Genomic DNA, 68,118 nt, shown 5'->3' with positions numbered 1-68,118 from the left:
GAATTGTGGGAAGCTGGAACAGGAGGAAAGAGAAAGAAGCATAGAGCCTGTGTCAGAGATTCAGGAGAGTGCTGGGGAGTAAAATGACCAGCAAATCTCTGTACCGAGGCTGCCTCTTTGCAACTTAGACTACGTCCAAGGTCTGACCAGTTATATTCTAAGTCTCACGGTGCCTAAATGTTTGCAGATGCAGACTTCAAGTCCCTAGGCAGCTCAGTCCCTCCTCCCTCTCTTGCCATTATGCCTGCTAGCCTGGGATTTGCTTCTCTGTAGCTTCAATGAGCTGATACTATACAGTACTGAAGTGGGATGTGGTGAGTCTTAAGTCTTAAAATGTTGCCCTCATTTTATAGATAGGAAAATTAAAGGGTTAAGGGAGTAACCCAAAGCACTGTGCTGGTTAACAGCAGAGGTATTTAGGTATAGAGCCATTTAGGTATAGAGCTATATATATAGGTATACCTATATATATAGGTATTTATTTATATATATTAGGAATATTCTCATACTACTCCTTCACTCCTGTCTATTTAAGAAGGTGTGGGAAGATAGTGGGGATTATTCCTAGAAATGTTTAACTCTTTCAAAATCAGCAGAATGGTTCTAGCTTTAAGAAACTGAGTTCAGGGATCCCTGTGTGGCGCAGCGGTTTGGCGCCTGCCTTTGGCCCAGGGCGCGATCCTGGAGACCCGGGATCGAATCCCACGTCAGGCTCCCGGTGCATGGAGCCTGCTTCTCCCTCTGCCTGTGTCTCTGCCTCTCTCTCTCTCTCTCTGTGACTATCATAAATAAAATGAAATAAATTAAAAAAAAAAAAAAACTGAGTTCATTTGTTTTTCTATCTTGTGTGTATAGGAATGAATAAATGGACTTAAATCCAGAAATTAGTGAATTGAAAGAGGCAAAACTAATACAGATTAAAGATGCTAAAGTGAGAAACTGAAATATATTATAGCAGGGTAGAAAGGATGAGCTCATAAAGTGGATAAAGCAGAAAAATGTTCAGTGATTGTGAGGGAATGAAGCATTAGACAATAAGAAAGATGTAATAAACAGGGGAAAATATTGATTTAGAGATCCTAGCAATCATCAATATAACAGAGACACTGAAAAGGGAGGTGACATTGATCCTGACCAAATGGTAGAAAATAAAATAGACAAGAGTTGGGCCAAGGAGAATAAGGAACTATGAAGCATTGGTTACTGGTGAACTACTACATGAATAGTGACATCATTAAAGATTTGATCTGAGATTGTAAGAGGAGGAAAAATGTGAGCCAGATACTCAATTATCTGGGAGAATAAAGAGAAGTCTAGGGAATGAAGGTGACATAAGCAGGTATTACTATTATCTTCCAATACCAGGATGGTTGTTGTTATGCAATAAATAGAAATTTGTTTTAAAAACTGAGGGGAATATCCCCTCTATTTTTTGCCCTATTCTTTTAGGGCTAGCAAAGGAAGGTTAAATCTCAACGGGAGTGAGAGAGAAGTAAGAGATAGACAAATTTTAGGGGATGATGGGGCACTTGGGTGGCTCAGTCAGTTAAGTGTCTGCCTTCAGCTCAGGTCATGATCTCAAGGTCCTGGGATCAAGCCCTGCCTCAGGCTCCCTGCTCTATGGCCCTCTCACTCTGCCTGCCACTCTTCCTGCTTGTGTACTCCCCCTCCCCTCAAGTAAATAAATAAAATCTTCAAAAAGAAAAATAAAAAAAATTTAGGGATTGGGTTAATATAGCTTATGCACTAAGCAGATTGCTGATGTGTGCACTGTTCACTGCCCCAAAAATACATTTACATTTGCATGTTAGTACCAGAAAGTCTGTCAAAAAGTTATTTTATTTGCTTTAGGTTTTGTCTTCCGCTACAATATAATGATTCTTAGAAGTATTTATCCCTAAAAATATCATTCATTTAAAACTTAATGTGACAAATCCAATTGCACTAATGGCAGAGTTGCTCATATCAAACTAATCCTCTTGCCATACTCTTAAAAAAATACATCCCTTTGAAGGTACTAGCTACCAGCAAAATTAGGTGAAACTGGTAGAAACCCTTGAAAAAAAGGAAGCAATCCAGGTGAGATCCACATTTAACTAGCTTTTCCCTCTGAAGGGATTCCCAATTTGATCACAGCATCTGGATAGAGCTTAAGCAGAAAGCAGCAGACTTACTGGATTGACAAGCCAGAGGTAAGAGCTCTGGGTTGCCAAAGCATTTAGAAATTGAGGGAGGAGGGCAGCCCCAGTGGCGCAGTGGTTTAGTGCCGCCTGCAGCCCAAGGCATGATTCTGGGGACCCTGGATTGAGTCCCGCATCGGGTTCTCTGCATGGAGCCTGCTTCTCTCTCTGCCCGCACCCCCCCCCCGAATAAATAAATAAAATCTTAAAAAAAAAAAAAAAAAAAAAAAAAAAAGAAAGAAAGAAAGAAAGAAAGAAATTGAGGGAGGAAATCCCAAAAAGGGAGAAATCACAAAAGGCAATTCTTCAATCTGTATCCTCACAATACTTAGGTGAGTCCTAAACTGCAAAGGAATCTAATAGAAAACAAGAGCTTGGAGGTGAAAAGAGCTAACCAGAGATTTCAGCAACTGCCCAGTTCTGGGGAGAAAATGTTTAAAGTTCAACCCCACTCAAGTTAGAAAGCCCTGGTAAGAACCTTGTGTTTTCATTGAAGCTCCAGAAGGGTCCTATTAGGGGTAAGAACCACATCCTCAGACTAAGAGTTATGCCCTAGAACAAGAGCAAAACAAATGGATCTGCTCTGACAAAGCCTAAAATCAAGTCTCCACAGAATCAAGATGATTCACAATAATTAAACTACTGCTAGAACATAACTCAGAAAAAGAAAACATATAGTCTCTACAACACATCATGCAGTATCTAAGAAAAAACTGACATGCCAACAAGCAGGAAATGGGTCCCATAATTAATAAGAATAAAAATCCCTCAACAGAAGATGCAAAATTGATCCAGATTTGCAATTAGCAGACAATAAGCTGACAATAAGTATTACAAATATGATAAAGAAATTATGGGAAAAGATAGGTGTAAGTAACAAACAGAGAAGACATTTCAGGAAAGATGCCAAAATTCTTTAAAAATAAGCAAATGAAAATACTAAAATAGAAAAATAACAATGGATGAAAGAAGATTTTTGTAATGTATTAACAACAGACTGGTATGACAGTAGGAAGGATCAGATGACTTGAAAATAGGAAAATAGAAATCATGCAACTGAAGCATTTCATTTTTTAAAAATGGAAAAGTCAAAATGACCTGTGGAACATTATCAAGTAGTTTGGCATACATATAAATGTGTCCCACAGATAGAAGGAGGAAAGATGGAGCACAAAAATATTCAAAGAAATATTTGTTGAAATTTTTCCAAATTTGACTTAAGCTATCAACCCATGGACCTAAGATGCTCCGTAAATCTAACACAGGATCTATGCAAAGAAAATAACACCTCAGTATATCATAGGAACTGGAACTAGTTACTCATCAGAAACAACTGAGGCCAGAAGACAATGAAATAACATCTTTGATTACTGAAAGGAAAATATGTCAATGTAGAATGCTATATTGAGCAAAAATTCCTTTCAAAATGAAGCAGACAAATAAGAGCTAAAATCATGTTCACCAGCAAGAAATACCAAATTTCTTTACTCTAAAGGAAAAATGATGTCTGGTGAAAATACAGAGCTACAGTATGGAATGAAGATCACTGGCAATGATAACTAGGTAAATGTAATATATTGTTGGTTTTCTTTACTTTTAATTCCTTTAAAAGACAATTAACTGTTTAAAGTAAAAGTAAAAACAATGTATTATTTTATTAATAACAGAATTAAGACATGACAGCTAGAGCAGAATAGACACGTGACTATTACTGCAGGTAATAGTATGGACTCATACGGTTGAAAGGTACTTAAATTACACTTCAAGTTGTATATTAAAGTAGACTGGGATAAATTAAGGATGTATATTATAACCCCCTTGCCACTCATTAATAATAAAGATATACCTAAAATGCTAATAAATGGAATAAAATGAAACACTAAAATTAACCAATTAACACAAAACAAGTTAAGTAGAATAAAGGAATAAAGAACAGAGGAAAATAGAAAATAGAAAGACAAATAGAAAGACAGTAGATTAAAGCCAGCTAAATTAATAATTATATTAAATATAAATGGACCAATTGCTTCTCTCAGTCTTTTGGCTAAGATCAAGTGTAAATATAAATGGACTAAACACTTAAAAAGCAGAGATTTTCAGACTTGATAAAAAAAAAAGCAAGATTAACCTATATGGAATTTACAACAGGTTCATTTTAAATATAAAGACATAGAAGTTGAAAATGAAACAAAGATATGGCATATTATGCAAATTCTAAGCATAATATAGCCAGTGTTAGTATATTACTATAAGACAAAATTGGCCTTGAGAAAGGAAAGAAAAGAGTGTAATTTTATAATGACAAAAAAATAAATTCACTAAGAAGATATAGCAATCCTACATGTGCATGTGCCTATTAACAGAGCTTCAAAAAACCAGAAATACAAACTGGCAAAACTAAAGGGAGAAATAGACAAACCAACAATCAACCTTGGAGACAAAAATTTCCCACTATTGAAAATTGTGGCAACTAGGTAGAACCCTCAATAAGAATAGAACATCATTCAAATGAAACAAGAATTTGAACATTATCAACTAATTTAACCTTGATGTTTACATAACACTGCAACTAATTAGTGCACAGTACACATTCTTTTTAAGTGCTCATGTAACAGTCACTACATGAGATCATGTGCTAGACCATAAAACATATCCCAGAATATAGAGTCTAGAAATAGACCTGCACACATATGGCCAAGAGATCTACAAAAGCACGTGGGGGAGGCAAATGTGGGAAGACAACTCAATGGATAAAGGAGAGTTCTTTTCAATAAATGATTTTGGGGGCGCTTGGTTGGCTCAGTTGGTTGGACCTCTGCTTTTGGCTCAAGTCATGATCCTGGGGTCCTGGGATCGAGCCCCATGTCAGGCTCCCTGCTCAGTGGAGAGTCTGCCTCTTCCTCTCCCTCTGCTTGCCACTCCCTCTGTTTGTGCTCTCTCACACATTCTCTCTCTGTGTCAAATAAATAAACAAGATCTTAAAATAAATAAATAAATAAATAAATAAATAAATAAATAAATAAATAAAGTTGGAACAACTATATATATGTTTGGGAAAATAGTTTTACTCCTACCTTATAAAAATATGAATTCATGATGAATCATAGATATGAAAATAAATTAAGATACAAACTTCTAGAAGAAATATGTTTTCACAACTATAGTATAGAAAGATTTCTTAGAACAGAGAAAACCCTAAACATAGAAGAAAAAATAAGTTGGATTGCATCAAAACTAAGTATCTGGGGATCCCTGGGTGGCTCAGAGGTTTAGCGCCTGCCTTCGGCTCAGGTCGTGATCCTGGAGACCCGGGATTGAATCCCACATCAGGCTCCCTGCATAGAGTCTGCTTCTCCCTCTGCCTGTGTCTCTGCCTCTCTCTCTCTCTCTCTCTCTCGATGTCTCTCATGAATAAATAAGTAAAATCTTAAAAACAACAACAAAAATTATCTGTGCTCATGAAAGGACACTATTAATAATGAAAAGGCAATCTACAAAGTGGAAGAAATATTCACAACACATACTTATGACAAAGAAGTCATATCTAGAATATGTAAAAATGTTATAAATCAGTAATAAGGTAAAAAAAAACAATAAAAATGGGCAAAATATTTAAACAGACACTTGACAAAAAGGATATACAAATGACCAATAAACCCATACATAGAAAGGGTATCAACACTATCAATCATCAACACATGAAAATAATAAGTATCATGAAATACCTCTTCATTCCCACCAGAACAGCTAAAGTATAAAGACTGACAATAAGAAATGTCAACAAGGATGTGGAGCAATTGGAAGTCTCCTACATTGGTGAGTGTGCAACCACTTTGAAATACTGCTTGGCAGTTTCTTAAAAGTTATGCATATATCTAACCTTTGACCCAGAAATTCTGCTTCAAAAGAGATGAGAAGATATCCACCAAAAGACTTCCTCAAGAATTTTTATAGCCGTTTTATTCATAATAAACCCAAACAGGAAACAATGAAGTTTCTATTAATAGAATGGATACAACAAATGTTGCTATTTGTATGACTTCACAAGGTAATACCATTCAGGGACAAAAAGAAACAAACAACTGGTACATGCAACAATGAACATGAGTCTCAGAAGGATTACCTTGAGCTAAAGAAGGCCGACTCAAAGGAACACATACTGTATGATTGTACTTATAAATTCAAGGACAATAATATTCTCTGGACACAGAAATCAATCGCTTGATTGATCTCAGCAGAAGTGTTGGAGTTGGTTGTAAAGGGCACAAGGAGGCTTTCTGGAACAATGAAAATTTATATATATATTGATTGGGGTGGTGGTTTACATGGCTGTATACATTTGTCAGCATTCATTTATCTGTGTACATTTGATCTATAAATTTTACCTCAAAAGAAAAAAAATTTTACCTCAAAAGAAACAATATAAATGAATTTATTATTTCCTACCTTTATAGCAATGGTTCTCAACCAGAGGTGATTTTGCTTTTCCAGGGGACATTTGGAAATAACTGTGGACATTTTTTATTTCATAGGCAAGTTAGTTCTCTAGTGAGTAGAGGCCAGGGATGCTGCTAAACATCCTACAATGCAGAGGACAGCCCCTACAACAAAGAATGACTCAATAAAAAATGTCAATAGTTCCAAGATTAAGAAACCTTGCTCTATAGAGAAGAAGTGAAAGGAGTCATTTGTAAGGATATTTGATACATTAATATAATAAAAAGTGGCCTTAGTGAGGGGGCAATGGGACACAAAACTGTGAAGCAGATTTAAGTGAAGTTGAGAGACAAGAATGAAGTAAAAAAATATTATTATTTTTTAAGATTTTATTTATTCACAATAGAGAGAGAAAGAGAGAGAGAGAGAGGCAGAGACACAGGCAGAGGGAGAAGCAGGCTCCATGCAGGGAGCCCGATGTGGACTCGATCCCCGGTCTCCAGGAGCTCACCCGGGGCCAAAGGCAGGCGCCAAACCACTGCACCACCCAGGGATCCCCTGAAAAATATTTTAAATAAAATAAAGATGATCCATGTTAGAGGATCCAAATTCAAAAATTTGGCAGAAAAGATAACTGATGAAAAAATTAAAAAGGTGAATGAATATAAAGTTGAGGGATGATGCATTACATATTAAGATCTGTGTGATGATTTATGAATGTAAAATATAGGGAAATGAGGAATAGAAGCAGAGGTAAAGTCAGATAAGAGGTGGGCTCTGATGAAATGAGAATCTGGTTCATTGTGTATCTAAGGATGTAGAAAAAGCACAGATCGGGAACAGAGATGAAATAACATGGAAGTTAAGGATACTGATTATAAGAGTACATGATGATAGAAAGAGAAGCACTCAAGGATACAGAAACATATCCTCATATCCAATCCATGGAGGTAATTAGGGCCTGACTCCAAAGCTCAAAGGGAATGCCTCCCTCCATAAATCCCTCTTGCACTTAGAATATCTCTTATCAGCAAGATGCTTCTGGGTTGGGTGGAGAGTGACCCAGATGGTGGCCAATTTTACTCCCCACTCCTTATCTACAGGCTAAGAGCCTTATCAAAAAAGCTGCTTCCTAAGAACAGTTGCCTCAAGGGCACAAGAAGGAGGAAGATAACGAGCCCAGTGGCCAATTGCTTTCTACTTCCCTGGCTTTGTGGGGCAGAAGCAATATAACTTAACAAATATTCAAAAGGAACTTTTCTAAAATTGACATAATCTCACTTCACTCTAATAAAGGAAAGAAGAAGCAAGATCATGAAGAAGATAAAAGGGAAAAAAAACATAGTGGAATAGAAAAGTAATGAAAAAAATTAGAAATTTAGGGTAGAGAAGACAAGACTCTTATGTCAACATGTTGAGATTTCAAAATAATGGTCTTTATTTAGTCCAAAATTGTAATTTTTATGTGTAAATTTGTTTCAATTACAAAAGTAATACACACTATTATAAAAATACAGATGGTTAAGTAGGATATGATAAAAGAAATAGATGTGACATAAATAAATTTACTTATTTATTCCTTTATTAAAGGACATTTGAGTAATTTGGTTTCTTGCTATTATAAAGTAGGCTTTAAGGGACAAATTATATTACCCTTGTACATATAATCTCATGCGCTTATGTGAGTTTATCTGTAGGGAAAAGTCCTAGGAGTGGAATTGCTATGTTAAAAGATATAGTGCCTGGGTGCTCAGTTGGTTAAGCATCTGCCTTCACTCAGGTCATGATCCTAAGGTCCTGAGATGGAGCCCCACATCAGGGCTTCCTGCCAAGTGGGGAGTCTATTTTTCCCTCTCCTTTTGCCCCTCCCCCTGCTTGTGCTCTCCCTCTCTCAAATGAATAAATACAATCTTACAAAAAATATATACACACATAAATTTTGATGAACATTTCCCTTCAAAGCATTTGTTCCAATTTTTCTACCATCGATAAGGTATGAATGTTTGTTTCTTAATGGCCATAACTAAAAGAGGTAATGAACTAGGAGGTGGAGGCAGGATTGTACTACATGACAAACAGCTTAAAATTGACTTTTAAATATCCATGTCCTTAAAATATTCCCTGGTCATTCTTGATACCATCTAATATAAAGCCCCAGCTTTCGCCAACTTGTTGGTTTCTCCCCATCTCTCCCCACAAAGCTAAGATTTGGGTAGGTGGAAGAGAAGGGGAAGTATATTATTTGTTTGTTAAATAATTTTTTTTTTGCTTATTAAATTTTTGTTTGGGGTTTTTTTGTTTGTTAAATAGATTTTATGTGTCATGCATTGTGCTAGCTGCACTGTATTTATTTTGCTTTATTTTTTTCAATATTCAAATACCAGTATACCACAGCTAATGTCATAGAAAGTAGATGTTATGCAAGAAATAATATTAGAGAAAATTTACGTACTACAGAAAAGACATTTTATAATGACAATGATGTAAATCTGAAATTTGTATTCACCAAATAACATAGTTTCAAATACATAAAGCAAAGTTGACAGAACTAAAAAAAAAGAGAGAGAGATAAAGAAGAAAAAAAAGAAACACATTTATAATCATACTCAGAGATCTTAACACACCTCCATCACTAGCTGAAAGAACAAATGGACATGAAATTGATAAGAATAAAGAAGATCTGAACACCATGATTAACCAACTTAGCCTAACATATTTAGACCACTAGACCTAACAACTACAGAATGATCATTTTCCCCAAATGCACATGAAAGATTTTATCAAAAGAGACCATAATCTGATTCAAAAAGCAAGGCTCAACAAGTTTCAAAGTATTTAAATTTTAGAGTATGTTTTCTGACTATAGTAAAATTAAACTAGAAATGTATAACTTAAAGTATCCCCAAATGTCTAGGAAATTAAGCAACACAACACACTTCTAGATGGCTCATATGTTAAAAAAAGAAAAAGAAAAAGAACTCAAAAGTTAGAAAATACTTGGGACTGAATGATAATTAAAGTGTGACACATCAAAAATTTCTTACATAGTGAAGCTAAAGCAATTGTCAGAAGGAATTTTAAGAAAGAAATAATATCTGTTTGGGCAAACTGTTCCAGAGAGCAGAAAAAAGAGGAAATTCTTTCCAACTCATTTTTGAGGCAGATAGCCTTGATACTAATACCTGGCAAGGACATTACAATAAAGGAAAAGTACAGACCAATCTTTCTCAGGAACACAGATGCAAAAATCCTAAACAAAATATTAGCAAATTGAAAAGGATACTATATCATGATCAAATAGAATTTATGCAGAAATGGAAAGTTGATTTAACATTGAAAAATCAGTGTAAATCACCACATACCAGAACAAAGAAGTCACACAATCATCTCAATAGATGCATAAGAAGCATTTGATAAAATTCAACACTTATACATAACTTAAAAAAGAAAAGTCAGATCAAATTAGGAATAGAAGTAGACTTTCTTTGATAAAAGTATCTACAAAATATCTCTAGATAATACTTAAGGGTGAAATATAGAATGCTTTCCCACTCAGAATTGGGAAAAAGAAAAAAGATATCCATTCTCTCCACCTGTATTCAACATTATACTGGAAATTATAGCAAATATAATAACTGAAAGAAACAAAATAAAGGAAGAAGTAATCAGGTGGCATTCACAGATGGCATAATTATAGACATACAAAATCCAAAAGAATCTAGAAACTACTAAAAATAATAGGAATTTAGCAAGCTCACTGAATATAAGGTCAATACATGAAAACCTATTATATTTCTATATACCAACAATGAACAATTAGGAAATGAAAATTTTTAAAAATATCATTTATAATAGCACCCCCCCAAAAAAACCCTAGAAGTAAAGCTAATGAAAGACCTCCACCCTGAAAATGGTAAGACATGGTTGAGATCAATTAAATAAAACCTAAAATGAGATATGTCATGTCCATGGATTAAAAGACTCAGTATTATAAAGGTGTCAATTCTCCTCAAAGTGATATATAAATTCAATGCAATCCTATGAAACCCAGCAGATTTTTTTTTTTTAGTGGAATTGAAAAGTTGATCCTAAATTTTATATTGAAATTGCAAAGGACTTAAAATATCCCTAAATAATCTTAAAGAAAAACAAATCTGGAGTCATACCAGATATCAAGACATACAAAACAGCAATAATTAAGACTATATGCTTCTGAGATAAGGATAGGCACATATACCAATGAAACATAAAAGAGACCTGCACATTTGCAGCCACTTCATTCACAACAAAGGCACAACTGCATTCAGCGGGGGGGAAGTATGGTCTTTTCAATAAATGGTCTGGGTCTACTAGCCATCCATAAAGGAAAACAAAACAATACAAAAATCTTGAATCTTACCTTACACTACATACAAAAAACAACTTGAGATAGGTCACAGACCTAAATATGAAAGGTAGGACAAAATAGCAGAACAGAACACTGTATAATGTTTTCATGAACTTGAAAAAGCTGTCCTAAATATGATGCAAAAAAACAACTACTCATAAAGAAAAGATTAAATTAGACTCCATTAAAATTAAGACTCTCTATTCATCCAAGGGCACCATTAAGGCAAACAACAAACTGGAAAAAGTTATCTACAATACATAAATCCAACAAAGGATTCAGTATCTAGAACATATAAAGAACTACTATAAATCAATAAGAAAAAGACAACCTTATTAAAAATTGGGCAAAAAAGACTTTAATAGGCACTTTATAACAGAGGACATCCAAATGACCAAAAGTAGATGAAAAGGTGCTTAACAACATTAGTCATCAGGGAAAATGCAAATTAAAAACAGAGTACATGCGGCACCTGGATGGCTGTCGATTAAGTGTCCGCCTTTGATTCAGGTCATGATCTCAGGGTCCTGGGATTGAGCCCCATGTCAGGCTCTCTGCTCAGCAGGAAGTTTGCTTTTCCCTCTCATTTTTCCCTCTGTGCTTTCTCCTCCTCCCCCCCCCCAAAATAAATAAACAGAATCCTTTAAAAATATATTAAAGCATTAAAATTATATTAAAGCATATTGTATCATAGTACAGTATGATTACATTCCCACTAGAGTAGCTAAAATCATAAGGACTGACAGTACCACATACTGGCAGAAATGTGTAACAGCCAGTAAAACCACTTGGGAAAGTGTTTGGCAGATCAACTAAATAAAATTAGATATAATGTATACCCTGTGACCCCGCAATTCCACTCTGGTGTATACTCAACTAAATTAATGCTTATAGTTTTATTTGCAATAGTTCTAAACGGAAATAATCCAAATATTCATCAACAGCAGTTGGTAAGCAAACCGTGCTATATTTTTAAAATGGAATACACTGGATAAAGAAATATGTTGCTGCTGCATGCAACATGACTGAATTTCATGCAGCAAATACTATATGAAAGTAGCCAAACACAAGAGGATGTGCTGTGCGTTTCTATTTACACAAAATCTAAAAACAGGTATAATTAATCTATGTGGCAATGGAAGTCAGAATAGTGATGACTATTTGGGGGTTTCTGACTAGAAGGGAGCACAAAAGACACTTCTGGGATGCTGGAAATACTTTGCAACTTTGGCACAATTTGTCACTCAGGGTGCTGCTAACTCCTGCACCTCTGGTTTGTGTCAAATGGCCCATCTGGGCTGCCTCTAACAAAGCCAGATCCCACGTGCCATGCTACAATGCTTTATCTGAGCCAAAGCTTCTGTGAATCTGTTGAGGCTGGACACCAGAGAGTGGAGCTGCCAATATAGCCCAGTAGAGGCCATGCTAAACTAGGCCCTCTCCCTGAGGCAGAGAAGATGAGACGAAGATGAGGATGAGGCAGTCATGGCAGCAGCATGGACTCTCCACTGAGCAAGCAGGTAAGGCCCAGTCAGCAGGGAAGGTCAGGTAAATCTGGAAAGTGCCTAAACTGGGTCTGTCACACCTCTGTCACAGACAACAGCAGAAGCCACGATCCAATAAGGGCAGGGCAGCTAAGGGCTCAGACCCCTCACGAATGAAGGCTGTGGTCACACCAAAAGGCAAGCAAACAATACAGATCAGCCAAAATGCTGGCTAAAAGTGAGGAAAATTGGTGATAAAGAAGGGGATAAACATCTATATTGGCTATGAAAATTAATATAGGACAATTTTACTAAAGCAGAATTGGGAGGCTAGAGGGGAGAACCATACCACTAAACATCAATTACAGGAAGAACTGTCAATTATAGACCCCAACGGAGAACCGTCAAAGGAAAGAATCATCCATTACAGGTCTCAACAAGGAAAGATGCACATGGCATCTCCTACAAGAAATCAACTACCCCGCAACTCAGACAGTTTCTCCAATGGATGGATTTTCCTTCAAAACAGTCCCTCCCAATTTCCTCAAATAATATTCCCTTCCCCTTTTTTGGGGGGGGGTCTTGCCTATGGTTTTGCCATAGCTTGCATGCCCCAAATTATAGTTCTCTATTACTCCTGAATGAATCATTTGCTGACAAAATAACTGACTCTTATTTTAAGATCAAGATGGTAAAAAAAAAAAAAAAAAAAGATCAAGTCTTGACATCAGCTCCAGCAGCAGACACTAATTTATTTTAATAACTGTCTTGTTTTAGGTATTTTAGGAGAGTGCAATTGGCCACCACTTTGGAGGAGATTCTATGAATGATGGGACTTCTGCTTCCTCTCAAAGAAAAAGCAAAATAGCTTGTGCTCACACACACACAAATGCAAACTCTACACTCTAATATTGGAGGTAAATATTATGGAAGGACAACAGTGGGTCTGCATCATTGAAGGGGATTAATCTCTCAGAACCCTCTTAGATTTTCTTGGCTCCATCTGTACACTGGACCTCAGTTACTCCTCCTCCTCCTATTTTCCCTTTCCCTTATTCTCACTGCTTTAGGGTTAAATTCTCTAATTACTAGCACATAAGCTTGCCTAAGGCTCTGTTTTTTTAGGGAACCCAGGAAAGACATATATTTAGTTGGGAGTGTGAGATGTTTTAGATCTAAATTTTTTATTTATAATAAATGCATACATTTATTTGAGTAAGTTATTTGTGTGTAAAAGCATACTTAGATCGTCAGGATACCCACTTTATAATTGAGTATTTCCACTCTTTCAATACTTCACTTTGGATTACTTAAAGATTAGGTACTGTAAGCAGTAAGTTCTATTTATTGGCTACAAGTACTAATCTAATTTTCACGAGCCAATGTCAAAGAAAAGGGACAGACAAGGTGAAATTGATGCTTACTACAATGTAAAGACAAAATGAAGTCAAAGGATAAAGGGATATTTCAAGTAATTTGAATACAATTAAATGGTGGATCAGGCCAGCCCCCGGTGTCTCAGTGGTTTAGTGCCACCTTCAGCCTGGGGTGTGATCCTGGAGACACAGGATCGAGTCCCACATCGGGCTCCCTGTATGGAGCCTGCTTCTCCCTCTGCCTGTGTCTCTGCCTCTGCCTCTCTATCTCTCTCTCTCTGTGTGTGTGTCTGTCATGAATAAATAAAATCTTTTAAAAAAATGGCAGATCAATTTGAGTTTCCATCTGAGGGTTGGCAAACTTAAAAGAGTCTGAGCAGTAACTGGCAGTCCATAATTCATATTCTAAGAGACATTTAGTTTCAATAAAATGTTTTAATGTTGTTAATTTTAATTATATTGACCAATGGGAGCAACAGAATAGAGAAATAGAAGTCTGATGAGGAAACTGGAGGGAGTTTGCTTTGCACAGTGATATGAATTTTGTCTTTTCTCTTCATTATAAAATATTCAATAATATCTATGTTGTTTTCTAATGTTTTTTAGATGTAAGTGGATGATTGTTTAAGGGAGCACCAAGAAGTAATGAAGCTATGTCCAGATCAATGAGGATTACAAAAAAAAAAAAAGACCGCTATGAAGGATAACTAGGTATACAGTTTACGCTTAATGAATGCTCACTGAATATGCAGAACAATCAGGCCTCCATGGGCAGGTGGGGGTTGAAAGGTGGTGTTGGGTGGGTCAGTATCCCTGGTCAGCAAACATTTGTAATAAGTAAACATCTTTCAATGGCCAAGCTGCTTGTCACCTGTGAGTCCCTCCAGGGAACAGGATGTGGGCTCCCCACCCTCATTCCCAGCATCTGGCACAGGTGAAGGCAAGGTTAATAATCCTTTCAAAATGAAATATTTGTAAGTACACAGAATTTGAGACTAAGCTATAGTTCCTTATATTGGAGACAAATGCAATAGTGAAAGAATTTTGGGTCAAAGGGTTAAATACTGTGATAAATCATCTCTGATAGCTTGGAAAAATGTGTGTCTATATATTCATTTATATATATATATATAGGGGTAAAGAAAGATACCTCTAAAAGCAACATTCTCCAAGGAAGAAATCAAAGTGCGATGTACAGCAATGGGGTCATTTAAGAGTTCTGTTTTCATCTTGGTCCTTCATCTCCTGGAAGGGACCCTGAGTGATTCACTCATTCAGCTGAATAATAATGGTTATGAAGGCATTGTCATAGCAATTGACCCTAATGTGCCAGAAGATGAAACAATCATTCAACAAATAAAGGTAAGTTCAAAATAATAATTATTCACGCTTTAAAAAAAATTAAGTGTAATGCTGTGATAGAACAAACATGAGTTCTTCAACTTCGGCTTTGTGACACTGGCAAATTATTTTCATGTCTGAGCCTGTTTCTTCAGTTGTAAAATGGAAATAATAACACTAAACTACAAGGATTCTTGTGACAGATAAGATAATAAATGCAGTGCACATATTTCAGAGTTTGATACATTGTTGGTGGTTAATAAATGACTTGGTCTGGACAATTTCATTGAAAACTATTTAGTTTGACACTAAGGTAGAGCCAGCTACATTTGGCAGATATTGTGAGATATGGGGAGGATAATTCCTTTGCTTGATTTTACCATTGGCTTATATCAAATTCTTTTATTCTCTTAATTTTAACTCCCTTGTTTGTTATTAGGATCCCAGGATGCAAATCTCTGATTTAAGAACAATCCAGACCCTTCCAATAAAAGAAAACTGTGCATTTTACCAGCCCCAATGCAAGTAACCCTCTCAGGGCTGCTGGGAGGCCTCATCTCTCTTGTTATTTCTCCTATGGGGGGGAAGGAAAAACTAGGGAAGAAGACTCAGTCTTCCTGTTCCAGCAGACCATCTAACTACTGTAAGGTGGAGGGATTAGAGAGGTCATGTGCAAGAGCAAACAGCTAAGAATAAGAAGGAAATGCCTTATAAAGGGCTGTAGCACATCCAGAAGCAGTATTGTGAAAAGAGCAAAAGTGTTAGTCATAAAATGGGAATAATAATAAGTACCTTTCTCATAGGACTTTGTGAGGATTAAATTTAGCAATGCATGAATATAAGGGAAGCTGAGTGAAGGGAATATGCGAACTCTAATTTTTTCATGTCTTCTATAAGCCTAAAATTATTCCAAAAATTAAAAAGAAAAAACTTCAAAAATATATGCATCGCGTCTAATGCATTGTAAGAGCTCAATAAATGGTAGGCAGAGTCATCAATAGCCAGTCCCACTTTTAATCCTTCTAGATAGAAAATGTTTCTCTTAACCAAGCCAGATGGACTAAAGCTTGTTTCTGGGCAAAATTCCTGAGTGTGAGCTCAGAAGTTAATAGTACAAGGGCTTCAAAGATCACTCCCAAAGGTTCTTTGCTCCAAGCAGAAGCAAGGCCAGAAAGATGAAGTTTGAGGGAGAACCGTCTCTATCACCAAGAGTAGTTTGGGGTTGGAGAAATGCAGCAGTTGATGGGGGAGGAGAAGCTTACCTGTTTAACTGGAAGACTATTAGGTTTACCACCACTGGTGAAAGAGAAATTCACCTTTTGAAATCTCTCAGTATCAGAAACCTTGGGTAAATTTTTAATTACCTCTAAATTTAGAAAAGGCATGAGCAAAAGTGACGCAGCCACTTGGAGCAACAAAGTGTGAAAGAAAAATGTGGCCTCCACTGTTACCATCTCTGGCTGGACAGTTAGTAGGGCTCAGGAAATGCCAGGAGGAGGACCCAGATGCCTTATCTTGAATGGCAATGCTCATTTGTCTTTATAGGTGCCTTAGAGCTTTCAAAATGCTTTCACCTACTATCTTTGGGGGTTTTTCTCCTGAGAAATGTGCTTCTCACTACAATTATTAAATTGTCTTTCTTACAAGTCCCAAATGCATTGGCTATAAGATAAATTGGTTTCCACATCTTCTCTGTAAAAGGAACACTTTTAAGGGCAATCAGTGTGCTCAGTGTTTCTCAGTAGTTCATAAAAGTGGGTTCTTCCCTATTTGATGTCCCGATCTGCAGGGTTGAGGGACCTCACTGTAGGCTTTACTGCCTTTCCTGGACATCCCTCACTCTCCGCTTTCTGAGAGGATTTTGTCCTTCCCGCCCTTGTGGGGACAGAAGTCTCTACATCAGCTCTTAAATACCGGCTTCAGCAACAGTCCCCATTTTACCACCTACAGGACCGGCAGATGGCGCTGCAGCAGTCCTAGCCACTGCACCTTCACTGCACAGTAGCAGTAGTTCCAGAAGCAAAAGGAGGTGGGAATGCGAGTCAGGGAGAAACCCTGTGTTCTCTCTCTCTCTCTCTCTCTCTCACACACACACACACACACACACACGAAAGATGCACAATCGGACAATTGGAGTAGTCTGGGGTCTCCTCAATGCATGGGACCCCAGGTACCTCCTGTGTTGGCATTCCTGGACAGCTTACCACTCATCATAACCAATTCACTCATTCATCCGACAAATATTTACAGAGCATTTACACTATGTCAGTACCAGGAATCTAGTGATGAACAATATACTATCCTTGTCCTTAAGGAATTACCTTATAAAGGTCCTATATACTGTTATCCTCAATTTTCTCCGAACTTCAAGTTTAAATGCCTATTTGGATATGAAGTCACCTTTTCAAAATCTGGAACAGATGCCAAAGCAAAGATCCTTTATTAATGTTTCTATTAAAATATGGAAGACAAGAGCATTTCATGCTGCTTAATTCTTCCAGGAGATACTGAAAATTCACATTTCACAAGTCAATTTGTGATATAATACTCTAATGTAGGAAGTTTCGTACCTACTTTTTGACTTTTTTGATGATTTTGACTAAGTGTTTTTAGTTTTTAAAATTATACAATGTTAAATTCTCCTAGTGATTGTTAAAAATCTGGCTTTTGGGGAAGAAGGAAATGCAAATCATTACAAGAACTTTTAGAAAGCTCTCCAGCTCACCATTATTTTCACTATCTGAAAAGAGAGAAACTGAGGCTCTTAGAGATAAAATAAATTCCCCAAGTTAATCCTGTTAGGAAATGGCAGAAAAGGAGTTACTCCTGCACCAATGCAAGAGTCCTGCTTCTTTAAGGCCAACCCCACCAGGCACCTGAGCCTAGTCACCCTGGTCTGCTCCAGCAAGGACTTTGCTCCTGCAACAATCCTTTTTCTTCTTACATATCTGGTGATGGTTTTTTTTTTCCCATTAGCACATACATATAATAGTTCCCACTTAAAAAACAAAACAAAACAAAACCCCATTGCCCTGAAGTCCTCCTTTAGCTACTTCTTCATTTCTCCATTCCTCTTTAATTTATAGAAAACCTTATTGAACTTATTCATCACCTCTGCTTCCTCATCTCCTATTCTTTTTAACTCACTCATTTGGAGCTATTGTCTCTATTCCACTAAAGTGGATCACTCGGGTTGCTAACTCCATTGTTCAGTTCTTAGTCCTTACCATACTTGATCAGTCAGTAGCATTAAACACCAATAAGGACCCTCCTCTTCTTAAAGTGCTTTTTCATTTCTTACTCATACACCTGCTGCTCCCTGAGCTCCTTTGATGGGCTCCTCCTCACCCCATCTCTAAATGCTGGGGGCTTCAGGGCTCAGTCTTCAGCCCTCTTTTCTATCTATACTCACTTTTGCACTTTTTCAGTCCTAGTAGACCCAGTGCCCCTTTGCATAATAAATCTCTTATAATACCCCCTTCCACTATCTTGTCATGAAACAACTCAGGGAATCTGCTGAGGCTTTATAATTTAACACTCTAGCTCTTTCATCTTACAGACATAAAGTTAGGTGTAACTTGAAGAGAAATTAATTATGCCATTTCCTTATACTGAACACCTGGTACTCTACTAAAAATAAATGCTCTCATAACATTTAGTTAACCCCCAAATTATTACAGGAGTCAGCAGTGCTGAGTCATGCCCATTTTAATTTCAGTGTCTCTCCCAGTACTACTTGATGTGTGACTTTGAGACCTCTACTCTCTAATTGTCAGTTTCTCCTTACAGGTTTATTGACCTTTAAAAAAGCAAATGAAATGAAACCAATAGCTAATATTTCATAAGCACTTGTGCTTTTTCTAAGTTCTTTTTTGAATTGGTTTGGTCCTCACGACAACTTTATGAGCTAGTCAGTAGAATATTTTCCACTCTATACATGTAAAAACTGAGGTTCAGAAAGGCTTGAGGAAATTGTCCAATGTCCTACCATAAGTGGTGGAGCCAGAATTAATGTTTGCCTCTGGAGTCTGCATTGTCAACCACTACACTGTGATCCACAGCATTTGGGAAATGCTCAGAAAAGATTAACTATTATTACTAATAAAAGGTAATTCCATATTTCCCCTTCCCATTTTGATCAATAACTAGTCTTTGGAAACAGGAAAAAAAGATGTAAATTTGAATGATGGGTAGTTTTGCCTATTTTCTGCCATAATTGTGCTGGTTATTTAAGTTTTCTGTTTTCCCAGGACATGGTGACCCAGGCATCTCCATATCTGTTTGAAGCCACAGAAAAAAGATTCTATTTCAAAAATGTTGCCATTTTGATTCCTGAAAAATGGAAGACAAAACCTGAGTATGTGAGACCAAAACTCGAGACCTACAAAAATGTAAGAATACCAAGTTCTTTTTTCAAATTCAAGTTCATACTCTTGATTCAGATTTTTTTCATCAAAATATTCTAGAATCAAATGAAATTGTTTCAAAATACTCCTGTGTGAATAAGGTCAATTCATTTGCTAAACTTTTGTAATAATGCCTTTTTCTTAAATTTCAGGCTGATGTTCTAGTTGCTGAGCAGAATCCCCTAGGTAATGATGAACCGTACACGGAGCAAATGGGACACTGTGGAGAAAAGGGTGAAAGGATTCATTTCACTCTTGACTTCCTAGCAGGAAAAAAGTTTTCTCAATATGGGCCACAAGGTAGGGGTAGAGAGAAACTATTCTGCTATATTTCTCACAGTTTATTTTATGTTCAAAGTAGAACATGATCTAAGTAAGCACATATAAGCAAAGTAAGCTATTATAACTTTCTTTTGCTTAAGATGGGGATTCAGAATAGTGCATTTTTCATTTAAAATTTAATTTTTTCATATTTATCATACATGTAAATCAGTATTTTTTAATTTTTAGAGATTGTTATTGAATAATATTTGTATGAGATAATAACTGTAAGGTAGTTTGATATGTAGTATTAGGTTTCTATGGATCTGTAGAGGGAAACACTTGAACAAATTAAACCACCTGCCTGCAACTCAGGTCATAGCCATGAAATGGCGGAGATGTACAGTGCTCTCAGACTTCTGTGCATTCAAATCCTAAATGGATTGTTAAAATGCAGATTCTGTTGAGTAGGTGTGGGATGGGACTCAGGAATCTGCATTTTTAATAAGCTCCCAAATGATTCTGATACTGGACCACACTTTGATTACCAGAGATATCTTGCAGTTCAGCGCTCTAAAACCCATGACTAAAGACAAAGTTCAATTTTCCTTCACAAAATTAACTATCATTCCCACATGAGCTATTTACAGCAATCTTTGGAGAAAATATTAAAAGAAACAAGCAGAAGAGTATACAGAATATGTACTTTCCAAGTATAATGAAATATGATTAGTTTTAGATAATTAGGTTAACTAATAACTAGTTCTAAGTTTCTTTACAATCTTGAGAAGATTAGAACCAGTTTGATTTCCTTCATTTAAATAGGCAAGGCAGAGAAAACAAACAAAAAAGTGCTAGCACCTCCATACTCCACCCTCAAATACACTAGAGCACTTACAGACCTTATGAGAAAGAGGTGTCAGACAAATGTACCTCTTTGTTGTTCTTGTACAAACTCCATTTCAACTCCATAATGACCAGAAAATTCCCAAAGTATGGCTCACTGTGTGTTGAACTGATTTACCTAACTTCCCCATCCCACTCCTGAGCCCACCTCAGCCATCATGGTCATCACATATAATGTCATTCCTTTATAATCTCTCCTTTCTGTACTGTGACTCCATGCCTGCTCTCCCACAACCTTCTCTTCCATTTAAGAAGCCATCAGTTGTCCCCCAGCACTGACAGAATAGTCTAAGTCTTGAATGTGAGATTCTAGGTCTTGCACCTTCTCATAAAATCATCCAAATTCAGCCCACTTAGGAATTTACATTCCAGAAAAACTGAGCTGACTACAAGTCATTAAGATTCATGCAAATTTAACAAATACTCACTGAGTGCCTATTAAGTTCTAGGCACTATTTGCCAAGGCAAGACAATAAAGAAGTCATGGTGTCCATTTTTATGGAGACAAGTGTCTAATGTGAGAGATCAGTATGTAAGCAGCAATGAAAATATAATATGATAAGTGCCACAATGGAATACAATGGAAGTGTAAAGGAGGGGGTATCTGGACTAGATTGAGGATGTCAGAGAATGCTTCTAGGTAGATATAAGCCTGATTTTGAAAGAAGAATAGGAGTTATCTAGACAGAGAGAGGAAGGGAGTATTGTAAGCCAGAGGAAAAATATATGAAAAGAACAAGAGATGAGCAAGAGAATGGTGTGACTCCAGGAAGTAAAAGGAATTCACTGTGATTATAGAATTTTGGAAGTGGATGAAGAGCACTAAGAAATATGCTATAGAGAGGATTAGCATCTGGATCATCAGGAACCATGTATGCCATGTTGAGAAGCTAGACTTCACCTGAGCACCATAGCGGTGCCACTGAAGATTAGAGATTTGAAGGCCAATTGGGTGGCTATTGCCATGATTCAGGAGTAGGTGGCAGTAAGACTGGAAAGATGAGACTAGGTCAAAGCAAAAGGGCAGAGGTGTGATAGTCAGACCTTGAGGGTTAACCAGATATGAGCCATGAGGGAGAAGGACATATTCAGGATGATGCCCAAGCTGACCTGTGAATGTCTCTGGCTCCCACAGCAGCCTGCATTGACTTCCATCATTACACTTAGATCACTAGGGGCTATAGTTATCTGATCATTTGTGTCATCTGCTGGACCATGAGCTGTGTAAGGACAAGCTTCTTTGTATAAATAACTGCTTGACACTTAACTAGTCCCTAATTAACAGTTGATGAGCCAAAATAAGTGTTGTATTTTAAAGAAATGTGCAATTGTCATTAAATTTTTCAAAGGAAATCAAACTTTTAAGTGAAAAAAAAATTAACATAGCAAAGCATAATGATGTTCAGAAAAATTACTTTCTCCCAGTGTAAGAAGATAATTTTATCATTCTCATTGTAATCAAGTATTTAAAATATTTTCTCACAGAAAGGGTCTTTGTCCATGAATGGGCTCATCTACGATGGGGAGTATATGATGAGTACAATAATGACCAGAAATTTTATTTATCCAATGGAAAAAAAGAAGCAGTAAGGTATGTATATTTTGATATAACTTTTCCCAAAGTATTTTAAATTGCAACCAATTTTTTCATGAATTGATGACCTTAAAAACATCAAGCTTTTTGTCTTATTTTTATCTCTATTTTATTCTTAGTGCTTTCTTTTTCAGCTTCCAAAAAACCTGCCACTTTTATTCACTTTATAAGTGCTTCAATTAGTTGAATTCTCTACTCTGCAGCTACAAATCACTTGCCTGTGTGTGCAACTGTAAGAAATCCATAGGTGCTATGTCAGAGTCTCCATCTTCCTATATCAGAATCAGGGACATAAACAAATCTAATGAGAACAGAATGATATCTATGTGGACTTCATCAGTATGAACGGGCCTGGGAGGGACTGTGGAACTTATATGAATGACAATCCAAATATTTTTTAAAAACCAAAATTTATCCCAATTCAAATTAAATTTTCCATGGTATCAATAGAAAGCTAACTGAATACTTGGAAAGTACTCTTGACTGCTATTATTTTTATGGGTAAATTCAATTTCAGTGAATATAAACTGCTTTAGTACAAACATAAAAGACAGAGAACTTTCCAATTTACTTGAAAGAGCTAGCATAATTCGGATACTAAAATCTGACAGGTGGCATAAAAAGAATTCCATAGGTACAGTTTTCTAAAAATGTTTTTTTTTCTAAAAATATTTTAAATAAAAGGATAGCTAATTACATTTGGCAGAATTAAGGGACTATTAAACATACTAAAGCCAAGTAGGATATCCAAAAGTGCTGTGATATTGGGTAACTAAGTAATACAGTATATTGAGTAAAGAAGAAAATAATTATTCTAATAGGTTCTCAAAAGTTTGATAACCTTGCACATGTATGCCCAAGTTTAAAAACAACAACCTCTCCTTTAAAGATAGAATTTGGTACAACACTCCTCTATACTTCTGCTTGCAGTTCTGCTTACCTGATGGCTGTTTAAGGGGAGGCACTAAGATTTGGTTCAATTACTGTCTAGTTGGTGCATCTGTTTCCCAGGGGAGCTGAATTGGACTCAGCACTCAACCCTGGCTTCCCATCTCTCCCACAGGAGCATTACTTCTTTCCACTTTGCCTTTCTTTACTACATTCAAACCCTGCTAGCGAGGTCCACTTCCGTTATATTGTCCCTCATTGTTACATCATTTCAGGCATAGACACTAAGTGCCTCCTAGAACTAGACATAGTACTGATTCCTTTAGCTTATTCCATGTGCATCTCATAGACCACAGACCAGGGGCCCTTCCCTGATGTGATCATATGTTGGATTGACCTTTCCAGTCTCACCCAGTGGATTCTATCCCAGACTCAACACCTGCATTTCCCACTTCTCTTTTCTAAGTTTCCAGACACTATAAAGTCCCTCAAGAGAAAAGCTGATTAGTATATAGTCCTTTCTAGACATATTCTAACATATCTACATATACAGCATATTCTTCCACAGATAACATTAGCAAAGCTGACATGATCACCATGTCCTCTTAACAAGAAATTTAATTATAACATATTAATAATATTTATTGCTTCTTATCTTTCAAATATTTTTATTGCTTTGAAGGCCTAGAAGCAATTTTAAAAATGGCAGTACTGCCCACAGTAGAAGGTTACTTCCTTAATATAATACAGAACATTAACTGAAAGCCAACAGCCTTTCATATTTAATCGGGAAATGCTAGAGACATTCCCAGGAATAAGGATGACCACTATTAACAGAGTTATCTAACCTTGTTTAGAAAGTTGTAGTCAGTGCAGTAACACTTTAATCTGAAGATGTTGGAAAAAGTGTATGTGAGGGGCTGCTACTCAAAAAGAAGAGAGAAAATTGCTTTTAGGCAGGTGAGATGTAGTCCACTTAGGAAATCAAAGGAAATAAATAGAAATTAAAATTAACAAAGGAAGTCAATAAGGTGATCAGATATAAAATGAATATTCAAATTGCCTTTCCATAGATTAACAATAACTAGTTCAAAAATATAATGGAAAACAATATTCCATTCAAGAGAGTAATAAAAGGGGAGAGATACACCTCATACCTGTTGGAATAGCTAAAATAAAAAATACAAGAAACAACAAGTATTGGTGGTACTGTTGGTGGGAATGCAAACTGGAAAACAGTATGAAGTTTCCTCAAAAAGTTAAAAATAGAGCTACCCTATGACCTAGCAATAGCACTACTGGGTATTTACTCAAAGAAAACAAAACACTAATTCAAGGGCAAATATGTACTCCTATGTTTATTGCAGCATTACTTATAACACCAAGTTATGGAAGCAACCTAAGTGTCCATCAATAGATGAATGGGTAAAGAAGATGTGATTTATATATACATAAATAGAATACTATTCAGCCATAGAAAGAATGAAATCTTGACATTTTCCACCACATGAATGGATCAAGAGAGTACAATGTTAAGTGAAGTAAGTTAGAGAAAGACAAATGCCATATGATTTCACTCATATGTGGAACTTAAGAAACAAAAGAAATGAACAAAGGAGAAAAAAAGAAAGAGATAAACCAAGAAGCAGACTCTTAACTAACTGAACAAACTGATGGTTACCAGAGAGGAAGGAGGTGGGAGAAGAAATGAAATAGGTGATGAGGATTGAGGAGTACACTTGTCATAATAAGCACAATTAATTAAAATAAAAACCTAATAAACAAATAAAATAATTTTTAAAAGTAGGGGAAACTCTAACCAATGTAAAAATCATGTTAGAAGAAAACAACAAAATCCTTCTAAAGGATTTAAAAGAATATCAGGATAATCTGGGAGCCTTTTAATTCGTGGAAGATGTAAGTAAATTCAACCCAAATAAATATATAGGTTTTATGAAACTAGTTAAAATGCTAAGAACACATTTTAAAAATAACAATAATAATAAAGGGGAATTCTACTTATTGAATTTTAAATATACTCTAAAGCTACATTACTTAAAACAATGTGGACTGACAGACACATGTATAATAATTTAATACAGCTAGAATTACAAAGCTATGAGGAAGGACAGAATTTCTTAAGATATCAGGACAATTTTTAACTGTGTAGGGAAAAAAACTAATAGACCCCCTTCCAACTGGTTAGACTCATTAGATAAAATGAATAAGAAAAACTAGATGAATATTAATAAGTATTGAACTCTTATATTATATAGTGAAGGTCTTTCTATGCATTCAAGAGTCGGAAAAAGATATCATTCATTTTTATTCTAAAAAAATAATAAATTTGGCAACATATGCATTAGAATTTTTGTTGTACAAAAATCAAACAAACTAAAAAGCTAAAAACAGAACAAAGTATTTACAAAAATTAAGAAACCAGGCTTTTAAGAGCTTAGTATTTCAACACAAAAAGAACTTTTAAAAACCAGAAGGAAAACAGCAATACCCTAATAGAAAAATGGACGCTGAAGAATAATAAATTACTCGCAAGAGAGGAAATAAAAATGGCCAATAAACAGATAATAAATGTTCAGACTTACTAGTTATAAAGAGGTGCAAATTCGACAAAGATGAGAATCGCTTATGACCTAGTAAGTGAGGTTACTCATGGTGTGATGAGTATTCTCACAGATGGCTCTTAGAGGCATGAACTGGTACACCTTTCCTGGAAAGCAATTTGATGACACATAAAATCTATAAAATGTTTCCTATTTTTTGATCCAATTTCATATTTAAAAATCCATTTTAAGAAAAATGATAGGATGGGCTGTATCAACAGACTTTAAAATGTTCAAACTTTTACTCTGGGAATCAATCATGCAGCAAACTTGGAAACAGTATAAAACTTTATGTGAAATTTTATTAATTCACTGAAGTTTTACTTTTAGTATTGACAAATTGGGGGGAAAGCAAATCAAGAAATTAGACTAGATTCATATTATAGTATCAAAACATACAGATATTAAAATCACATTTTTAAAGATATTATAAAATATAATAATATGTTAAAATGTTAAATATACTAACATGCTAAGTTTTTTAAAAGCAGGAAGCAAAACTTTATGTGCAATGTTATGCTGATATGTAGAGAAGAAAATACTTCAACATGTTAAAAGTAGCTTTATTTCTGATGGTGGGACATGATTCTTTTCTTCTTTAGACACTTGCTATTTTCCAAATTTCCTATAGTGTTCATATATTGTTTATATACTCAAAAAATAAAATACATGGTAAAAGCAGTCCACTTATATATAATAGCCACAAACTCAGAAGCATATAATAGACAGAAAAATCCAAAATATCTATGAACATACAAGAACTATGCAAAAATTGTATGATATAAACTAAATGGAAACAAAAGAGAGCTCCTGATTTTCTAGGAATGAGTGTTCTAGATGAGGAGGTGGCTAAGTACTTGGATCTTTATTAATTCTGATAGCAGTCATAAGCCAGACTTAACTTTTCTGCTGCATAGAAACAAATTCTGATACCATTTTGGGAACCTTTCAAATACTTTTTGCCAATTAAAAATGACTCTGATGTGAATTTAATAATTTTACTATTTAAGGTGATATATTTATTTGTTCATTGAATTATAAGAGAAAATTGTAGATATCAGAACAACCTGACCACAGAGTCTAGCCCTCTGAAATGATTACAGCACCTAAACATCTAACCTTAATATGTTTTCAGATGTTCAGCAGGTATTAGTGGCAAAAATGTAATAAAGAAGTGTCAGGGGGGCAGCTGTATCACCAAATCATGCAAACTCGACAAAGTAACAGGGCTCTATGAAGAAGGATGTGAGTTCATACCTTATGACAGGCAGACTGAGCCGGCTTCCATAATGTTTTCGCAAAGTATTGATTCTGTAAGTACCCTGTTCTTTTTTTTTTTTTCTTGGCATTTATGAATTTAGTGAAGTTCTTATCCCCCAATCACTACAAGAAAGGATCAAATTTAGGAAATCACCAGTAAGCAGCTGATTCTCTGTGGGACAAGCTGGGAGTACAAAATCAGGGATAAAGTCTTATCTTTCCCCTACCCCTTCCTTAGGTCCATTCTTAGGGCTCCATTATCTTCCTCCCACAAGCTTATAGTTTCATTGCTGAGTATTACTTCAAATATCCTTAAAGGCAGACAAGCACAAAAACTCTTAGTTAAATAATAAATTTACCCAAGAGGATCAGACACTTTTTTTTTATTTCTTAAAAAGGACATGATCAGCAGCCTGAAATATTTTCAGCCTGAATATTTGCTTTGGGTTGTTACCTAAAATTTTCTATCTTTTTAAGAGTATTGATGCCTGTAAGGAGTTTGTACATGGTTTTAATAGTTTTAAGTGACTTTAAAATACTTCTTAATGTTTTTTTTTAATGACCAACAGGTCATAAAACAAACTCAACAGATTATCCTTATTAATGCTAAATATACAATACCAGCAAATTGGGATCCCTGGGTGGCGCAGCGGTTTGGCGCCTGCAGTTGGCCCAGGGCGCGATCCTGGAGAACCGGGATCGAATCCCACGTCAGGCTCCCGGTGCATGGAGCCTGCTTCTCCCTCCGCCTGTGTCTCTGCCTCTCTCTCTCTCTCTCTCTGTGACTATCATAAATAAAAAAAAAAAAAAAAAAAAAAAATACCAGCAAATTTGCACAAAGTAAACCTAAATGTATCAGTTAATTACAGACTAAAGTCAGTGGAGACACTTTGTGGGGCAACTCTCTTCCTTTTTAGTCTCTTACATAAAATTATGTTTTCCTTTTGGAATGAGGTTAAAGTAACTTGTAAGAGTCTGTCAATAAAAACGTGGTATAAGTTTTAAAAATGTGATGTACATGGTTCAAAAGTCCCATCCTTCAGTCTGGTTTTGCAGTCCGTTTCTAGATTTACTCAGAAACTTTCAACAGGGGCCCCAGATTATGTGTTTTAAATTAACTACAAAGTTAAGTTTGATGCACAGATTTGGGAATCTTTGTCCGAAGTTTATATGTGTTTCAGATCTCTGGCTAAAATAGAGCCTTATGTATGATGTTATGGAAACAGCCCAAATCACCTGGGATATGCAAATGAAGAGAAAAATAAGTGTTTTGCAGCTAATGATTACTTTCTAAATTTCTAGAATCCTGAATTTTTAGGATTTTTAATTGAGTGCTAATACTGTGAATAATAGTCTAAGAGGAGGAATGAGGTTATACATTCTTTGCATACTGTGGCTCCTTTTTTAATCCCCCGAATGCTAGGGATATTCATGCTTAAGAAAAAGGGGAGGAAACTATCATTTATTGACTGTGTTAGTAAGGACCCTATTCCATGTTCTCATGTAATTCAGTAATAACTATTGCCCTTTTATAGGTTAAAAGAAAAACTGACATGCAGATTTTAGGGTCACTCAAAAAACAACAAACTTATATTGAACTTTTATTATGTGTCAGATACTGAACCAAGTTTTGAGGAAGCAAAATTTAATGAGACTATTTTCTGCCATAGATGGGCTTATAGTGTATTAACAATCTTAAAGGGGTCTTACTAAAGTATCTGTAGGGTACTGTGAAACCAGAGGGTTGAATAGAAGTTCTTTGAGGGGAAGGAGGAAATGAAAAAACATTTTGAAAATGACCTTTTGGGCAAAACATGAAGGTTAAGTTCACAACTCAGAAGATAGAGGAAGAGGAATTCCTTGACAAAGTGAGAACCATGAGCAAAAATACAGAGATATAAAACAAGGCAAGTTTGAAAATTTATGGATTACAATAGAGGGATATTAGAGACTTGGAATGCACAGCCAGAGTGAGGATGGAGAGTGAAGCAAAATCTAAATCATGGAGATTGCTGCTTGCTATGTGAAGCAGTCCAGATCACAGTGTGTGAGCAATGAGGAGATACCAAAGGGTCTTGAGTACAGGAGTAAGAAAGAAAATGTTTCTGGATGCTGTGGAGTGGACCAGTTTGGAGAGCAAGCAAATGAAAAAGGCAGATAACAGACCAAAATAGTCTGAGGAAGGGACCATGAGGGCTTGAACTATGAAGATTCCAATGGAGAAGGAGAAAGATGACGAACTGGAGAGATAGTGAAATAGATGGATCTTGGTTACTTTGTAGAAGGAAGAAGATAGATTTCCTGATGTAGTGACTGGGTGAATAGTAGTGACATCGAGTTAGAAAATACATGAGGAGGAGTAGAGTTAAAGGAAAGTGGTAAGTTCAGTTATGAGCACATGAAAGTTGAGGAGCTGGTGGGACATTTTAGTGGAAAGAGCTGGAATACAGGGTGTTGGGAAGTGAGTGGGAAGTAAGGAAGTGAGTGAGAAGTAAAAGGATGGAGAGATAAGATGGTACCAGCAGAGTAATGTCAAGAAGTGGGTGTTTTGAAGATAGTGGCTTGAAATAGCTTGAAATTTGAGACATAGGAAGGAAGCCAAGAGCAGATAAATGGATGGCTGAGGAGCACCAAGGGTCCAATGAGGTTGAAGATGTGGTATGAGATAGGAAGTCTGAATTATGATTGTGAATCTCTCCAGAAGAGTCCTGCAGTGATTATGGGATTAAGCCAAGTTCATGGGTTAGCAGGGCAGACTAGGAAGGAAGGCAAGGGATTTAAATATCCTTCTCTACAGTTTATCTCTGTAATTTTATTGACAATTCCAGGTGGTTAAATTCTGTACAGAAAAAAACCACAATAAAGATGCCCCAAACCCACAAAACCAAAGATGCAATCTCCGAAGCACATGGGAAGTGATTCAAGATTCTGAGGATTTTAAGAAAACCACTCCTATGACAACACAGCCACTGGCACCCACATTCTCATTGCTGCAGATCGGACAAAGAATTGTGTGTTTAGTTCTTGATAAGTCTGGAAGCATGGCGGTACGTTCACTGGTCTTGGTCTTTGGGATGCTGCCCTCATATTTATGTGTGATATGATCTACAATTTGTAACAAGCTGGGAATAAACACAACCCTTAGAGTCAGAACAGTTACAACAATAACATTACCATAAGAAACACCCACCTCAACTCTATTCAAGAGAAATTCAGCAGCAAGTGTCTCATTTGCCAAATTAAATGAGCTTTTAATTTATGAGCAAGATCTGCTGATTAACATTTTTTATGTTTCACTACAAGATGTAGGTCTATAGAACTACTACTAAACCAATGAACTAATGATCCAACTAAAGCCTAATCTGGCTTGATCTTTTAGAGTTATTTAAACAAAGGCCCTAAAATTCTGCCCAAAGATGCTACTCAATATAAAGGAGAAATTTAGGGACGCCTAGGGGGCTTAGCGGCTGAGTGTCTGCCTTTGGCTCAGGGCATGATCCTGAGGTCCTGGGATCAAGTCCCACATTGGGCTCCCCCAAGGAGCCTGCTTCTCCTCTGCCTGTGTGTCTCTGCCTCTCTCTCTGTGCCCCTCGTGAATAAATAAAATCTTTTTTTTAAAAGGAGAAATTTAACATGGAAATTTAATATAAAGGCCTTGAACAAGCTTATTGTCGTTTACACTATGTTAAGACAGCTACTTCCAAATTTCCTCTACACTGTTTTGTTATTAGTCTGCCCATCTAAACCCAACCTGACTGCTTTTCTTCTACTTCTCCATTCAGACTGGTGACCGCCTTAAACGACTGAATCAAGCCGGCAAACTTTTCCTTCTGCAGATAGTTGAGCAAGGGTCCTGGGTTGGAATGGTGACATTTGACAGTGTTGCCCAGGTACAAAGTGAACTCATACAGATAAACAGTGGCACAGAAAGGGATGCACTCACCAAAAGCTTACCTACAGTGGCCACAGGAGGAACGTCCATCTGCTCCGGGCTTCGATCAGCATTTGCTGTAAGACAAGTTTCCTTATCATTTGTCAATGTTTACAATTTCTGTTGCCTAAATGTCTCCATTTTCAACAAAATTAAGTGACATTTTCTCTCATATTTAAGTTCTTTCATAATATAGTGCCTACCTACCTTTCCAAGTTTATGTCACAGGGACTCTCTTCCAGGTGTCCTACATTTAAGCAAATAGGATCATTTAACCTTCAGCACTTCCACACCTTTGCCGGGCTCCCACTTAGTATACTTTCTCTTCCCTCATCCGTAATTCAAATCATATTCAAAGATCCATCACAGACATCACCTACTTCTTAGTATCTTTCCTGATTCTTTCAACTATATAATTGCTCTTTCTAAATTCTATGAACTTAAACAAAAACATTTCTTATGACTTCTAGGCTCTTCTGTCTTATTTTCTAACCATAAACTTCACTCAAGCAAAATTTCTTTAGGGATAGGACTTACATCAGGCTGCTGCACAGTATCTTTTATACGGAAGGTTCTCAATAAAGTTTGAGTTCTTTGATAGCACCTGATGCTTATTTGCTCCAAATATATAATCCAATATTCTATATTTATTTAGAAGATATTTATTACCCCCATGACACAAATAATAAGAGGCTGAAAGAAGCTAGCTAATTAAAGTCTTAGAATCTCTGTGGCATTCTTGGGCAGGCCAGCCTTCTGCCTGATATGGAGCAGAACATGTCAGTAGGGCTGTTCCAGATTCCCAAGCAGCAGCAGGAACATTTAGTTTCCAGCTCACACTATTACTGCATGTGGACAAGAGACAACCATTTCCTCAAATTCAGTCTGTCCCTCTGGACTTTTTATTCCATCTTTGAAGTTCAGTTCCCTAAAAGTGGTTTCCATTGTATGCACAGTCAGCTGTAAAACCCTTGTCCAGATGCCTGTGTGCATCTGGATTCTGTTGCCTCTATCACTCCATTTACCCAAGCTTTGATTAAAGAAGCAAATGAGGGAGGGGAATGGGCAGTGAAATCGCTGACATGTTATATTAAAAGCCTACTATGCAAAACCTTAGGGGAGATGAGTAATGCCAGATGGCTTGGTGTTGAAGAGAGAACTTCTGGTTTTGCATTTCCACTTAGATGGGTGAGAGAGCATGAGAGATACAACTGGAATTTAGATGCTCCTCCTGCCCAATGGAGTCCAGATGTGGGAGGGGAGGAGCTTGTGTGTGATGAGGTAAAGAGCCTTGGGTCCTACATTGTCCTCAAGTTCCCCACTGGTTCCTGCCCCAAGACCCTTGTCAGGTCTGTTCTGGGCTCCAGTTTCTGCTGAGGTGCCTATTGGACTTTGTTTTCTGGGCTTGATCAGAGCCCTGTGATCCTTCCTGGCTGACTCAGCCCCACCCTGGCTCTCACTATCGGAACAGCCCTGAACATCCCCTTGTCCTCTATCCAACCCCTGACAGACTGAACAGCCCTCAGTCTGAATGGCAAGATGACTTAATCTCTTGTCTGCTGACTTATGTCTTTCCTATGGGATATGTGGGAACTTCTAGATGTTTTCCATGGCACAGAGCAGTGATGGGGAGAAGTAGGACAAGGGAATCCAAATTAAGCCCTTTCTCTGGCCTCTCAGCTTGGTCAGAACAAGGACACAGCCAAAGCTGAGAGGATCCCGGGCTCTGGGCTCCTTCATGTAGCAGCAGACATGTTCTGCTTTCTTCCCTTGTGTGGCAGTCTCCTCTCAAAGATCAAACAGAGGGTGACAGAAGTCCCCTCTGCTATTAGCTTTCCTACTTAAGATGCCTTCCCTTTCTAAGAGTCAGGTCCAGAGAAGGGAGGTTACTTAGGCTTGCTTGCTTGTTTTCTCTTCTTCTGGGTCTCTCCTTCTACTCTTTTTTAGGGGAAGAATGGACTCTTGCCTTCCTCCTCTGAAATGAGTAACATTATTTTTTAAATCTAATTTTCCTTCTATCATAATCTTATCCAACACTGGTAAGAGCTGTGTGCTTTCTGTACAATGTAAAAAACTATATTCTGTGTTAATCAGGAATAGTTGAAACATAGATGTCACAAGACGATTAGGAGCTGGGGTTAATGGGAACAAAATTATTTGTTTTAATCAGAGAGAATATTAAAAATTTTAGTAACTCATGTGATCTGAGTACTCATTGGTCAGAACCAATGCCAACCATAAACAGTTGGTCTACTCAGATGGTGAGTATCAGATGGTAAATATCATACAAGCTAAATCCACCCTGCATCTAATATCTCCCAAATATTATCCTTATTCAATGAGGATGGTTTCTGAAAGCATCTGGGAACCTCCGTCAAGAAGAGGTCATATAAGAAAACTAGAAAAACCTCCTTTGTTGCTTCCCCAATGCTCTCTTTTCCTGGAATAATCTTGTATCCCTCTTTACAGAGTCTGCTCTGCAACAGGGTAACCGAGAGAAAAGACTACTGTCAAGTTCCATGAATGTTGCTGATTTAAAATTATATCATTTTAAGACAGAGAGATATTTGACCATTCTCAGGCACTTCTGTTTATTCCCTCTGGAGTTTCTCTTCTCGTTCCCTTTAAATGCAGTTTTCCCGGGATCCCTGGGTGGCGCAGCGGTTTAGTGCCTGCCTTTGGCCCAGGGCGCGATCCTGGAGACCCGGAATCGAATCCCACATCGGGCTCCCGGTGCATGGAGCCTGCTTCTCCCTCTGCCTGTGTCTCTGCCTCTCTCTCTCTCTCTCTCTCTCTCTCTCTCTCTCTGTGACTATCATAAATAAATAAAAATTTAAAAAAACCATAAATGCTGTTTTCCCAAACACTATGGCTACCCTAACAACTCATGCCCTGCATTATGTTCTTAGGTTATTAAGAAGAAATACCCAACAGATGGAGCTGAGATAGTGCTATTGACTGATGGAGAGGACAACACTATAAGCTCATGCTTTAATGAAGTGAAACAAAGTGGAGCCGTCATCCACACAGTCGCCCTTGGACCCTCTGCAGCAAAAGAACTAGAGGAGCTATCTAAAATGACAGGTGAAGGGTGGTCTGCTGCTGCTGTGTCCCACTAAATTGTCTCTTCCAATGGACTGTGGCTCCAGTGAACTGGGGAGAAGGGGAAGGGTGGGACATATATATAGAGAGGGGTAATCTTATTAACTAACTACCTGCCTTTACCTCCAAATGACCATTAGAATTGACCCTCCATTTCTTGTAAGGCCTCAGTTCTAGGATTATGACAGTCTGCAGAAAGATGGGATCAGCACAGCCCTCTAGTCAGGACTCAGGTTTCTCTTCCCAGACACTTTGTAAGAACTGCAAAGAACCTAATAGGTTAGCCAGAAACCACTCTCTTCTAGTTGACAACTGGCTAAGAGACCCAGGGAAGACAGAGGACAAGCCACTAACTATATAATACCATGATACAAATCATCTGTTAACAGTAGAAAGCACACTAGAATAGAAAGTCTTTGACTTTACTATGGAAAGGAGAAGGGTCCAGGAAGGTGACATCTAAGTTGAGACTCTAATAAGGAGTGGTAGGGGAAGAGCAAAGGGCCTGATGAATCACACTGAAAGTCACTCTGAAAATGTAGAAAACAATGCAGTTTCTCCATAAAACATTAATATATTGTGCTTCTCTCATACACAGACAGATGGTTAAAATAGACTCCATATGTGCTTGGCTTCTTTAGCAGAGTAGGTGGGCACAATTTTTTTTTTAAACTTAGGGCCAGCATTATGGATATCGATTATTATGCTGAGTTGCCTTCTGAGGCAGCCACAATGAATGACAGGGCTGCTTGTTCCAAATACTACCTATCTTAGTCTGGGTTTCCTAGAAGCAGAGCCTGAGACAGGGATGGATTTGGGTGAATGTGATTTATAGAGGGGGAGTTATCAGGAGAATGAGAGAAAGGGAAGTAGGATAGGACAGGGGAAGGACCCAAGCACAGAAGTGAACTTAGAGTCTAGCTGAAGCTAACCCCACAGGCGGCTCTCAATCTGGAATTGCATCACATACTTGGTATAATCTTGAGGCAAAAGGGCTAACCTTTTGTACCACTGCACCCATCAGTCAGTGGCCATGGACAGTCAAGGCAAGGGGGAGGTGAGGGAGCATGTTATTTCTCTAGCAAGCATAGCCTCTTTTGGCACAGCAATTCTCTGGAAAAATGGGGCAGCTATATGCCATTAGCAGCTAACACTTAGAGTAGCTGGGGAGAGATTCCCTTGCATAGGTAAGGGTATCTAAGTGATGCCCCGAGAGCATTACCAAAGTACTTATCTTAAACTTTGGATGGCATTAATGGTTTAAAAGTGCTTTCACATCAAATACCTTAGTTATACATGTTCTAAATAGCCTGAGACTGTGAGACCTGGTGTATAATCTGTTTTTTTACTACATGTTATACTTTTCTATAACTGTCCCTTGTTAACTGTTATTTCTTGCTGTTGTTACATACACATGTTTTATGATTTAGAAGAAAATTCAAAAGTCAAGCTTGTTAGGATTCTATCTAAAAAAGGAATAAATCAACAGACTTGGACTAAGGCTTAATAAATTCTCTTATATGAAGTGCATGACCTTTAAACCATGAAATTTTATGATACTAGTTTTGACCTATCAGAGATCCATGGCTGCTTTGCAGATAACTGACACAGCTGGGCAACTGAGGTGTTGCTGAATCTTATTTAGTAGAATTAAAAAATTAGTATAGACTTCTGAGTTAATCTGGATGCTTATTTGAGGTTGATTGATTAATACTTTAAAATGCAATAGAATATTTATTTCACATATTCTGCTATCTAACAATAGCTAAAATGCTGCAAATGCTTGCTTTCTAGAAAACAGCTTCTGATAATATAATTGTATTTTAGGCGGTTTACAGACATATGCTTCAGATCAGGCTCAGAACAATGGCCTCATTGATGCTTTTGGGGCCCTTTCATCTGGGAATGGAGTTGACTCCCAGCGTGCAATCCAGGTCAGAATTTTTACTCTTTGGTTTTTCATGTTTATAAATAATCATAGCCAAGATGGAGAGTTTAATGGTTAAATTTATTAAGTACTACATTCTTCTAGTAGTAATTTAAAATTAAAAATGGAAGTTTTAGCCTGATATTGGACACTATTCCTAAAATTCAACAGTACTTACTTAAGCAAAGTAATTAGTGTCTACTTGTTTGGAAATAATACTAACTGACTTCTCCATAGAAACCAGCAACATAAAACATAATGAGCCCAAGAATTCTTTTTCAACATCTGTTAACAAGCACCCGTAGCAATATAATTGGCTCAAAATTTTCTTCACAGTAGATCATCTTAACACAAATTTTCTGGGACAAGTAAGTGTTCAGGGATTACTTGTTCTATTTTTTCCATTACCTCAAATCCCTGATATTTGCCAACATCTCCTTATAATGGATGAAAAATGTTTTGTTCTGTGAAAAACCCATGATGTCAGTCAGGACACCTGGATCCTGGTCCTAGGCCTGCCATTAACTCTCTAACTGTGGATTAAGAATTTCTGCTTTCTGGGCCTCAGTTTCTCAGCCAGATATGAAGCAGAAAACATATATGGGCCCTTCTGGTTCTAAAATTTCAAGAAAACTAAATTTTCTTTCCAAATCTTTGAGACTATTCTTTAAAAGGGCAAATGTATTTTAAATGTTCTTCTTAAAGTTTTAAAAGCTACTCATATGAATTTTTAAGCTAGAGAGTAAACAATCAGAACTCACATCTGTGTGAATTATGATTTTTATTTTGATAATTTGGTTGTGAACTCACAATTTTATTGTGAAAGTTTGACTAAAAGTAAAGGAATAATGTCATGTCAAAGCCAAACAGTGACAGATTTTGAAATAATCGGTTTTCTGATCTACCACTGTAGCATAACGAAGACAACAATTATACTCATTTGGGTTATCCTAGTTCAGATTTAGAAAATTAAACTCAAGAGTTCAGTCTGGAAATTGGAGAAATGTGTCTGAAAAAAAAAGTAATCAAATTGATGAAAGGAAATTCAGTCAGGTAGTTCTGCCCATTATTTTTGTATTTAAGAAGCTTAATAGTGAGAGAGATAAATGAGCAGAACTCATTTACCCACCTGCCTTAAGAATCAGATATAAGAGCCCTTTACTTGCTTCACATCCAAGATCAAATCTACCTATGAAATTAGAAAATCTGATTCCATGACCCAGCTACTCTATCTTCTCTTAGTTATCAGGACAAGAAATAATTATCTAGGAGACAATCTTCAAGGTAACATTCTCTGTAAAAGTCCTGTTAACCCTTCCCCACCTCAGTCCCTGCTCTAACCACTCGTCATTCTGCTCCAAACAACAAATCAGCCTTGGCCCTTGACTTATTTCATTTCTCTTCACAGCGACTGAAATAATACTTGACCTAGCAATTGGTTATTTGCAAAAAAAGTTCCAGTCAGACTCCTTAAGAGTTTATAGACTAGTAAACAGGATGGGATATAAACACTAGTAGGTATAAAGTAAAACAAAGGACACCTGGGTGGCTCAGTGGTTGAATATCTGCTTTTGGCTCAGGTTGTGATCCTTGGGTCCTGGGATTGAGTCCCACATCAGAGTCTCCACAGGGGTTCTGCTTCTCCCTCTGCCTATGTCTCTGCCTCTCTCTCTGTGTCTCTCATAAATAAATGAAGTCTTTCAAAAAAAATAAAGCAAAACATACTGCGAGAATATCAAAGAACTGGTTAGAATCAAGATTCTGTAGGAACTCACAGGAGGGAGAGATTATTCTGTTAGTAAGTGAGATGGACATTAGAGAAAGTTTCATAAAGTGCCATTTGAAATGAATTTTGAAGGACTGGCAAGGCTTAGATAAATGGAGATGAATGTATAGACTTTCAGAAAAAGCAGAGAGTATGATAAAGTCAGAGTCAGGGATTCATGAGTGTCATATGGGGAAGTAGTCTGACTTGGGTTTAAGAATAAACATTGTGGAAGCTAAGGCCAGAAGAAAGGTAATTTAGAACTGGATAATGATAAGACATAAATACAAAACCAATGACACAGGCATCAGGAAGAATGAAGAGACTGTGTGATGGGGGCTGGTATTCTCCAGAATGTAAAGAATTGTTTTCCTTAACAGCTTGAAAGTAAAGGAGTAACCCTCCAGAACAATCAGTGGATGAACGGCACAGTCCTTGTGGACAGCACTGTGGGAAATGACACTTTATTTCTCATCACTTGGACAACACAGCCTCCCCAGATCCTTCTCCGGGATCCTAGTGGAAAGAAACAAGATGGCTTTGTAATGGACACAAACACCAAAATGGCCTACCTCCAAATCCCAGGCACTGCCAAGGTATGGGGTCAGGTTTTATCCTTCTCACAATTTGACAAGATAAAATTTTTACAAAATAATCACTGCTTTTTAAATGTGGGTGGTAAAAGGGGAGTTAGTTTTGAATGAAAGAAAGAACAAAGAAAATTCTCCACCCAGTTCTCTATCTCATTAGTATGACAGCAAATCAAGGGAAGGAAATTGGTATTATTTTCTCCAGGTACGAAAGGGAGAACTTTCAAACTTCATGTATAAAGTCAAGATGCAAAATGGTCCTTGAAACTTCAGGATCATGAAAAACATTTCCTCTACCCAGGAACCCACTGATTTGATACTGCTTTTTAGAAACCAAGGAAATGATAAGGGCACAGCTTTCTGACCTCATTTTCCCCAATTAAGATTTTCTTGACTGTGAGAACCATGTGGCTAATCCAAATGTACCAAAGTTTCCCTTGGCTGACAGAGTATCAGAGATCTTCTTAGAGAGGCTTATACCATGCTTGTATCAGATAAGATCTTCCTATAGGTGACATTAAGGTCAGGTCAGTGTCATCTACAGTCATTAATTGGAAACGTCTCCATTTGTTTTGGTCAGGTTGGCATGTGGAGTTACAGTCTGCAAGCAAGCTCACAAACCCTGACTCTGACTGTCACCTCCCGTGCATCAAGTGCTACTTTGCCTCCAATTACAGTGACCTCTAAAATGAACAAAGACACAGGCAAATTCCCTAGCCCAATGGCAGTTTATGCAAAGGTTCATCAAGGAGCCACACCAATCCTCAGGGCCACTGTCACAGCTGTAATAGAATCAGTGAATGGTAATACAGTTAACTTGGAATTACTGGACAATGGAGCAGGTAATTAGTCAAAAAATCAGAAAACACATCTTTCTTTTTCAAAAAGAAACCAAGGAACAGAAGGGGAGGGCATGATGTGGTGAGGACAGTTACAAGCAGGGAGTCCACTACTGGGGGTCTTGTTGAGAGAGTTCTCTACTTCCTCACAATGCCTATAGTTTAAAATGTTGGAAAACATGAAGAAGGGCCTATCTTTTGCCTCAGCACTAAGACCAAACACATTAGTGGCTCAAGCACAATATACTCCGATACTCTAGGGAGTTGTCAGACACTCCCTAAAAAGGGAAGGAGGAAAATTAGTTATTATATTAATAACTATCTTATGTTATATTCATTTTTATCTCTACCATACGCTTTTGAGATATTATTATCCCTACATTACAGATGAAGAAACTGAGGCTGTCACATTTAGAAAGCAGCAGAGATAAATTCAAATGTAGTTATATGTCCTTGTAATATGTATGCAGACTCTGTATTAGCTTGCCCCCAACATGAAAATCCAGCCCCTTATTTTTTAAGGAAATCTAACAGGGAGCGAGAGAAATAGAATTCTACATTTCTTTTTAGACAGAACATGACTTACTCTGATGCAAGTAACCTTATTAGAAAAAAAAATTCTGTAAATGAATTTCCTATCTAAATCTACCCTGGTGAGAAGTCATAAGTTTAAAAAAAATCATATAACTTTTTTTTCTCTGCAGTAATGTACAGCAATTTAATTCAGTTCAACAGATACTTAATGAATAGTTACCTTGCACTCTATCAGATATAGCAGACACATGGCATGATCTCCAATTTCAAAAAGAAAGACAATAATTCAGGAAGACAAAATATACACACATGAAGCTACACACACACACTGACATATATATACATGTGCACACATGCATAAAAGAAAAAAGTAGATCTCATCTTGAACACAATCAAATTGTAAACTCTCTTGGAGATAGTGCAAAATTATCTTTGCTTTGAAAATTTTTAACTCACATTTGAATTGGAAATATACAAATGTCCATGTACCTTTCAGATATTCATTAATTCCTTCATTTTCCTGTCAAGGTGCTGATGCTACTAAGGATGATGGTATCTATTCAAGGTATTTTACGGCTTATGATACAAATGGTAGATACAGTGTGAAAGTGTGGGCTCTGGGAGGAATAAATGCAGCTGGACAGAAGGTGACACCCAGGCAGAATGGAGCCATGTACATACCTGGCTGGATTGAGAATGGTAAGTATTCTGTAATAATACACCTGGCTTGAGTTAAAGGCTTGGGATCAAGAGAAAACCATTAAGCCTACAAAGAGAATGGTGTAATTTAATAGCAGAGTTTCTCAGGCTGAACACTATTGATATTTTGGGCCACATAATTCTTTGTTGTGGGGGCTGTTCTGTGCATGGTAGGATGTTTACTAGCATTCGTGGCCTCTACCCTCTAGTTATCTGAAGCAGCCCCCACCATTATGACAATCAAAAATATCTCCAGACATCATCCACTGTCCTCTAGGAGGCAAAATAACCCTCAGCTGAAAACCAACAGATTGAAGGTAGCTTTCAACTGTCTGGGTTCACAGTCTAGCCCTCTACCAACTAAAGTATTTTAGATAATCTCTTTGTGCTTCACTTTCCTCAGTTGTAAAATAGGAATAATAATGGTAACTACCTCATAAGGTAGTTATGAGGAATAAACAAAGAAACACACCTAATAAACTGCTGCTGGTAAATAGTAATGTTCAATAAATGTTTGCTATTATTTTTAATAAATTTTAAAACATTTTGTAATGAAGCTCTTTCCACTGATATTGTCATATCCATAGAATAAAGGAATTTAGGGCTTATTTTATACATCAGTATCATAAGCCTTGCTGTCTCCTTTCTCTTGCTCAGGCCAGAGAGAATAGTAGATGAGCCTAATGCCAGCCAGTACACTGAGGCCACATGTAAGCATGTGGGGAATTGTGCTCCAAGAAACAGGCAGTCCTATACCACTCCTGGTAATAAACACTTGACGAGGACTGGAGCTGGAATTAGGACCAAGACCAGTCCTGATGGGTTCCAGGACTTGTTTTCCATCAATCTCTACTCTGTCTTGGGCAGGTCTTTTCCTAGCGTCTGGTGTATTATAAGAACAGCTCCTCCAAGAAGCTTTCCACTGCCCTCTTTACTTGGGTGTGTGCTCAGTAAAAGAAGGATTCTAGGACATGTGGTGTCTCATGCAAAGGTGATCACAGGAAAAAAAAAATGCTTTAAAGGACACTTTTGTTTCCAAAGCTTTTTCACATATTTCAGCTTAGTTTATTCTCATTTGTTCTTCTTTCTGAGTTAGGGGAAGAAGGCAGGAGAAGATTGGCTTAGCAGCCATATCTAGCTTCATGCTCAATGTTTTACTCACACTAGAACATTACATTCTCCTAATTATCCTATTTTGCAAATGGAAAAACAGGCTCAAGAGGTTATTGGTCTAATTGTTAGGACTAACCATGATAGTGCCTAGTTTGGCATTGAAAGCCATGTTTCTCTCTCTATCTCTTGATGTGCCTGAATATCGAGAGAGATGGTCTCTATTGGTGAATTGAATACTAACTTTATCTTTGCCCAAGACCAGATTGATGGGTATGAAGATCAATCTGTCTTTACAGATAAAAATTTTATAAGGGCTAAAGAAATAGAGTTTATGAGAGAGTAAATTCTAAGTAATGCCATGTCGGATATTTTGGAATATTTTTATTGAAATAAAAGTCTGAGAACCCCACTGATTGAGCAGGCCGAGGTATTCTTTGAATTCTAGTATTACATTTATACAACCTTTCAGCAAGAATGTGAAGAAAATTAAGATTGCCTCAAGTACAATGTTCCCATGTATTCAATGAGAAAATCAGAAGTCTTTTAAAATCATAAAATTTTAGAATGCCTAACATAAAGCAATTTATGAGAATCTGCAATCTAATAAGAAAGATTAAACACAAACAGAGGAAAAAGAGAAAGAAAAATGCATGGAAGAAATAATCAAAGCAATTCTTGATAGTCCAGATGGTTAGTTACTAAATAAATAGGAAAAATAAAACAAACAGTATTATCTAGGTGAAAGAGATTTCTTGAGGCAGCCTAAGAAGGCTTAAAACAGAGGTAGGATTTAAACTGATCAAGAAAAGTAAATCAGGAATCAGGATAGCCAAAAAGATGGAAAGAGAAAGAATTCCAGGACAAATGTCATGAAAATAAATTATGAGAATTGTTATTTCAGAAAGTATCTGTGAGATTAAAAAAAAAACAAAACTGATTCTCTTTTTGCTTTTTTTCCTCTGATGCAACTGGATTTGGGATCTTTACATCAAATAGTTAAAATTAATTTTGTGCGTGGGAGGAAAGAAGACAAAGGCAAGACTAGGAAGAAAGTAATCTGATAACAAAACAGAGGGAAGTATAGTCATATAGTCGCTTACAATGTGATGTGATGTGATGTGATGTGATGTGATGTGATGTGATGTGATGTGATGTGATGTGATGCAGGTGAAGTAAAATGGAATCCACCGAGACCCGAAATTAATAAGAATGATCTTCAAGGCAAGCAAGTGTGTTTCAGTAGAACATCCTCGGGCGGTTCATTTGTGGCCTCTGGCGTCCCACTAGCTCCCATACCTGATCTCTTCCCACCCTGTCAAATCACTGACCTTCAGGCAAAAATCCACGGGGACAAATTTATTAATCTGACTTGGACAGCTCCTGGGGATGATTATGATCATGGAAGAGGTAAGCTGAATGTGGTAGTAGACCCTGTAAAGGTGTTAAGCAGCCAGCAGAGGTGCAGCAGGAGGTGAGGCAGGCAGACATGTTGTGGTACATGTCAAAGGCAGAAGGCAAAAGGGATCTTGAATGTCTTCTGAAATGAAAGGTTAGGATTTTTAAATAGGAGAGGTTTAGAACCTGAAAAACTGACCTACTTTAAGTTTTAAGAGGTTTCAACCAGTAACAGGCAATCTTTAGTTGTTTTTTTTTTTTAAATCTTGCCAAGTTGTCCTTTAATAAATTCCATTTTTAGCAGTGATTCCTGGAAAGGATTGGGAATAGAGCATAGATATCTAGGGAGCAGAACTGATCTTTGGAATAAACCTCAAGTTCTACTAGATTTTTATCTCAAAGTATAGTCTTCAGATTGCAGCATGGGTATCACATGAGTGCTTGTTAGAAATGTGGAGCCCCAAGCCCCAACTAGATCTAGCAATCCAAAATCTGTATTTTAAGATCCCTGGGTATTTTATATGCACATGAAAGTTTAAGAAGCAACTTTTATCTTCCATAAATAATGAAGCAATGAGCAGTAATTTAAGGACTTCCTCTCTTAGCCAGGTGCATGCACAGAAATACTGACCAAGGTCATGCCTGATCCAGATTTATATATTTATTTACTTACTTACTTAATTTATATATTTGAGGGAGCGCATAAGCGGGGAGGGGCGAGGGCAAAGGGAAAGGAAGAAAGAGAACCTTAAGAGCACTCCATGGTGGCATGGAGCTCATCAGGGCTAGATCTCACCACTCTGAGATCATGACCTGAGCCCAAATCAAGAGTGGGATGCTTAACCCACTAAGCCACCCAGGCACCCTCTGATTCAGTTTTATACTTATTACTCTGTTGAGATGCCCAAACAAGAATGTAAAAAGAATACTAATACTTATAAATATGGACTATCAATTACATTTATTCGCTGGAACTTTATGGAGTAGTGATATAGTTTCTAATAAACTTTAAAACTTCTTTAACACTTGACAATTACAAATCACAACTCTTTTTTTCTCTTTTTAGCTCACAAGTACATCATTAAAATAAGTGCAAATATTCTTGATCTCAGAGACAAATTCAATGATTCACTTCAAGTGAACACATCGGATCTCATCCCGAAGGAGGCCAACTCTAAGGAAATCTTTGTTTTTACACCAGAAGACATCACTTTTGAAAATGGCACGGATCTCTTCATTGCTGTTCAGGCTGTTGATAAGTCCAACCTAAAGTCAGAAATCTCTAATATTGCACGAGTGTCTTTGTTTATTCCCCCAGAGACTCCTCCAGAGATACCAACTCCTTCTCCTCCTTGTCCTGATATTAGTGTCAATAGCACCATTCCTGGCCTTCACGTTTTAAAAATTATGTGGAAGTGGCTAGGGGAATTGCAGCTGACACTAGGCTAGGGCTGAGTTTTCACGAGATGAATAAATCATCCATCCTTCTTTTGATTATAAAATTCTCCAAAATGTATTTTAAACTTTCCTGTAGAGGGCGATATAATGAAATAAAATATTAAACAACTGGCTACAGATGTATAAAGATTATCCATTTAAATTCAAAAGTTCGATCATTGTACAGGCATTTACTAATGATTTTAAAGAAGAGGTGCTTGGATCAATAGATGAAAGTATATTTTAATTCATTTTAAGGAGCTTTGCCAATTAAAAAGAACATGTAATTGCATATGAAAAAGGCCAGAAATGTTCAATGAGGTCAAACTATTTAAATATAAAAGGCATGGCTTGTTATTTGAATCAAAACTCCCAAGAATATACATTCTCTTCTCTAAATTTGCAGGGATTATGCATTTCAGGAAGAGATTGCATTACAGAAAGAAATAGTAGCATGATGAAGTCTCCTTAGGCATAGAAATGTATGTTATGTGCATGAAATTACAAGTAGTGATGCTTATAGTCACAGTGGTAGGAGATGAGATGAGAAAGGGAGGTTCGAGCCAGATGTGAAGGGGAGGTGATTCAGAAATAAACTTATTTTGCGTACTTTGTGCCACATCCTCTAATAATGCCTTATCTGCATTATCTTATGTAATATAATTCAGTTCACTCAACAAACATTCATCAGCTGCCTATTATATTCCAGGTTCATGCTAGGTCTTGAGTACAAAAAAGATGAGTAAGACTTAGCCTTTTTCCTGTAGTGAATAAAGAATATCTGAGGATTTATTATTCTTTTTAATCAAGAGACAGATATAATCAGAGCTATGCTTCAGAAGAGAGACTTTGAGGACCATGTGAAGAACTGAATAAAGGTGGGAGAGGTATGATAGATGAAAGAAAAAGGAGAAGAAAAGGGAAAAAGGAGCCAAATAAACTTAGCAGTATGGCAATCCATAGGGAATAATCACAAATTCAGGGCCTCTCAGGAGAAGTATTCTTGTAGAAGGTGTTTCCAGTTCTCAGTTTATTAGCATAAAGAGTTCAAGATGTGGATGGCTCTCCGATTGAAAATAAAATACCCAGGAGATTGTTTCTATGTAGGCCCAAAATTTATCTCTGTGTAGATCTTCCTTATATCAAAACAGGATTTCAGGTACCCTAGAGATACATTCAATAAACACACACACACACAAAAAAAAATTAAGAAAATTTTAAAATGAAGAGAAATAAGTATATACTAAAAATAAAAGGAAGATTTAGTACATCCATTGCCTAATATAATGTTCTATATAATTGCTACAGTCCAGTCACATATTTCGTTTTGAGCTTCCAAGCAGGCAGAAAAAGGAGACATACAGACTAATAGATTCTACAGTGAAAAACACACCAGAGGCTCAGGAGGAGCCATGTGAAGTTTTATCCATGGATCCTTAATAAATCTGAAAGCAAGAGGATTCCATCTCTAAGACTCAGATTTCACAGCCATTCTAGATTTTTACTCCAAATGGATAGTTTGAATTGCAGAAATCACAGCCCTTCAACCTGCAAATTTCACAACTACATAAGAGACACCAATACCTAGATTCACAGATGATTTTGAGATGCCTAACCCTTTCCTCTCCCTACCCCCACCCTGTGGATAACTAGAGTCAGCAGCAGCTAGAAGAAAATGTCAAGAATGTGGGTCAAGAATAAGTTCAAATGATGTCATTGCAGACTATTCATCAGCTTTTCAGCACATGTCTGTTTTCCTTGAAGGATGAAAGTTTAGAAATCTCAGATAATAGAGTTTATTTTATAACAACAAAAAAAGTTTGCTATAATAATTGAATGGCAGAGAGTTCTAAGGCTAGGAAAATACTGATGTCCTAAAACATGCTTATTAAGGGCACATCCAGGTACTCTGCCAACCAAATGGACAGAAGGTCAAATTGAATTCTTCTGTAAATTACAAAACCAAACCAAGGCACTTGCCTGACCAGAGGGCCACTCACCTGCCCCATGTGGAAAATGGATCTGAGGTCTCCAACTCAGCTCCATAGAACATGGCTGCCATGGCCTGAACCCTTATTGGAAGATTCCCTTTCTTCTAGAAGAGACTGCTCCTTCCATTACCCAAGTACCAGGGATAGCTGGAGAGAAGTATTTTCTAAGCTCCCCTTTGCAACTTAAAAACCAGGGCATTATTCCTATGGTCTCTTGTGTGTGTGTGTGTGTGTGTGTGTGTGTGTGTGTGTGCGTGTGTGTGTGTATGTATGTTTTTAAAACCTTCATATCCTCTATCTATTCTCTTCACTGTCATCTACCAATCTCACCCAAGACAGGCACATGGGTAACAATGTTTGCCCCTTGCCTCCTAAAATCACTCTGCCTAGTATCAGAAGCGATATGAATGAGTCCATCAATATCTGAGCCTCAAAATTCCTTTATCTTTACCCCATCACCAGTAAACTTTAGCAAAGTAATGGACTGAATCATGATAGTGCCTTTTTAAAAGTAAAAAAATTAGAGAATATTGGCAATTCCACATGGCTTGACCTGGTACTTCTAAGGTCCAGTCTGGACCTAATAATGGCATAGAACAACTTCACCTACCTTAAAATCTTAAAATCTTAAAATCCTATAGCCTATTCTGGCCACAGCCTCTTAACCTCTGAGTTACTCACTTCCTAACCCACGAAACTGGTTTTGCAATTTCATGATGACCTCTCATCTTGATTGCCTCTTTTACCCAGCCCATTAACTCCTTGGCAGTACTGCTCTGATATGGCAGTCATTTCAAGTCCTCCCTTGACAAAATCTTCATCTACTTCTCATCTACTCACTTTCTAATCTAATCTAATCTAATCTAATCTAATCTAATCTAATCACTCATCTACTTCTACTTTTCTTGTTACCACACCTGCCCTGAAAGTCCCTAGCTTTGCATTAAGCATGTTGTCCCTGTGCTAGAGGCAGTCATTTATCCATTCAACAAAAAATTTTTAAGTACCTACACTGCATCCCAAGCACTGTATTAGAGGCTAAGGATGCAATGAATAAGCAAGCCAGGTACGGTTTTTGCTTTCAAGGAGTTTATAGCCAGCTGGCAATAAACAAGCAAGCAGGCAAGTAATAATGTATGATATGGAAGTGCTATTTTGGGAGAAGCGTCTATTTTAAGAACTCATAATTTGGTAGCCAGTCCACATGTGGTGTCTGCCAGGGGAAGTAATACCTAGTGTCATAATGTCTGGCTGTAAGCATAAAAAACAAGAGAAAGAAAAGAAACAAAATGATCTTAACCAGACTTCCATTTCTCCAAATATTACTACATCTTTCTGGTTGGGCAAAATCTACTGCCAGAGGCAATCTGGAGTGACTTTGGGATCAAATTATTTTCATTCACTCAATGATAGTCTGGTGATATCAACATCAGCAAAAGAATGAGAAAGAGAATGTAAGAATATAATATACTTTAAAAAACTACCTGGCACGTGGCCTGAATGGATTCTACATTTTCCCAAATAATTCTAGATGGTTTCAGACTTTGGAGGAAATGCCAAAATCTTTCCAAAGAATATGCTATTCAAGCATGTTAGAATAGTTCATTAATCCAAAGAGAAGAGGGGCCCCTGTGTGGCTCAGTCTGTTAGGCATCTGCCTTTGGCTCAGGTCATGATCCTAGGATGTCATGATCCCAGGGTCCTGGGATCAAGCCCCATGTCAGGCTCTCTGCTCAGTGGGGAACCTGCTTTTCCCTCTCCCTCTGCCTGCTGCTGCTTCTGCTTGCTTGCGCGCGCTCTCTCTCTCTCTCTGTGTGCAACAAATAAATAAATAAATCTTAAAAAAAATAAAACCACAGAGAAGACAAATAAACAAAACAGTGTGTAAGGAAGCTTACAATAAAATTTCACTGAAATAGTCAAAGATGACAATCCAGGTAAAAAATAAATAATGAGGACAGGAAATTCACTGAATTAGAAAGCCTAAGCAGTGTATATTATTGTAATTGAAAAAAATCTATTTAACCCAGTTCCTGGCACCCAATGTGATAAGGGAAACATGTTATATTGTTCTTCTTAGCCTATTTAATTGTCGCTAGAGATAAATCTTTTCCTAAGTATCAAAAGTAATTTGAAATCCATTAGGAAAAAAAAAACACATGTGATGAGCTACAGAATAGACAGCACAATGCACACTGTAGAGGGCATAGCAAGCTCATGCATGATTCCAGCAGTAGCTAATCCTACTCAGAAGGCATAGCTGTGGGATCCAGAGCAATACTTTAAGGAACCAGACAACTAGTCTATTTATGTACTAGGCTTTTAGTATCTGGCGGTTGGAAAGCAGAATACTCCATTTGCCACCATCACCCCACCCCCAGTGATTTGGTCAGTGAAGAAGAGGTGTTGGTGGAGGAGAGGTGAGCAGGGTTTCAGGGTCTTGACCAAGAGCAGAAAGGTATAACATTATCACCGTCATCATTTGCTGTCACCAAATACTGATAACAGGCATCATTTGTCGGGATTTTACTAAGTGCTAGGCAATAAGTGCTTTAGATACTCACATCTAGGTCCTCCCCTGACATTTGAGGGGCCTGGGGCAAAAGTACAAACAGGAAAGCCCCATAAAATATCTCTAAATATGTAAACACTATAAATCAGGCTAGCAAGCTATTGAAATGTGTTTATCTCCTATCTTCACAATCATACCGTTGTTATGACTTGCAAAGCCAGATTCAAATTTAAATGCAGAACCCCTTGTTCAAGCAGTGGTTAAAAAAAAAAAAGTCATTAAAGCTACTAAAATACAAAGTTTTTTCCTCTCTTCCATGGTCTTTCTCAGCTTGTCATGGTGTTTTGGTTATTTAAAGTTGTTATAAATAAAGATAAATCACAATTTTAAAGTGCTTACATGACTTCAGTATTCATCTTTATATTATACAATGGGAGTCTCAAATGCAAATAAAAGAACACCTATCCTGTATGTGTCACACACACTTTGTATTTTGTAGCTTGTACATGCATGTGTATTTCATTCTTGGCAGAACGGTGAAAACAGTGCACAAAACAGACTCAAGTGTTTTTATTTTACATCTTGTTATGTGTTCTCTACCTTTGGCTTCCCTGTAAATAAGGAGGACTGAAGAAAAAGGAACTATGGGTGGCCCTATTTTTCCCTTACCTTCTTTCTATATCATCATTTTCAACATAAGTTCCCTTTGTTGGCTAACAAAGGGAAATAATAAAATTAAGAAAAAATGTAATACAATTTCTTGGTTGTTTGTGTTTCTTAGAATATCATTGCCTTCTTTCTGTGTTCAGGGCTGTCAGAGAGCCACCTACTTAATTATAGATATAACATGTTCACCTGGTACCCACTTTGAGTCTCACTGAACTTCAATGTATTGTGGGTTCACCTGAATTCTGTGCTTATGGGACAGTATGAATGCTTTATGCAAATTGGGTTGCAAGGAACGGCAGATGCACATAGTGCATGTATTTCTTCTACTTAAACACATGAACCACTGTCCCAGCAAACTTCACTTACAAAACACAAGTTCAAAGACAATTAATAAGAATTTCAAGAGAACTACAACAAAGCATTAAACCAAACACAGGACCTTTCTGAGTAGAGGGCCATATGTGACAGCATAGATCATGCCTGTGGAGCCAGACCTGGGAGAGACACAGCCACTAAAGAGCCAGAGCAGGGCCCTCTAAAGGGAAGAAACATCTATCAAAAGGCTATATAGAGGTGCGTGGGTGGCTTAGTTGGTTGGACATCTGACTCATGATTTAGGCTCAGGTCATGATCTCGGGATTGTGATATTGAGCTTTGCATTGGGCTCTGTGCTGGGCATGGAGCCTGCTTAAGATTCTTCCTCTCCCTTTCCTTTTGTCCCTCCTCCCCCCACCTCACTACCCAATTCACACTTTTCTCTCTCTCTAAAAAAAAAAAAAAGGCTATATAAGGACAAGTAAAGCTCAGAGTTAAGTAAGCTGCCCGCAACAACTGGCAAATGATTTAAGTAGTATATAAGCAGAGTTAGTTTAAATCTGGACACCAACCTCTTTAATCAGTTTACTATAGACCCTCATGAAATAGAAGCTTAGTTGTATGAACTGGATCAACACTGTACAAGCCTCATATTTTCAGATATTCTTTTCCCCACAGCAAAGAACTTCCAGATTAATTCATTGACAGGCTTGCTCCAGCAATATAGTTGCAATTATACCATTGCTATGCATAAAACATTAGCTTGATGAAGAGAGAGGAGGCAAGTGACCTTCCTTAGTAGTAATAATTAAAATACATAGAATAATAACAAGAATACTTATTATTATTTAGTGGTAATAATGATAATAGCAAATATTTATTTAGCATTTACAATGTGCCAGGTCCTATTCTACAAGCTTCTGCTCTATTATCTCACTGATCTTCACAGAAACTTTATGAGGTTGATAATACTATTATGCACATTTTGCAAATGAGGAAGCAGAGGCAAAGAGTGGTCCAACAGATTGAGTATGGTCACACAGCTAGTTAATAACAAAGTTGCCATTTTGAACCCGGGCAGTTCTACTACTTTGAATCATTTTTTCTTTTCATAGATCCATCTCTGTATTAGTGAGGTCTGTTTGCAGACAGGTGGAACTAAAGCAACTGACCCAGACAAGATGATCACTAAATATTTCTAGAATAATAGTACAAGGAACAGAATTTTATCTGACATAACTACCTCTCACATTAACCAGTTTTTCATACATTTTACTTTTCAGAAAATAATTTTTAAATGTTCCCCTTATAGAACCTTTATAGACTATACAATTTTTAAATCATGTAGCCAGTAGCCAAGGCTCCATATGGAGGAAATATTTTATTTTTAATTCATTGTCCTATGTACCTTCCTTATCAACATTTACTGTATATCCAGGAACCAGGAAGAGGAAAACCCTGCAGAATCACAGAACTCTTACAAGAAACCATTCTCAACATAGCAATTAACTTTAGAATTGAGTGTCAATCAAATTTGCTAATTTAGGGTACAGAGGTCATTGACTAACTTGTGTCTTTGTTCTGTTTTAACACTGGATATATATGGATCAAATTTGCTAATATAACACAGCCTAGTTGTCCAGTAGTTTGTACTATTGCTCTGTTTTACTACCAGGAAGGACTGGATATATGTGGGAATTCATGTATCAAATGTGCTTATATAGTAGTATCTAGTAGTGTACTAACAGTTCTGAATAATAAACTATGACAAAGGTAACCAAGAATAACAAAGAGCCTAAGCACCAGGACTGATTGTTTTATTCAGTTTCCTCAACTAGGAATAATGGTATGTTCTAGACCTAATTTTCTGTGTGCAATGAGCAATCCCACTGATTGGTAACAACAACAATACAATCCATACTACTAAATTAAAAATATATATGAGGACGCCTGGGTGGTTCAGTGGGTTGGGCATCTGCCTTTGGCTCAGGGCATGATCCTGGAATTTTGGGATTGAGTCCTGCATTGGGCTCCCTGTGAGGAGCCTGCTTCTCCCTCTGCCTATGTCTCTGCCTCTCTCTCTCTGTGTCTCTCATGAATAAATAAAATCTCCATATATATATATATTTGGAACATTATTTTTACTTTTCACATGAACAAAGATATCTTTAAATGTTAATACTTAATGCAGTGAGGTATATGCTCTCATATACTATCTTGTGAATAGTCACTGTGTTTCTAGAAAGCAATTAGCGATGTCAAAGGCCATAAATATCTTTACCCCTTGACACATCAGTTTACATCCAGATATCTCTCATGAGGAAATAACTAAATTGCCAATGAAGATATTCATAGTAGCATTATCTGAATGATACCCAAAGTATAAAACAATTTCAGTGTCTAACAATAATAGTAAAGTATGATGTATTCATGTGGCAAAATTCTACTCAATTATTTTAAGTGGGATTTATAAAATATTTTATTGGCATAAGAAAATGAATATAAATATAAATATAAATATAAATAAATATATATTTCCCTCACTAGTTATGGAATATTGGGCAAGTTTCTTATCTCTCTCTCCTACAGCTTCTTTATCTGTAATGTGAGACTAATAAGTCCTATCATAGGATTGATGTGAAGATTAATTGAATGAACATAAGTAGAGTGGTTAGACCAGGGCCTGCAGAGACAGAGAAATCACTAAGTCAATAATAGTTACCTCATCACTTCCATCGTCATCTTCATCCTTATTTCAAATATCACCAGTATTTTTCACAGACCTAGAAAAAACAATCCTAAAATGTGTATGAAACCACAAAAGACCCTGAATAGCCAAAGCAATTCTGAAAAGCAAAGCAAAGCTGGAAGCATCATGATTCCAGACTTCGAGCTATATTACAGAGCTGTAGTCATCAAGACAGTATGGTGCTGGCACAAAAACAGACACATAGATCAGAAGAACAGAATAGAAAACCCAAAATAGTCTTTTGGCAGAATGCTTACACTATGTCTAGTTTTTAAATGTTTACAAAATTGAATGCAAAGTATAGTCTTAATAGTTAAGCCAAAATATGTGTATGTGTATATATAAAATAGTAGGTAATTAAAATTTCCTTCTTTAAATTTTTTATTTTTCCCAATTTTTAAGTAATAAATGCTTATAGTCAGAACAAAGATTTTATACATAAAAAGAAATAATCTACACAGTACAAAACCCAAAACATGTTGAGAAACAAACAAACAAAAAAAAACAGAAGAGTGACCCCAGAAATTCAAAATGACAACAAAGAATGAGCACTAGGAAGACAGAACAGAGCCAGAAAGGAGGAAAATGGAGAATTTACGGTTCTGGAGCATAAGGACATCTCAGCAGTGCCTTCAGAGGCCAGTGTTCCATAGTAAAGATATATGGGACACCATACACCTTTACAAAGATCAGCAAACTTCCAAGAACATTGTACTGGTCTCCAGAGGAGACTCCAAAGGTTGATTTAGAGCATGATGAACCCAAGTTAGTAGCTCAACAAATTCTAATAATAGTTAAAAGATGCTACCAAGAGGCAAGCCCAAGAAACACTCAGAAAAGATGCCAAGTAAATGCTCTTTCTCCACTCCTTTGTCCCATCACTGACTACCATATGAATTTATTTGATATTACTTACTAGAAATAATTGAAAATATGTCACTTCCCTCTGTGAAAATATGTGTGTGCCTCAATAAAATCTGTTCCTTTGGATAAAGACTCAGAATATATGATCCTGGTGGCTACTAGAGGGGATTCATAAAGATTCTTGCCACTCACCAGGTCCCCATTACATTGCCAAAGTTATCTTCAACACAGCCTACTCAATTCTGTTTTAGAAAGAGAGGCATGAAAATAGTTAAAACTAAGTTTTCAAACTATATGAATTAGGCTTCAGTTATCTAGAAATTTCAGTGAAATTATTCCTGATCAACTACAGACAATCAAGGCTATAATATAATAACAAGGAATATGAGATTGGCTGACACTGCTTATACCATAGCCTAATACATCTGCCAACCAAGGTGTTTTCACTTGAGACCATTCTAGACTTGAGGAAATCATCCCCCAGGTGGTTTCAAAATCTGATCTGGATTGAAAAAGTTGGCAGCAAAACTAATTATGTATTTGTTCCTTAATCTGTATTACATTTTGCACTTTACAAGTATTAGACCTGCGTTATCCTTAATTTGAAGTTGGGCTGATTCTGAGTTCTCTCAGGGACTTACTTCCCGAGCCAGAAATGATTCAGCTGCCTTTACAGTAAATCTTTGGACCAAATGGAGAGGGCTCTTGGCTACTTTCATTATAAATCAAATAGCTTTGGAAATCATACAACCATGAGTTCAGAAAATTAAAGAGAAATGATTCAACATAGGACAAACCATTTTCCTTAAAATTACTGTACCAGTGGAATCATCCAGATCAGTGAGATTTCAGGTCATATAATAATTCAACCAAGCTCAATGGTATCTGTCTCTTCAGTCTGTTATTGCAGTATGGTTCCTTTTTCTTTCACTTCTTACCCTCTATGAAATGTCCTATAAATCATATTCAGTGGCACACAGATAATAAAAACAGTATCATTTGGGATGCATCCAACGGAATTGGCTGCCCTTGCATAGGTTTGAACACTGTGTCCCTAAAGTGGCACAGAGCATTTGGTAGTTGTATGGCCATTTGTACAGGGCAGAATAACTAGGGAAAGCAGATACAAAATTGCTCATTTGCCACAGTGCAGAAGCATATTTTGTTATCCAAAAACACTGCCAGTTCCCCATTTGTCTTTGTATATAAATAAATCCCCTCAAAAGTTTGCATTTAAAACTAATTAGCCTAATTAGCTCTCCTGTTATGCCATAAACATTAAATAAAATTACCTTAATAGATATGATTCTTGGGACACCTGGGGGGCTCAGTCAGTTAAGCATTGGATTCTTGGGTTGGGCTCAGGTCATGATTTCAGGGTAATGAGATCAAGCCCCATGTGGGGCTTCATGCTGGGTGCAGAGCTTGCTTAAGAGTCTCTTCCACTTCTGCCTCTCCCGGCCAACTCAGGTTCTCTCTCTCTCTCTCTCTCTCTCTCTCTCTCTCTCAAAAAAAAAAAATAATAATAATAATAGGTATAATTCTTAAATCAAGAGACCTAGTATCTTGCTAAATCCTTATCACTGTGGGCTAGCTGGTTGGAAAGTCTAATGCATCTTTGAGTCAGAATCTTGAAAATGGTTTTACATCCTTAGCATTTCCCCTCTTGAAAAGAAAAATCATCATCTAAAATGATTTAAATAATTTAAAAAATAGTTCTAATAGAAAAAATCTATCATATTTTGATTGAATTCATTGACAATAAGTGACATAAACAACTCTATGTAAAAAGTCACTGTTCCTCTGGAATTGTCCTTAATCATCTGGGGGCTTGTAATTGATGCCTATTTGAGTATCTAAGAAACAATCTGATTTTTTAAGAAGCCCTGATATGCAGAGAAAATAAAGAGAATGGTTGATTCCTAGAAATGCTTCTCGCTCCACCCAAAGAACAAATTCTTTGTACAAAAAGCATTTTTTAGACCTCATCTGGAATGCATTAGAAGATTTATATATTTAACAACATGTTATTAGCTTGATGTACAAATGAATTCTTTCCTTTTATTCCTTCCAGAAGGAGCTTCTAAATCACTAGATACAGCCCTGAGTACTGAGGACCCAGAGTCTCACGTTTGTTGACTGGTTGACACAGGTCACTCTTATACAAGCCCAGAAAATGTATTGATACCACCACAGGACCACTCTTGGGGTTATCATGATCAATGTCCAAACTGTTTCATCAGGACCATCGGGGAAAACATAATAAGAGTGGAGCCCAAGGAGAAAACAGGTCACTATTTTAGAAATGGGGATTTCCAGTAGCCCATAAATAGTCTTTGGGCTATAAGAGTAGATAAGTTTGCTATAAAAATAATGGGACAGTAAAAGGATGTTGAAATGTCTATCTCTTAACATATGTGATAAACTATCCCAGAGAAAAAACAGTGAATAATATTTCTCTGTAAAATTTGCTCCTAAAGAAAATTCCAAAACTTTTCAAAATACTGTATTTTATGTGCAAATACTTAGGATGATCTTGCTGACATCTCCTTGAGACATCTCTGATCATTTAAAACGAGGGGTAATTTTCTCAGCTTCAGAAGAAAGAGAGAACAGTTGTTCCTAGTTAATGTGTCCTGTGCTTCTCAAATTTGACTAATCACTCAGGGAACTAGCTAAAATGCAGATTATGGTTCAGCTGGTTCAAGGCCCAAGATTTTTCATTTCTAACAACCTTCATTTTTTTAACTTTTTAAAAAATTTCTTGTAATTATATTCCTTCCTTTTTTTTTTTTTTTATGTATTATAGTCACAGAGAGAGAGAGGGGCAGAGACACAGGCAGAGGGAGAAGCAGGCTCCATGCACCGGGAGCCTGACGTGGGATTCGATCCCAGGTCTCCGGGATCACGCCCTGGGCCAAAGGCAGGCGCTAAACCGCTGCGCCACCCAGGGATCCCTCATTTCTAACAACCCTCAGATGATACCAGAGGACCTTAATTTGAGAGGCAAGGACCGAGACTGCCCCACCCTTCTCATATCTTTGCTGTCTGACACTGCCCTCTTTGTTATTGTTGATTCACCCAGCGTAAGCACTTGACTCAGAACAAGCTTATCAGAGCTCTTCTCCAGGATTTTTTGAACTGTAATTAGAAAAATGGTCAAAGCTATGCATGGTGAGGCTCAGGACTAATCTCTGTCCATTTTTCCCACTGAAAGGGGGAAGTTACTATGGGATGGTGAGGCCAATAGACCAAGAGATGGGCAAAAACCTGGCTACATTCGTATCCCTAGTTTCCCCAGTTCCCACCCAGCCTGAGCTATAGGGGCAACCTCACCTTTGCAATGCTATGTGAAATATGCCTAATATTGTTTCATATATAAATATATGTGACTAATTTATTTGAGTTGGTTTTCTGTCCCATGCAACCAAAGAGTATGCTTGAAACACTCATACAGTTAATATTTCAGAAAATAATTTATCTCAATCCTCTTTTTTGAGTTAAGAAAAAAAAAAACATTCGTTGTAACTTTTACACACAGAACATATTTCCTAATTTTTGATTCTTACCTACTGGTCTGAGTCTAGTACCATCTAGCACCTGGAACATACTTGCTGGCTTGGATTCATTGAGCACAATTTATAATGTATAACAGGTATCATGCTGGAGGCTGGGGTCACATGGTCCCTGCTCTCCCACTGATTTACAGTTTACTAAGGGACAAAGTACTTTAATGTGATGTGATATGATGTGATTAATTACAGGAGCTAAAGGAGAAAGTATCACAGAAGAGGTGGCACCTCATCTAAGTCTTGAAGGACAAATAGAAAGAGAAGGAAATTCCAGTCAGAAAGAGCCAAATAGGCAAAGGCATAAAAATTAGAGTGTTCCCTGTAGGTAAATATAAATGTTTCTGTGTGCCCAAAGGAGAAAGAAGAGAGGGCAAGAGGTTGAAAGTACAACGAGGAAGTAACTAGGCTACAAATCAAGGAAGGCCTTAAACAAAATGACAAAGATCCTACATCTTTTCTTGTAAGCAACAGGGAAATGATAATAAAATAGCTGCAGCAGGACAAGATCATGTTTTATTTAGAAAGACTGTGCTGTAGACTATATTGAGAGGAATTAGGATAGAGGCAGGAGTTCTGTGAGGACAGAGATTTCAATCTGAGCTGGTGAGTCACTATACAAAATTATAAAGAGGCAAAATAAAATCTTTCAGGGTCAACTGATTGTCTTTTTCATTACCGGTTACAAATACCTTTAATACATTTTCTTTACACATTATCGTTTAAAGTGTGTCTCTGTGGATAGCATATTACTGCATCTTTTCAAAATCTAAGCTGAGAGTCCCTGTCTTACTAAAAGTGAATTTAATGGTTTATTTGTTAAAAATTATTTCTGCCATCTTCTTTTATATTTTCTACTTCGTGTATTTCCTTTTTGTTTCTTCTGTTCCCCTTCTTATCTTCCATTACATAGACTGAATTCTACTATGCGGTTTGAAAATCATACATTATACTTTTAGCCTTCTGGTGGTTATATCTACTTATTAAGACTTATTCTTAGATTTATTATTCATGTATTCATTTCCTATAGTAATAGAACTGAAAAGCTTGATAAGCTATAGATAATAACTCTATCACACTTTCCCCTCTTCCAACAGAAATGCCTTAGTCGGTCCTTACCTCTCTCTGTATTCCAACACCAACTTCCCTCATGTTGATATTTTCCAGAGTTTAAATTATAAATTGATACACTGTTGTTATTCATTGCTTATTTAAGCAAGAAATTTTACTAGATTATTTACTAGCATTTAGTTCCTGTATCTTATTTTTTAATGCTTTAAATTTTTATTTAAATTCTAGATAAAATAAAATGTAATATTGATTTCAGGAGTAGAATTTAGTGATTCATCACTTACAGACAACACTCAATGCTCATCACAATGAGTGCTCTTCTTCATTCTCATCACCCATATTTTATTGATTCATCTTTATTGATTTTGCTTCTTGCGGGAGAATTTCCTCCAAGAGTGTTTTTAGAGGGTGTATTAGGTAATCAAAGGCCTAGTATTTCTTTTTTCTTAAAGACTGTATTTATATACTTGAGAAAGAGCATGAGAGAGAGAGAGCTGAGCCACCCAGATGCCCAAAGACCTAGTATTTCTGACACTATTTTTATTTCACTCTAATATTTAAGTTATAATTTAAAATATTAGACAATTTTTTTTCTTTTAGTATTTTGAAAATAGTATTCCATTGCTTCTTGCACTTAGGATTTCTGTTGACAAGTCTGAGCTAGATGTGTAGTTGGTTATTATCAGAGTACAAAGGATAACTGAAGCCATGTGAGATCACCTGCTGGAACATAGAAAGGGAGAAAAGAAGAGAACCAAGAATGAACTCCTGAAAAAAGCCAACACTGAGAAGGGCACTTGATGGGATGAGCACTGGGTGTTATACTATATGTTGGCAAATAAAACTTAAATGAAAAAAAAAAAGCCAGCACTTAAGTGGGAAGAGGGGATAATGAAAAAGGCATTGTGGAGCACCTGACTGGCTCAGTCGGTTAAGCATCTGCCTCAGGTCATGATCCCGGGGTCCTGGGATCAAGTCTTTTTTTTTTTTAATTGAAATTCGATTGGCCAACATATAACACCCAGTGCTCATCCCATCAAGTGGCCCCCTCAGTGCCCATCACCCAGTTATCCTATTCCCCTGTTCACCTCCCCTTCCACAACCCTTTGTTCATTTCTCAGAGTTAGGAGTCTCTCATGGTTTGTCTCCCTCTCTAATTTTTCTCACTCATTTTCCTTCCTTATAATCCCTTTCACCATTTCTTATATTCCCCGTATGAGTGAAACTATATGATGTTTGTCCTTCTCCGATTGACTTACTTCACTCAGCATAATACCTTCCAGTTCCATCCACATCAAAGCAAATAATGGGTATTCGTCCTTTTTTTTTTTTTGTATTCGTCCTTTCTAATGGCTGAGTAATATTCCATTGTATACATAGACCACAGCTTCTTTATCCATTCATCTTTCGAAGGACATGGAGGCTCCTTCCACAATTTGGCTATTATAGACATTGCTGCTATAAACATTGGGGTGCAGGTGTCCCAGCATTTCACTACATCTGTATTTTTGGGGTAAATACCCAGTAGTGCAATTGCTGGGTCATAGGGTAGCTCTATTTTTAACTCTTTGAGGAACCTCCACACAGTTTTCCAGAGTGGCTGTACCAGTTCACATTCCGACCAACAGTGCAAGAGGGTTCCCCTTTCTCCACATCCTCTCCAGCATTTGTGGTTTCCTGTCTTGTTAATTTTCACCATTCTCACTGGTGTGAGGTGAGATCTCATTGTGGCTTTGATTTGTATTTCCCTAATGGCCAGTGATGCAGAACAGTTTATCATGTGTTTGTTGGCCATATGTATGTCTTCTTTGGTGAAATTTCCGTTCATGTCTTCTGCCTATTTCATGATTGGATTTTTGTTTCTTGGGTGTTGAGTTTAATAAGTTCTTTATAGATCTTGGATATAGCCCTTTATCTGATATATAATTTGCAAGTATCTTTTCCCATTCTGTTGGTTGTCTTTTAGTTTTGTTGACTGTTTCTTTTGCTGGGCAGAAGCTTTTTATCCTGATTAAGTCCCAATAGTTCATTTTTGCTTCTGTTTCCTTTGCCTTCATAGGTGAATCTTGCAAGAAGTTACTGTGGCCACGTTCAGAAAGGGTGTTGCCTGTGTTCTCCTCTAGGATTTTGATGGATTTTTGTCTCACATTTAGATCTTTCATTCATTCTGAATTTATCTTTGTGTATGGTGTAAAAGATGGTCTAGTTTCATTTTTCTGCACGTGGCTATCCAATATTCCCAACACCATTTATTGAAGAGACTGTCCTTTTTCCAGTGGATAGTCTTTACTACTTTATCAAATATTAGTTGATCGTAGAGTTGAGGGCCCATTTCTGGGTTCTCTATTCTGTTCTATTGGTTTATGTGTCTGTTTTTGGGCTAGTACCACGCTGTCTTGATGATCACAGCTTTGTAATACAACTTGAAATCCGGCATTGTGATGCCCCTGGCATTGGTTTTCTTTTTCAATATTCCCCTGGCTATTCGAGGTCTTTCCTGATTCCATACAAATTTTAAGATTATTTGTTCCAACTCTCTGAAGAAAGTCCATGGTATTTTGATAGGGATTGTATTGAACATATAAATTGCCCTGGGTAGCATAAACATTTTCACAATATTTATTCTTCCAATCCCTGGGCATGGACTGTTTTTCCATCTCTTTGTGTCTTCTTCGATTTCTTTCATATGTGTTCTGTAGTTTTTAGGGTATAGATCCTTTACATCTTTGATTAGGTTTATTCATAGGTATCTTATGGTTTGGGCTGCAATTGTAAATGAGGTTGATTCCTTAATTTCTTTTTCTTCAGTCTCACTGTTAGTGTATTGAAATGCCACTGATTTCTGGGCATTGATTTTATATCCTGCCACATTACTGAATTGCTGTATGAGTTCTAGCAATCTTGGGGTGGAGTCTTTTGGGTTTTCTATGTACAGTATCATGTCATCTGTGAAGAGGGATAGTTTGACTTTCTTCTTTGACAATTTTAATGCCTTTTATTTATTTTTGTTGTCTGATTGCTGAGGCTAGGAGTTCTAGTACTATGTTGAATAGCAGTGGTGAGAGTGGACATTCCTGTCATGTTTCTGATCTTAGGGAAAGGCTCTCAGTTTTTCCCCATTGAGAATGATATTTGCTGTGGGCTTTTCATAGATGGCTTTTAAGATATTGAGGGATGTTCCCTCCATCCCTACATTCTGAAGAGTTTTGATCAGGAATGGATGCTGTATTTTGTCAAATGCTTTCTCTGCATCTATTGATTGAGAGGATCATAGGGATGCCTGGGTGGCTCAGTGGTTGAGCGTCTGCCTTTAGCTCAGGTTGTGATCCCAGGGTCCTGGGGTCAAGTCCCACATCAGGCTCCCTTCAGGGAGCCTGCTTCCCCCTCTGCTTACTGAGAGGATCATATGGTTCTTATTCTCCTTTTTGGTGGGGTCTTTGGTTTTGGAATTAAGGTGATGCTGGCCTCATAAAACGAGTTTGGAAGTATTCTGTCCTCTTCTATCTTTTGGAACAGCTTTAGTAGAATAGGTATTGTTTCTTCTTTAAACATTTGATAGAATTCCCCTGGGAAGCCATCTGGCCCTGGACTTTTGTGTCTTGGGATGTTTTTGATGACTGCTTCAATTTCCTCACTGGTTATTGGTCTGTTCAAGTTTTCTATTTCTTCCTGTTCCAGTTTTAATAATTTTTTTAAAGATTTTATTTATTTATTCATGAGACACACACACACACACACACACACACACAGAGATTGAGAGAGAGAGAGAGAGGCAGAGTCGCAGGCAGAGGGAGAAGCAGGCTCCATGCAGGCAGCCCGATGTGGGACTTGATCCCGGGACTCCAGGATCACACCCTGGGCTGAAGGTAGGTGCTAAACCGCTGAGCCACCCAGAGATCCCCCGGTTTTAATAATTTGTGGTTTTACAGAAATGCCATAAATCCATTTCTTCTAGATTGCCTGATTTGTTGGCATATAGGTGTTCATTATATGTTTTTAAAATTGTTTTTATTCCTTGGTATTGGTTGTGATCTCTCCTCTTTCATTTGTGATTTTATTAATTTGAGTCTTTTCTTTTTTAATAAGGCTGGCTAGGGGTTTATCTATTTCATTAATTCTTTCAAAGAGCCAACTTATGGTTTTGTTGATCTGTTCTACAGTTCTTCTGGTCTCTGTTTCATTGAGTTCTGCTCGAATCTTTATTAGTTCTCTTGTTGGTGTATGTTTTACTTGCTGTTCTTTCTCCAATTCCTTTAGGTGCAAGGTTAGCTTGTGTATTTGAGGTTTTTTCCAATTTTTTGAGGGAGGCTTGTATTGCGATGTATTTCCCTCTTAGGACTGCTTTTGCTGTATCCCAAAGATTTCAAACAGTTGTATCTTCATTTTCATTAGTTTCCATGAATCTTTTTAGCTCTTCTCTAATTTCCTGGTTGACCCACTCATCTTTTAGTAGGATGCCCTTTAACCTCCATGTGTTTGAGTTTCTTCCAATCTTCTTCTTGTGATTGAGTTCTAGTTTCAAAACATTGTGGTATGCAGTGGACAATCCCAATCTTTTGGTATCAGTGGAGACCTGATTTGTGACCCAGTATGTGGTCTATTCTGGAGAAAATTCCACATGCACATGAGAAGAATGTGTACTTAGTTGTGTTCAGATGGAAAGTTCTGTATATATCTGTGAAATCCATCTGGTCCAGGGTATCATTTAAGACCCTTGTTTCTTTGGTGATGTTATGCTTAGAATATCTGTCATTTGCAGGAAGTGAAGTGTTGAAGTCTACTATTAGTGTATTATTATCTAAGTGTCTCTTTACTTTGGTTATTAATTGATTGATATACTTTGCAGCTCCCACATTAGCGGCATAATTATTCATGATTGTTAGGTCTTCTTGTTGGCTACACCCTTTAAGTACAATATAGTGTCCCTCTTCATCTCGTGCTACAGTTTTTGGGATAAACTTTAATTTATCGGATATGAGGATTGCTACCTCAGCTTTCTTTGTGGACCATTTGAATGGTAAATTGTTCTCCACCCTTTCATTTTCAGGCTGGACGTGTTCTTAGGTCTAAAATGAATCCTTGTGGACAGCATATAGATGGGTCTTGCTTTTTTATCCAGTCCAATATCCTGTGTCTTTTGATGGGATCATTTAGCCTATTCACATTCAGAGTAATTAGTGAAAGATTTGAACTTAGTGATCATAATACCTATTCAGTCCCTGTTTTGTGGATAGTTTCTTTGGGCTTCCTCCTTCTTTTACAGGGTCCCCCTTAATATTTCTTGCAGAGCTGGTTTGATGGTCACATATTCTTTCAGTTTCTGCCTATATTGGAAGCTCTTTACTTCTCTTTCTATTCTAAGTGACAGCTTTACTGGATAAAATATTCTTGGCTGCATGTTCTTCTCATTTAGTACTCTAAATATATCCTGCCAGCCCTTTCTGGCCTGCCAGGTCTCTGTGGAGAGGTCTGCTGTTAATCTGATATTTCTTCCCATATAAGTTAAGAATCTCTTGTCTTGCACTGCTTTAAGGATTTTCTCTTTATCTTTGGAATTTGCAAGTTTCACTACTAAATGTTCAGGTGTTGGAATGGTTTTTATTGAAAATTTTTGGGGGGGTCCTCTCTATCTCTTAGTTCTAATGCCTGCTTCCTTCCCCAAATTAGGGAAGTTCTCAGCTATGATTTGTTCAAATATACTTTGTGGTCCTCTTTCCCTCTCAGCCTTTTCTGGATCCCCAATTATATGTAAATTCTTCTTTCTCAGGCTATCATTTATTTCCCTAAACCTTTCCCCAGGGTCTCTTTATTGTTTTTCTCTTTTTTCCTCCACTTCCTTCCTTACCATCAACTTGTCTTCTATGTCACTCACTCTCTCTTCCACTTCATTAACCTTAGCAGTTAGGACATCCAATTTGGATTGCATCTCATTTAATCTATTTTTTTATTTCGGCCTGATTAGATCTCAGTTCTGCAGTAACAAAATCTCTAGAGTCCTTTATGCTATTTTTTTCCAGAGTCACCAGTAGCTTTATAATTGTGCTTCTGAATTGACTTTCTGACATCATATTGAAATCCATATTATGTAACTTTGTGGCAGAGTACTGTTTCCAGTTCTTTCTTTTGTGGTGAATTCTTCCTTTGTACAGTGCAGAGTGGCTGTCTGAGCAGGCTGAGTCAAAAATATCAACCACAACCTAAGTAAAATATACCCAGATGATTTCAAAGAGGTCAGAGACCAGAAAATGAAAAAGAAGATCAGAACAAGATAAAACAAAAGGACCACTAAAGTGAAACACAAATTTTAAAACAAAGTAGTAAAAAATAAAAGGCCAAAAACCACAAAGAAGAAAAAAGAAAAAAGAAGTAAAGAAAAGAGAAAAAAGAGAGAAGAAAAAAAAGGAGGGGGCTGGAGCATGGTGGTGGTGAAGAAGTGGTAGTGGAGAGAGAATGTAGTCTACCTGAGAGGTTCTAAAGGGTGATCCTCTTGGTTCTGAGTGTATTTTGTTCTGTATATTAGAAGATACTCAATCCCAAATTTATATAAACCAGCAATACATATAGAAAGCCCCAACACTGACCACCAAAACATAAACAAGATAAAAGAGGGGGCCAGAATCGAAAGGAAGAGAGAATATAGTCTCATAGAATGAACCAGCACGGTATTCCACTTGGTTCTGGGTGTATGTTAGTTGTGTTTTAGAAGGTATTAACTTCCACTATTGTAAAACAAAATGAGGCAGAAAAAACAAAAAACACAAAACAAAAACCCATATCTCATATATCTACCAAAATTAAATTGAATATGTTGAAGGGAATCCAGAAGTGGAAAATATATCTAAGACATGTAATTGTAGAAATATAAAAGTCAAAGAGGAAAAAAACTTAAAAATGAAGAACTGGTAAGATATTATAGTTAAGGTGGGAAAAGAGAAAAAAAATTAGAAATTTTTAGTCTGATATAAAAAGAGTTGTAATGGGAAAAGAAAAAAATAAGGGACCCTCTAGTTCTATATACTATTTTCCCTCAGTCCTGGAGCTTTCCAGCACTGCTTGGTCAATAAACTTGGTCTTCCCCTGTTCTTTCAGCTGGTCTTCTGGGGGAGGGGTCTGTTATGGTGATTCTCAGGTGTGTGTGCCTGAGTGGGAGATGTCCTACACCCTGCCAGGTGACGGGCTCAGTGGGAGCTGTTTATCCTGTGAGGCCTCTGTTCCCTGGTGGCCCCACCTCTCCCAGGCACACAGTGAAACAAAAAGGAAAAACAACAATGGGGGCAGCCAGATTTCCAGTGGTGGGGTCTAGCTCCACTCTAGTAACTTAATGCAGTCTCCCAGTCCGCACTGGCCTAGATGCTCCCTGGGCCTGCACAGGTGCACTGATCTGCATAGCTTGGGGGTGCCCAGCAGAAGAGTTCTTGCTGTTCTGTGCACTCCCTGCTTTTGTCCATCCCAGAGGGAACACAGGATTGCCAGCTTTGTCTGCTTGGGTGCCATGGGATCCAGGGCCCTGTGCTACTGGACCCACGCTCCGGGCCGCCTCTCCTGAAGGCCACCTCCTTCTGGAGCCAGCCCACCTGACTGGTTTTTCCCAAATGCCCCAGAGACCTGCAGCACTCCATCCCCTTACCGATATCAGACCCTGGTTTGAGGTGAGTTTTTCCCTGGGCACCCCTCCTCTTATAGTGACTCAGGGAATCTTGAGGCTTCATTGCCCCTCCTGGGACTTTGCCCAATTTCCCTGCTAAGCACTGGGGAAAACTACAGTGCAGATTTTTAAAGTTCCCATTTCTCCAGGGCTGGGCTTTCCTGTTCTGGAGGCTCTTGCTGCTCTGTTTTCACCCGGCTCCTCGCCGTGCCCCTCCCCCACTTTATTCTTTTTTATTTATTTTTTTCCACCTTCCTAACTTGTTAGAAGTGAAAACTTTTATTTCTGTATCATTCCAGCTGCTCTCTCTTTATTATTATTATTTTTAAAGATTTATTTATTTATTCGTGATAGATGTAGAGAGAGAAAGAGAGAGGCAGAGACACAGGAGGAGGGAGAAGCTGTTCTCTCTTTAAATCTCAGGTCAAATTCATAGGTGTTCAGAATGTTTTGAAAGTTATCTGGGTAAGTTTGTGGGACCAGGTGAGTTGGGGACCCCTACTCTTCCGCCATCTTGCCCCCTCCTCCCTGGGATCAAGTTCTTTTTTTTTTTTTTTGTTTTGTATTTTTTTTGTTTTTTTTTTTGTTTTGTTTTTTTTTTGGGATCAAGTTCTTGTATCAGGCTCCCTGCTTAGCAAAGAGTCTGCTTCTCCCTTTCCCTGTATCCCTCCCCTCTGCTCACGTGCTCTCTCTCATGCTCTCTTTCTCACTCTCTCAAATAAATAAAATCTTAAAAAAAAAAAAGAAAGAAAAAAAGGCATTGTGAACTAGACTGAAAAGGAATAGCCAGAGATTGGCCAATATAATCAGGAATATATCATGTAAACCAAGAAAGGAGGTAGTTTCAAAAAAGATGGAATGGTCAACAATATCAAATATTACAGAGAGGTCAAGTAAGATTAAATACCCAACTCACTCACTGTATAAAACAATATACCCACATTACTGAGTTCCTTTTTTTTAAGATGAGAAAGGTTTGTATCACTTTCAAATGCTGTTGAGATGGAGCAGAGATAAGCAGAAAGCCAGCAGAAAAGGAGAAAGAGAAAAGAGGGGGAAATGATGCTTTGTTAAGGTCCTGAGTGAGATTGGAGGACAAAGAGCACAGGTACATGGAGATTAAAAGGTAATTACTAGTGTTTTCTGGGGCATGAACAAAGGGACAGTCCAGATAAAGGTATATTTGTAGATGTAAAGGTAAGCATTTGGGGGAATTCATGTCTAATAGCTTCTATTTTCTTTGTGAAATTGGAGTTAAAGACTTTTGCTAATAGCTAAGGAATTAAGTTAGTTAAGACCAGTATTTTGGGGGCACCTGGGTGGCTCATTTGGTTAAGTGCCTTCAGCTCAGGTCATGATCCCAGGGTCCTGGGATTGAGCCCCAAGTCAGGCTACCCACTCAGCTGGGTGTCTGCTTCTTCCTCTGGCCCTCCCCCACCTGCTTGTGTTCTCTCTCTCTCTCTCTCAAATAAATAAATAAAATCTTAAAAAAAAAAAACAAAAACAATATTTTGTATTTCCCTTTAGACCGAAGAACAAAAACATCTTCTAGAGCAAACAATATGTTCTTAAACATGCAGTTGAAGCATTATATTTCTTTTTCACAAGTCTTTTTTAATTTTTGTTTTTCTTTTAATTCCAGTTAATTAACATATAGTGTTATATCATATATTAGTATATATATTAGTTTCTTGTCATATGGACAAAGTCAGCCTTCATAGGAGACAATGGAAGTGACTGAGAGAAGTTACAACAAAGAAGAGATAATCTATTAGTTCGTGATTTTGACTGCTCCTAAAAACTAGCTGCACCTTGACCATTCCATAACTCCTTGTCCAATCCTTTTTTGGATTCTTGAGTCAATAACTTCTACTTAATTCTTTAAGCCTATTTGAGGAAAATTTCTATTTGTTAGAATGGAGAGTTTACACTAGTGAATTATTAGTGCAAATGAACAAGACAGCAGCATTACAGGAGTTCAGAGGAGAGAGATATCTTTGGTCTAGGAAGTCAAGAAAGATTTAATGATGTTACTGGAAGTGGGACAAGGACTAGTTCAAGTTTGTAGAGCTAGATAAGCAGCCATCATGACAGATAGGAGAGGCATCTAAATACTAAAGGTGAATAAACTCAAAATGAACTTGAATTCTACAAAGAAAAGTAAATGTGGAAGACAAAATAACGGCCTCCCAAAGATGTCCATGTCCCCACAGTTGTGAATGTGTTACCTTACATGGCACAGGGACTCTGCAGTTGTAAC

At 37.2% G+C, this 68,118-nt stretch overlaps 1 protein-coding gene across 1 annotated transcript; it reads left to right on the top strand.

The window, feature by feature from the left end:
* The first annotated feature begins 14,997 nt into the window (after positions 1–14,997).
* On the top strand, positions 14,998–44,607 carry CLCA1 (chloride channel accessory 1). Its single transcript, XM_041750262.1, has 14 exons — positions 14,998–15,226; positions 19,456–19,596; positions 19,764–19,911; positions 22,264–22,369; positions 27,017–27,194; positions 29,970–30,188; positions 30,924–31,151; positions 33,982–34,156; positions 36,002–36,108; positions 38,247–38,462; positions 39,037–39,298; positions 40,358–40,528; positions 42,809–43,048; positions 44,103–44,607. Exons 1-14 carry the CDS (start codon positions 15,065–15,067, stop codon positions 44,483–44,485), a joined length of 2,736 nt encoding a protein of 911 aa, XP_041606196.1. The 5' UTR covers positions 14,998–15,064; the 3' UTR covers positions 44,486–44,607.
* Positions 44,608–68,118: the final 23,511 nt, after the last annotated feature.

This window comes from Vulpes lagopus, chromosome 3 (genome assembly GCF_018345385.1).
Source record: "Vulpes lagopus strain Blue_001 chromosome 3, ASM1834538v1, whole genome shotgun sequence".
Classification (NCBI taxonomy): domain Eukaryota; kingdom Metazoa; phylum Chordata; class Mammalia; order Carnivora; family Canidae; genus Vulpes; species Vulpes lagopus.
This window is presented reverse-complemented; position numbering and strand designations above follow the sequence as displayed.

What these genes read in the sequence shown, in the direction of transcription:
- CLCA1 (XM_041750262.1), top strand. Translation starts at nt 15,065, where the DNA reads ATGGGGTCATTTAAGAGTTCTGTTTTCATCTTGGTCCTTCATCTCCTG. An exon ending in TTTCGCAAAGTATTGATTCT is followed by an intron (nt 27,195 to 29,969) that starts GTAAGTACCCTG and finishes TGACAATTCCAG; the next exon opens with GTGGTTAAATTCTGTACAGA. An exon ending in GGCTTCGATCAGCATTTGCT is followed by an intron (nt 31,152 to 33,981) that starts GTAAGACAAGTT and finishes TTATGTTCTTAG; the next exon opens with GTTATTAAGAAGAAATACCC.